Source organism: Crinia signifera, chromosome 2 (genome assembly GCF_055691185.1).
Source record: "Crinia signifera chromosome 2, ASM5569118v1, whole genome shotgun sequence".
NCBI classification, from domain to species: domain Eukaryota; kingdom Metazoa; phylum Chordata; class Amphibia; order Anura; family Myobatrachidae; genus Crinia; species Crinia signifera.
This window is the reverse complement of record NC_139218.1, coordinates 405,535,167-405,607,255: the sequence shown is the minus strand read 5'-3', so window position 1 is coordinate 405,607,255 and position 72,089 is coordinate 405,535,167. Positions and strand designations below refer to the sequence as shown.

Genomic DNA, 72,089 nt, shown 5'->3' with positions numbered 1-72,089 from the left:
TGGGACATAGTATGGTGTAAGGGGCATTACTCTGTGGGGCATAATATGGTATAAGGATAATTTCTATATGGGGAATAATATAGTGTAAGGTGCATTACTGTGTGGGACAAAGTATGGTGTAAGGGGCATTACTCTGTGGGGCATAATATGGTGTAAGCAGCATTATTGTGTGGGACATAGTATGGTGTAAGGTGCATTACTGAGTGGGACAAAGTATGGTGTAAGGGGCATTACTCTGTGGGGCATAATATGGTGTAAGCAGCATTATTGTGTGGGACATACTATGGTGTAAGGTGCATTACTGTGTGGGACAAAGTATGGTGTAAGGGGCATTACTCTGTGGGGCATAATATGGTGTAAGAAGCATTATTGTGTGGGACATACTATGGTGTAAGGTGCATTACTGTGTGGGACAAAGTATGGTGTAAGGGGCATTACTCTGTGGGGCATAATATGGTGTAAGCAGCATTATTGTGTGGGACATACTATGGTGTAAGGTGCATTACTGTGTGGGACAAAGTATGGTGTAAGGGGCATTACTCTGTGGGGCATAATATGGTGTAAGAAGCATTATTGTGTGGGACATACTATGGTGTAAGGTGCATTACTGTGTGGGACAAAGTATGGTGTAAGGGGCATTACTCTGTGGGGCATAATATGGTGTAAGCAGCATTATTGTGTGGGACATACTATGGTGTAAGGTGCATTACTGTGTGGGACAAAGTATGGTGTAAGGGGCATTACTCTGTGGGGCATAATATGGTGTAAGCAGCATTACTGTGTGAGGCATAATATGATGCAAGGGGCGTTATTGTGTGGGACATTATGGTGCAAGGGGGATTACTGTGTGGGACATAATATAGTGCAAGGGGCAATACTATGTAAGGCATAGTCTGGTGCAGGGGGCATTACTGTGTGGGGAAAAATATGGTGTCAGGGCGTTATTACGTGCAGCATATGGTGCAAGGGTCACAACAGTCTGGGGCATAATAAAACAACGTTTACAAAGAAGTGGGTTTTGAATTCACAAACAGTGCGCTCACAGACGGGCAGCAAATGTGTACAAGAGATACAAAGGAGGTAATTCCACAACCCCTCCAAACAAAACAAACTTGAACAATAAATGTGTACATTTATAACTCACCCAAATCTAATTCTCTCTGCACATTTTACATCTGCCCCACCTGCAGTGCACATGGTTTTGTCCATCTAAGAAGGAATCTGTCAGAAAGAGTAAACTAGGGCCTTAGTTACATAGGGCCTTATTCTAGTTCATTCTTTCTGACAAAATCCTTCTTAAATGGACAAAACCATGTGCACTGCAGGGGGCAGATCTAAAATGCGCAGAGAGAATTAGATTTGGGTGAGTTATTTTGTTTCTGTGCAGGGTAAATACTGGCTGCTTTATTTTTACACTGCAATATAGATCTCACTTTGAAGAAAAACCCCACCCAAATCTAACTCTCTCTGCACAAGTTACATCTGCCCCACCTGCAGTGCACATGGTTTTGTCCAGCTAAGAAGGAATTTGCCTCTAAGAGTGAACTAGAATAATCCAACTAGTTACATAGTTACATAGTAGGTGAGGCTGAATAAAGACTTGCGTCCATCTAGTTCAACCTATGTTTATAGTAGCTTATTCCTTGTTGTATAGAAGGTTCTGATATTTTAAAGACAGATTATGTTACTTATTCGTACCCGTGAATGTTTTTAACCAATAAATGTTTATCCAACCTTATTTTAAACGTATTTATGTGGTAGACACCACTTCTCCAGGAAGAGAGTTCCATAGTTTGACTGTATTGACTGTAAATAATTTTTTTCTTCTAGATCAGTGGTTCCCAACCCTGGTCCTCAAGTACCCCCAACAGTGCACGTTTTCTAGGTCACCCGGCAGGTGCACTCATTATTCAGGAACATTTGAAAAGATCCACAGGTGGAGCTAATTATGTCACTTGTGATTCTGTGTGGAGACCTGGAAAATGTGCACTGTTGGGGGTACTTGAGGACCAGGGTTGGGAACCACTGTTCTAGATGAACAAAATCTTTTTTCTTCTAATCTAAACTCGTGCCCCCTCGTCCTAGATTCCTTTCTAGTAGAAAAAATGGTGTTTGACAGTTCCTTATATTGGCCCCTGGAATATTTGTACATGTTGAGCATGTCCCCCCTTAAACGTCTCTTCTCTAGTGTAAATAGTCCCAGCTTGCTTGATCTCTCCTCGTAGCTTAAATTCTCCATTCCCCTAATAAGCTTAGTTGCTCTTCTTTGGATTTTTTCTAATTCTATGATGTCATTTTTATAGTGTGGGGCCCAGAATTGTACTCAGTATTCGAGGTGCGGTCTAACCAATGACTTGTACAGAGGCATAATTACTTTTGAGTCCCTAGTTTCCATGCCCCTTTTATACATGCTATCTTTCCATCTCTGTTCAAGCATGCACTTATTACCCCCATCCTGCACTTATTCCCCCCATCCTGCCCTTATTACTCCCATCCTGCCCTTATTACTCCCATCCTGCACTTACTACTCCCATCCTGCACTTATTACCCCATCCTGCACTTATTACTCCCATCCTGCACTTATTACCCCATTCTGCACTTATTACTCCCATCCTGCACTTATTACTCCCATCCTGTACTTATTACCCCATCCTTCACTTATTACTCCCATCCTGCACTTATTACTCCCATCCTGCACTTATTACTCCCATCCTGCAATTATTACCCCCATCCTGCACTTATTACTCCCATCCTGCACTTATTACCCCATCCTGCACTTATTACTCCCATCCTGCACTTATTACTCCCATCCTGCACTTATTTTTTTTTTTTTTTAAAACACACTTTATTGGGAAAAGCACATATAGAGACATGTAGAAGTAACAGAGAACCTTTTGTAAACATGGAGTGATAAAATGATGCGGATGTCTAAGAGATTCTGTTATATCATTGTGCTTTTTAACTTTTTGGTATAACAGGGGTCAGGGGACCCTGACAGAAGAGGAAAGAAAGGAGAGTAAGAGGTGGGGGGTGGGGGGGGGGAGTAAGGAGGGAGGGGGGGGTTAGGGGGGACGGACGGGCCAACTTGCTTATAGCTCATACGGGGGGGGGGAGAGTCTTGAGAATCTAGCCATGGTGACCAAACCTTATGGAAGGATTTTAATGAATTGCGTATTAGTGCCGTCATATATTCCATTTTATAGACGTACCAGACACGGGAAAGTATCGCCTGGAATGGGGCCGGGTTGGGGTTTTTCCAGTCTACTGCAATTTGGCATGTCATTGCTGAGAAAACATGTCGGAGTAACTTATTCTGGTGTCTTGAAAGTGTAGGGATGTTTAGCGGGAGGAGAAAGTATTTAGGATCTAAGGGGACGTCTATACCGAACAATTTTGAGAGTAGGGTTCCTACTTCTTTCCAAATGATTGCTAGCCTCGGACATGTCCACCAGATGTGGAGGAAGCTACCCTCTAGCGGGCAGCCTCTCCAGCATCTATCTGAAGAATCAGGGAACATCTTATGCAGTCGTGAGGGCACATAGTACCAGCGGAATAGGAGTTTATATATGTTTTCTTTGATCCGAACGCACATTGAACTTTTGGCGGCGTTATCGCGGATCTCTTCCCAGTCTTCGTCATCTAGGGATTGGTTTAGGTCTCTTTCCCAGGCGAGTTCGTGTGGAGCTCGGGGGGAGGGGGAACCGGGGTCCAGAAGGAAGTAAATTGCGGATATCAAACCTCTGGAGGTGGTGCGTTTCCAGCAAATATACTCAAATGAGGAGAATGGTCTGGAGGTAATAATGGCCACAGTTTTTGAATGGAAGTGTCTAATTTGTAAGTAGCGGAAGAAGTCTATGTTCGGAATTGTTGTGCCCTCACGGACATCTGAGAATTGGGGGAAGCTGGACTTGTCTGAAATGTCATTTAAATAGTATATCTTGTCTTTTAGCCATTTTGTGAGAGTGGATTTACCCATCCCTGGGGGGAATTCTGGATTGTGGAATAATGGTATTAGAGGGGACGGAGGGGGGGCTAAGCTGTAGGTTTTATTGAGTCTGTCCCAGCATCCTGCACTTATTACTCCCATCCTGCAATTATTACCCCCATCCTGCACTTATTACCTCCATCCTGCACTTACCGTGTTTCCCCGATAATTAGACCTACCCCGATAATAAGCCCTACCCCAGATTTGGAACATTTGTCCAAAATAAGCCCTCCCCCGAAAATAAGGCCTATGAATTTTCCCATAGATTTTATTAAAGTTATTAAAATGTAGCCCTGCTCAGCCCCGGTCAACTCTCCTGTACCTGTACGATAATACCGCGGCTCCCGTTCCCAGGGATGCATTGCGGTAGGCGCGGCGTGACGTCACGCGGCTGCTGAACAGTACAGCCTGTACAGCACACAGCGCCGACAGCACACAGGGGCCATCAATACAGTTCTGGCTGTCTCGGTAAGCAAACAGAGGTTTGGGGCCATCAAGAATGTGGGGGCATGTGGAAAGGTTTGGGGCCATCAAGAATGTGGGGGCATGTGGAAAGGTTTGGGGCCATCAAGAATGTGGGGTCTATTAAAATAAGCCCTCCCCCGAAAATAAGACCTATGGTCTTTTTTAAGAGGAAAAAAAAAATAAGACAGTGTCTTATTATCGGTGAAACACGGTATTACCCCCATCCTGCACTTGTTACCCCCATCCTGCACTTATTACTCCCATTCTGCACTTATTACTCCCATCCTGCACTTATTACTCCCATCCTGCACTTATTACCCCCATCCTGCACTTATTACCTCCATCCTGCACTTACCGTGTTTCCCCGATAATTAGACCTACCCCGATAATAAGCCCTACCCCAGATTTGGAACATTTGTCCAAAATAAGCCCTCCCCCGAAAATAAGGCCTATGAATTTTCCCATAGATTTTATTAAAGTTATTAAAATGTAGCCCTGCTCAGCCCCGGTCAACTCTCCTGTAACTGTACGATAATACCGCGGCTCCCGTTCCCAGGGATGCATTGCGGTAGGCGCGGCGTGACGTCACGCGGCTGCTGAACAGTACAGCCTGTACAGCACACAGCGCCGACAGCACACAGGGGCCATCAATACAGTTCTGGCTGTCTCGGTAAGCAAACAGAGGTTTGGGGCCATCAAGAATGTGGGGGCATGTGGAAAGGTTTGGGGCCATCAAGAATGTGGGGGCATGTGGAAAGGTTTGGGGCCATCAAGAATGTGGGGTCTATTAAAATAAGCCCTCCCCCGAAAATAAGACCTATGGTCTTTTTTGAGAGGAAAAAAAAAATAAGACAGTGTCTTATTATCGGTGAAACACGGTATTACCCCCATCCTGCACTTGTTACCCCCATCCTGCACTTATTACTCCCATTCTGCACTTATTACTCCCATCCTGCACTTATTACCCCCATCCTGCACTTATTACTCCCATCCTGCACTTATTACCCCCATCCTGCACTTATTACTCCCATCCTGCACTTACTACTCCCATCCTGCACTTACTACTCCCATCCTGCACTTACTACCCCATCCTGCACTTATTACTCCCATCCTGCACTTATTACCCTCATCCTGCACTTATTATTCCATCCTGCACTTATTACTCCATCCTGCACTTATTACTCCCATCCTGCACTTATTACTCCCATCCTGCACTTATTACTCCCATCCTGCACTTATTACCCCCATCCTGCACTTATTACCCCCATCCTGCACTTATTACTCCCACCCTGCACTTATTACTCCCATCCTGCACTTATTACTCCCATCCTGCTCTTATTACTCCCATCCTGCACTTATTACTCCCATACTCAGGGGCGGGCTGGGCCGGGGGGCAGAGTGCCATATGCCCCCCCGCTTACCCACCCACTGGCTGCGGGCCCCACTGGATCAGCTCCTCCAGCCCTCCTGCGCTGGCCACGGCTTCCAGAACACGGCCACGGCTACAGGAAAATGTCCGCCGGCCTCCTGCACTGAGGATGTCATCCTGGTCTTATTACTCCCATCCTGCTCTTATTACCCCCATCCTGCACTTATTACAGGATGGGGGTAATAAGAGCAGTATGGGAGTAATAAGTGCAGGATGGGGGTAATAAGGGCAGGATGGGGTAATAAGGGCAGAGCTATGCCCCCTACTAATATCTCTATCACTGTTAACAACACCATCATCTCCCCTGTTCCCCAACTCCGCTGCCTGGGTGTCACTCTTGACTCCTCCCTCTCCTTTGCACCCCACATCCAAGCCCTGGCCCATTCTTGCCGGTTCCAGTTACGCAACATTGCTCGCATCAGGCCCTTTCTCTCACAAAGTGCAACTAAGCTGATCATCCACTCATTAGTCATCTCACGGCTTGACTACTGTAATGCTCTTCTCACTGACCTTGCTCAATCCCAACTAGCTCCTCTCCAATCTGTCCTCAATGCTGCAGCCAGGCTTATCTTCCTCTCCCGCCGCTCTAACTCTGCTACTCCCCTTCAACAAAATCTGCACTGGCTTCCATTCCCCTACAGAATCCTCTTCAAACACCTCACACTCACATACAGGGCCATCTCTAATTCCATTGCTCCATACAGTATATCTCTAACCTCATCTCCATTCATACACCCTCCCGCCCTCTACGGTCAGCTGACGACTGTCGTCTCTCCTCCACCCTGATCACTGCTTCCCATGCTAGAGTACAGGACTTTGCCCGTGCTGCACCCCTTCAGTGGAACGCACTCCCTCGCTCCATTAGACTCTCCCCGACCTTGCAAAGCTTCAAACGGGCACTGAAAACTCACCTATTCATCAAAGCGTACCCTTCCACTGCATAAACCAGCTGGTTCTCCGACCCCTTGCCTGTTTACATCCTGCTATCTAACCACCACCCCCTCGCTTGCACCTCTTGTAATCTGTCTGTCTCCCCTTCCTACTAGATTGTAAGCTCCTCCGAGTAGGGCCCTCTTCCCTCCTGTTGTCAAAGCCCACTTCTCTTCACATGTCACTCACAGCTCTCCTTTACTCCAACACTCACTGACCATCTTCATACTCATCTCCATCATTGGCCTCAAGCCTCTAGTTGTATGTTGATTGGGTCCTCACTACTTACATTTAAGCTGTAATGTGTATTGAACTGTGGTGCTCTTTATTTGTACTGTATTTTTGTTATTTATTCAATGTTATGCCAAGTTTTGTCTCCCTGTATTGTTCCTTTGTACGGCGCTGCGAAACACTTGTGGCGCCTTATAAATAAAATTATAATAATAATAATTACCCACATCCTGCACTTATTACTCCCATCCTGCACTTATTACCCCCATCCTGCACTTATTACTCCCATCCTGCTCTTATTACTCCCATCCTGCTCTTATTACTCCCATACTGCTCTTATTACCCCCATCCTGCACTTATTACCCACATCCTGCACTTATTACTCCCATCCTGCACTTATTACCCCCATCCTGCACTTATTACCCCCATCCTGCACTTATTACTCCCACCCTGCACTTATTACCCCCATCCTGCACTTATTACCCCCATCCTACACTTATTACTCCCATCCTGCACTTATTACCTCCATCCTGCACTTATTACTCCCACCCTGCACTTATTACCCCCCATCCTGCACTTATTACCCCCATCCTGCACTTATTACCCCCCATCCTGCACTTATTACTCCCATCCTGCACTTATTACCCCCATCCTGCACTTATTACTCCCATCCTGCACTTATTACCCCCATCCTGCACTTATTACCCCCCATCCTGCACTTATTACTCCCATCCTGCACTTATTACCCCCCATCCTGCACTTATTACTCCCATCCTGCACTTATTACCCCCATCCTGCACTTATTACTCCCACCCTGCACTTATTACCCCCCATCCTGCACTTATTACTCCCATCCTGCACTTATTACTCCCATCCTGCACTTATTACCCCCATCCTGCACTTATTACTCCCATCCTGCACTTATTACCCCCATCCTGCACTTATTACTCCCATTCTGCTCTTATTACTCCCATCCTGCACTTATTACCCCCATCCTGCACTTATTACCCCTTATCCTGCACTTATTACTCCCATCCTGCACTTATTACCCCCATTCTGCACTTATTACCCCCATCCTGCACTTATTGCTCCCATCCTGCTCTTATTACTCCCATCCTGCAGGGACTACCCCCATTCTGCACTTATTACTCCAATTCTGCACTTATTACTCCCATTCTGCAGGGACTACCCACATTCTGCACTTATTACTCCCATTCTGCAGGGACTACCCACATTCTGCACTTATTACTCCCATTCTGCAGGGTCTACCCCCATTCTGCACTTATTACCCCCATCCTGCACTTATTACTCCCATTCTGCTGGGACTACCCACATTCTGCACTTATTACTCCCATTCTAAAAAAACACAATTTTGATCAAAACTGTGTCTCTAACTACCATCCTATCTCTCAGCACCCATGCCTCTTCAAGCTACTTGAGAGACTTGCCTACACTCGCCTCACATACCTACTTAACTCCTACAACTTACTGGCACCACTTCAGTCAGGCTTTCGCTCTCAACACTCCACTGAGACAGCACTGACTAAAGTAGTCAATGATCTGGTTACTGCTAAATCTAAAGGCCATTTCTCACTACTAATTCTTCTAGATCTCTCATCTGCCTCTGACACTGTCGACCACTCTCTTCTCATACAAACACTAGGTCTTCAGAACACAGCCCTTTCTTGGTTCCCTTCCTACCTATCTAATCGCTCTTTCAGTGTTCGCTTCTCTGATTCTACCTCCTCCTCACTACCACTGTCTGTTGGAGTACCACAAGGCTCAGGCTTAGGTCCTCTGCTTTTCTTAATCTATACCTCCTCTCTTGGCAAACTAATCAGCTCTTTTGGATTCCAGTATGATCTGTATGCTGATGATACTCAAATCTATCTATCCTCCTGGAATTGTCACCATCAGTATTGCTCCTTGTCTCTGAATGTCTTTCTGCCATTTCATCTGGGATGTCATCTCACCACCTCAAACTCAACATTCCCAAAACAGAATTAATTATATTCCCACCAGCCAAGAGTAGTTACCAACCTGATATCTCCATCACTGTTGAGAACACAACAATTAATCCTACGCCACAAGCTCACTGCCTAAGGGTCATCCTCGACTGAACTGTCTTTCATTCCTCACATTCAATCTGCCTGTAAATCATGTTACATGCATCTAAAAAACATATCCAAAATTTGTCTATACCTTACACAAGACACTGCAAAAACTCTAATCCATGCACTCATTATATCACAAATTGATTATTGCAATGGCTTCCTTATGGGTCTTCCTAAGAAAAGACTCTCACCACTACAATCTATTCTGAATGCAGCTGCGAGGCTAGACATTCATCGTCTGCTGATCCACTCTGTCAGTCCCTCCATTGGTTGCTTGTATATTACCGCATTCAATATAAAATACTTCAACTTACATACAAAGCCATTACTCTGACTACACCGACTTATATCTATTCGCTTATCTCAAAGTATATCCCCACCCGACCTCTCTACTCTGCACAAGATCTGCATCTCTCATCCACACTCATTTCTTGCTCCCACTTACACTTGCAGGATTTGGAATGCCCTTCCACGCACACGAAGACTCTCCTCTAGCCTCCAAACTTTCAATCATTCCCTGAAAACTCACCTCTTCAGGCAGCTTATCATCGTCAGGACCCCCACACAACCTCCAGTAGCATTCATATCTAATTGCATCCCATTGGGACGGTCTTGTAATCTGGTGGGACTGCCATGCTATGGAATTCTATCCTTATGTACCCCTCCTATTATCCCTATAGACTGTAAGCCTGTGAACAGGGCCCTCCTACCTCTATACGAGATGGTTTCTGCATCCCATCAGGACGGTCCTGTAATCTGGTGGGACTGCCATGCTATGGAATCCTATCCTTATGTATCCCTCCTATTATCCCTATAGACTGTATGCCTGTGAGCAGGGCCCTCCTACCTCTATATGAGTTGGTTTCTGCATCCCATCAGGACTGTCCTGTAATCTGGTGGGACTGCCATGCTATGGAATCCTATCCTTATGTATCCCTCCTATTATCCCTATAGACTGTAAGCCTGTGAGCAGGGCCCTCCTACCTCTATATGAGATGGTTTCTGTATCCCATCAGGACTGTCCTGTAATCTGGTGGGACTGCCATGCTATGGAATCCTATCCTTATGTATCCCTCCTATTATCCCTATAGACTGTAAGCTTGCGAGCAGGGCCCTCCTACCTCTATATGAGATGGTTTCTGCATCCCATCAGGACTGTCCTGTAATCTGGTGGGACTGCCATGCTATGGAATCCTATCCTTATGTATCCCTCCTATTATCCCTACAGATTGTAAGCTTGTGAGCAGGGCCCTCCTACCTCTATATGAGATGGTTTCTGCATCCCATCAGGACTGTCCTGTAATCTGGTGGGACTGCCATGCTATGGAATCATATCCTTATGTATCCCTCCTATTATCCCTTAAGACTGTAAGCCTGTGAGCAGGGCCCTCCTACCTCTATATGAGATGGTTTCTGCATCCCATCAGGACTGTCCTGTAATCTGGTGGGACTGCCATGCTATGGAATCCTATCCTTATGTATCCCTCCTATTATCCCTATAGACTATAAACCTGTGAGCAGGGCCCTCCTACCTCTATATGAGATGGTTTCTGCATCCCATCAGGACTGTCCTGTAATCTGGTGGGACTGCCATGCTATGGAATCCTATCCTTATGTATCCCTCCTATTATCCCTATAGACTGTAAGCTTGTGAGCAGGGCCCTCCTACCTCTATATGAGATGGTTTCTGCATCCCATCAGGACTGTCTGTAATCTGGTGGGACTGCCATGCTATGGAATCCTATCCTTATGTATCCCTCCTATTATCCCTATAGACTGTATGCCTGTGAGCAGGGCCCTCCTACCTCTATATGAGTTGGTTTCTGCATCCCATCAGGACTGTCCTGTAATCTGGTGGGACTGCCATGCTATGGAATCCTATCCTTATGTATCCCTCCTATTATCCCTATAGACTGTAAGCCTGTGAGCAGGGCCCTCCTACCTCTATATGAGATGGTTTCTGCATCCCATCAGGACTGTCCTGTAATCTGCTGGGACTGCCATGCTATGGAATCCTATCCTTATGTATCCCTACTATTATCCCTATAGACTGTAAGCCTGTGAGCAGGGCCCTCCTACCTCTATATGAGATGGTTTCTGCATCCCATCAGGACTGTCCTGTAATCTGCTGGGACTGCCATGCTATGGAATCCTATCCTTATGTATCCCTCCTATTATCCCTATAGACTGTAAACCTGTGAGCAGGGCCCTCCTACCTCTATATGAGATGGTTTCTGCATCCCATCAGGACTTTCCTGTAATCTGGTGGGACTGCCATGCTATGGAATCCTATCCTTATGTATCCCTCCTATTATCCCTATAGACTGTAAGCCTGTGAGCAGGGCCCTCCTACCTCTATATGAGATGGTTTCTGCATCCCATCAGGACTGTCCTGTAATCTAGTGGGACTGCCATGCTATGGAATCCTATCCTTATGTATCCCTCCTATTATCCCTACAGATTGTAAGCTTGTGAGCAGGGCCCTCCTACCTCTATATGAGATGGTTTCTGCATCCCATCAGGACTGTCCTGTAATCTGGTGGGACTGCCATGCTATGGAATCCTATCCTTATGTACCCCTCCTATTATCCCTATAGACTGTAAGCCTGTGAGCAGGGCCCTCCTACCTCTATATGAGATGGTTTCTGCATCCCATCAGGACTGTCCTGTAATCTGCTGGGACTGCCATGCTATGGAATCCTATCCTTATGTATCCCTCCTATTATCCCTATAGACTGTAAGCCTGTGAGCAGGGCCCTCCTACCTCTATATGAGATGGTTTCTGCATCCCATCAGGACTGTCCTGTAATCTGGTGGGACTGCCATGCTATGGAATCCTATCCTTATGTATCCCTACTATTATCCCTATAGACTGTAAGTTTGTGAGCAGGGCCTTCCTACCTCTATATGAGATGGTTTCTGCATCCCATCAGGACTGTCCTGTAATCTGGTGGGACTGCCATGCTATGGAATCCTATCCTTATGTATCCTCCTATTATCCCTATAGACTGTAAGCCTGAGAGCAGGGCCCTCCTACCTCCATGTCGCTTTGTATCTATCCAGTTTGTTTAATCACTGTTGTTTTAAGTTGTAAAGCACAACAGAATATTCTGCACCATATAAGAAACTGTAAATAAATAAATTACTGTGTGGGGCATAATATGGTGTCCGGGGCATTTCCCTGTGGAGCATAGTATGGTTTAAGAGGTATTACTGTTTGGGGCATAATATTGTACAAGGTGCATTACTATGCCGGGCATAATATGGTGTCCGGGGCATTTCTGTGTGGGGCATAACATGGTGTAGGGGATTACTGTGTGGGACATAATATCATGCAAGGGGCATTTTACTGTGTGATGCATAATTTGGTGTCAGAGGCATTGCTGCTTCAGGCATATGGTACAAGGTGTTTTTCTATGTGGAGCTTAATATGGTAAAAGGGGAATTACTGTTTGTGGCATAATATGGTCTCACAGGCATTTCTGTGTGAGGCATTATATAGTGTCAGGGGCATTACTGTGTGGGGTATCATACAGTGCAAGTATTGTGTGGGTTGAGATTAGGAGTGCTGGGTTGTTAGATTATGGGTATTGAGTGACTATATTAGGTGTTCTGAGCTGTTAGATATATGGCTCTGGGCAGATAGATTATGGGTACTGGGTGTCTATATTATCGTGTACTTGATGGTTAGATTGAGGATACTGAAAGTTAGATTTTGGGTACTAAATTGCTATATTAGGAGGTACTGGATAGTTAGATTAGGTGTAATGGGTGATTAGATTAGTGGTGCTGGGTGTTAAGATTATGGGTACTGGGCAGTAATATCAGTGGGTACTGGGTGGTTAGATTATGGGTACTGGGTGGTTAGATTAGTGGCCCTCGTGGTTATATTATGTGTACTGGACAGTTAAATTGTTGGTGCTGGTGGTTATATTTGTGGCACAGTGCAGATAAATTAGTGCCACTGGGCAGTTAGATTATGGGTATTGGGTGGGTAGATTGTTGGTGCTGTGTGGTTAGATTAGTGGCACTTGGCGGTTAGATTATTATTTATTTATTTACTAGGTGATTCATCGCGCCCTACAGACGCTCTTCACACCGGCGTAAGGGGCTGCGCCCCTTTACTTTGTGAACATTTGTATTGTGAGAAATATGGGTAGAATTGTATGAAAGATGCCTGTATTGCAACTTGAGTTATAGGTGAAATGTGTTATATAGAGAGAATATGATTTGGAAGGGGGGTGTATTGTTTTGTTTAATTAAAAAGCGGTTACAGAGTAAGATGTACATTGATTGGCCCTTATTTTGATTCGTGCGGTACGGCCCGCGTGCGGCCGTACCGCCGATGTTTTTCTTCTGCACATGCGCAGAGGTCAATCTGCGCATGTGCAGCCCCCTTCGCCGCAGACGGATTTCGTCCGCCGCAAAGGGGGCGTATAGGGGCGTGAGGGGCTTCATCCCCTCATTTCCCTATGTGTACGCCCCGCATTCATGGGCGTTCCCATGCAAACGCGGGGCGTACGCATGGTAATGAGGGCATGACGCCACTCATGGGGGCGGAAAGCTGACGTCGGCGGATGTCAGCTTTCAGCCCCCATACAAGCTACCACACGGACGATTGTCCGTGTGGTCTCAGCTTGCGGGAGCTGCCGCGGCGTGCGGCCCTGCCTTCGATGGTCGTCGACCATCGAATGCAGGGGGCAGCTCCCACCATGGTGGAGGCGTACGCCTCCACCATTTTCGTGCGGATCGCCAGCCGTCCGTGTACGGACGGCCGTGGCGATCCGTAGTGTGGGCGGGGATACGTCTGGTGCGGTCGGAGCCGCATATGCGGCTCGACCGCACCAACCAGAATAAGGGCCATAGTGTGGATGGTACAGTGACATTTGTGGGTGTGGGGGGGGGGGCTGTGTGTGCATGTTGTTTAGGTGTGTGTGTGTGCAAAAGTATAGTAGGGTGTTTTTGGGTCAGCAGCTCCCCACTGGCGGAGGTCACGACACAGGAAAACAGGAGGCTGGGTAGTGATAGGGGTGTGTGGGCATAAGGGGGACTAAAGAGGAGGGTGGGGGACACTGTGCAGCTTCTGCCAGTGGGTGAGGGTCCAGCGTGGCAGCACAGGAGTACAGGACGGTGCCCCTGAGTCAGTGTCTCCTCCTACTGGGTGGGAGTTAGGGTGCATGAGAGCAGGAGGCTGGGCTATGAGGCATGATAGGGGTATGTGGGCAACACAGCGTCAGCGACTCCGTAGTGGTGGAAGTTACGGTTCAGGAGAGCAGGAAGCTGGGTAGTGATAGGGGTGTGTGGGCATACAGGGGACTAAAGAGGAGGGTGGGGGACACTGTGAAGCTTCTGCCAGTGGGTGAGGGTCCAGCATGGCAGCACAGGAGTACAGGACGGTGCCCCTGAGTCAGTGTCTCCTCCTACTGGGTGGGAGTTAGGGTGCATGAGAGCAGGAGGCTGGGTGGTAAAGCATGATAGGGGAATGTGGGCAACACAGGTTGAGCAGGTCCCCACTGGCGGAGGTCACGACACAGGAAAACAGGAGGCTGGGTAGTGATAGGGGTGTGTGGGTATAAGGGGGACTAAAGAGGAGGGTGGGAGACACAGTGCAGCTTCTGCCAGTGGGTGAGGGTCCAGCGTGGCAGCACAGAAGTACAGGACGGTGCCCCTGAGTCAGTGTCTCCTCCTACTGGGTGGGAGTTAGGGTGCATGAGAGCAGGAGGCTGGGCTATGAGGCATGATAGGGGTATGTGGGCAACACAGCGTCAGCGACTCCCCAGTGGTGGAAGTTATGGTTCAGGAGAGCAGGAAGCTGGGTAGTGATAGGGGTGTGTGGGCATACAGGGGACTAAAGAGGAGGGTGGGGGACACTGTGCAGCTTCTGCCAGTGGGTGAGGGTCCAGCGTGGCAGCACAGGAGTACAGGACGGTGCCCCTGAGTCAGTGTCTCCTCCTACTGGGTGGGAGTTAGGGTGCATGAGAGCAGGAGGCTGGGTGGTAAAGCATGATAGGGGAATGTGGGCAACACAGGTTGAGCGGGTCCCCACTGGCGGAGGTTATGGGGCATGAGAACAGGAGGCAGGGCAGTGATAGAGGTGTGTGGGGATGAGGGGTAGTAAAGGTTTTTGGCTGTTGCTGAGTAGGGATAGGGATTGGTGCAGACGCCATCGATGGTTGGCATTGATGGCGATTTTGCCCCCTGCCATCGATAGTAGTAACATATTACTTGGATAACCATTGATTGTTGTAGCTATTGATGGTCATCCATTATATCTGACTGCATAGGCCGTGGGTCAATCAGAACTTGGTGGTGGGACTTCCGGGTGTGGGGGGGCGGAGCTATGCTCTGTGTCCCGGCACCTTAAAAAAAAAATGAAACTTGATCTGTTCTCATTTGCCATCGATGTAGGGAAACCATCTGGTACTCCCACATCGATGGCAAAAGTATTTAACATCGGCCATAAACCATCGATTATTTGAAATCATTGATGGTCGATGGGCATCCCTAGAACTGGAGGAGGGTGGGGGACAGTATGCAGCTCCCGGCAGTGGGTGAGCGTCTCCTCCCACTGGGAGGGAGTGAGGGTGCATGAGAGCAGGAGGCTGTATAATAGTGGTATGTGGGCAAGACATTGATAAAAGTTGTGGCGCTGGTGCAGAGGACCGTGGGGACACTTCTAGCAGTGGGGGAACCTGCAGCGCGGCAACCAGGGCCGGATTTCCCACCTATGGGCGGCACCTGCTTGTGGCGGTACAGGATCCCCCATTGTCACGGGGGTACGTGAAATGCGGGAGCCGGGTCGCGGGGGTCCGCTGGGGGTGAAATTGTCGGAAGGGGGTCAGGGGGGTCTGCAAATTAGGGGAGGGGGGGTGTGCTGGGACCCGCGATTAGCGGGAGGGGGCGTCGTGGGGCTTGAATCACGGGAAGGGGGGTCCGCAAATTGCGGGAGGGGGGTTGTCGGGGACAGTGAATTGCGGGAGGGGGGGTTGTGGGGGTCCGTGAATCGCGGGAGGGGGGCTGCCGTGAATAAAGGGGGGGTCACAGGGGGGGTGGTGCGGGGGTCCGTGAATCGCGGGAGGGGGCATGAATCGTGGGAGGGGGGGTCGTGGGGGGGCGCTAATCGCAGGAGGAGGGGTGCAGGGGGTGCCATGAATTGCGTAAGGGGGGGAGTGAATTGCGGGAGGGGGGTCCGCAAATCGCGGGAGAGGGTCTGCAAATTGCGGGAGGGGGCGCAGGAGGGGGTGGGAATCGCGGGGGGGGACCGCGAATCACGGAGGGGGGGCACGATAAGTGCCGAGGGGGTATACAAATCGCGGGAGGGGGGCGCTACGGGGGGTTCCGTGAATCACGGGAAGGAGCAGAGGTCCGAAAATCGCGCGGGGGGGCTTTAGAATCACGGGAGGGGGTGCAAATTGCAGGAGGGGGGGTCGCAAATCGCAGAAGGGGGGGTGCCATGAATCGCGGGAGGGGGGGGTCGCGGGGGCGCCACGAATCGCGGGATGGGGGATGTCGCGGGGGGCCCGCGAATCATGGGAGGGGGGTCACGGGGGGCCTGCGAATTGCGGGAGGGGTTGTCGCACGAGTCGCGGGAGGGGGGGTCGCGGGGTCCTGCGAATTGCGGGAGGGGGGGGTCACGGGAGGGGGCGCTACGGGGGGTTCTGTGAATCACGGGAGGGGGCGGGGGTCCACAAATCGCGCGGGGGGGCGCTTTAGAATCACAGGAGGGGGGGTGAAAATTGCGGGAGGGGGGTTCACAAATCGCAGGAGGGGGGGGCTTTAGAATCACAGGAGGGGGGGTGAAAATTGCGGGAGGGGGGTTCGCAAATCGCAGGAGGCGGTGGTCCGCAAATCACGGCGGGGGGGGGTCGCGGGGGTCCGGGGAATAATGAAGGTCGCGGCGGTCACGCAAAACGCAGGAGGGGGGGTCGCGGGGGTCCCGCGAATCGCCGGGGGGGGATTGCGGGGGTCCCGTGAATCACGCGGGGGGGGGTGTCGCAGAGGTCCCGCGAATCGTGGGAGGGGGGGGTTGCGGGGGTCCCGCGAATCGCGGGAGGGGGGCGGGGTCAGTGGGGAGTAATGGTGGATGGTGGGCATGTACTGTAGCCCTGGCTGGGTGGGGGGAGGTGATGTCAAGGGGGTGGAACGTTCTACACATAAAAACGTTCTACACATAAAACACTGGTCTTTTCCCTAGGGGGGGCGGGTTTGTGTATCCCGCTGGGCGGGAGCGTTATATACACAGGGGATGAGTGACAGATCTGGCTAAATATATAAGAGATTTACCGTTTCTTATATAGCGCAGCAGATTCCGTCTCGCTTTACAATTGTAAACAGTGATAAGACAAACTGGGTAAAAACAGACAGACTTGGAGGTAGGAGGGCCCTGCTGCAAGCTTACAATCTATAGGGATATAGGGGGGAAACACAAGGACAGGCACCAGTAATAGCATAGCAGTTACAAGTCCAGAAGGGAAGCTATATAATACATAGATGCCTCAGAGGGTTTTGCATGTAGAACTTAAATATGATAGGCTTGCCTGAAGAGGTGAGTTTTCAGGGAACGCTTGAAAGTTTGGAGGCTAGTGGAGAGTCTTACTGTGCATTGAAGGGCATTCCATAGGATGGGAGTAGCCCGATAAAAGTCCTGTAATAGTGAATGGGAGCTAGTGATCCGTGCAGAAGAGAGACGCAGATCTTGTGTAGAGCCTAGTGGTCGAGATGGGAGATATTCTGTGATAAGTGTAGAGATATATGCTGTGAGTAGAAGTGTTTTATATTGAATATGGTAATATACAGGCAACCAATGGAGGGACTGGCAGAGCGGATCAGCAGACGATGAGCGCCTTGCAAGGAAGATCAGCCTAGCAGCAGCATTTATAATGGATTGCAGTGGTGAGAGTCTGTTCTTGGGAAGACCAGTTAGGAGACTTTTGCAATAATCAATGCGGGATATAATGAGTGCATGGATAAGAGATTTGGTAGTGTCTTGTGTGAGATAGGGTCGTATTTTGGATATGTTTTTTAGATGCATGTAACAGGATTTGGAGACAGATTGAATGTGGGGAAGAAAGAACAGTTCAGAGTCGAGGATGATCCCTAGGCAACGAGCTTGTGGGGTAGGGTAGATTGTTGAGTTGTTAACTGCGATGGAGATGTCAGGATGGTAACTGTTCTTAATTGGTGGGAATATAAGTAATTCCATTTTGGAAATATTGAGTTTGAGTTGGCGACAAGACATCGCAGATGAGATGGCAGAGAGACATTCAGAGACTCGACCCAAAACCACTGGTGACAACTCTGGGGTTGATAGATAGATTTGAGTATCATCAGCATACAAGTGATACTGAAATCCGACAGAGCTGATTAGTTTGCCAAGAGAGGAGGTATAGATTGAGATTATAGGTAATGGGTGGATATATTAGGGGGTACTGAGTGGTTAGATACATTTACCTACATAAGTACAGTACCTGCCCCAGTAGCATGCACCACTGTTCCATTGCTACACATCAAGGTTCTGCAGACCAAGTGGATTCCGCTGCCACACTTGGAGGTTGTTCCAGTATGATGGTAATTTATACCTGCAGCAATGAGTATGTACATATATATGCATATAGGGCCTTATTCTAGTTTACTCTTAGAGGTAAATTCCTTCTTAGCTGGACAAAACCATGTGCACTGCAGGGGGGCAGATGTAACATGTGCAGAGAGATTTAGCTTTGGGTGAGTTATTTTGTTTCTGTGCCGGGTAAATACTGGCTGCTTTATTTTTACACTACAATATAGATCTCACTTTGAAGTAAAACCCCACCCAAGTCTAATTCTCTCTGCACATGTTACATCTGCCCCACCTGCAGTGCACATGGTTTGGTTCAGCTAAGCGCTCGCCACGCTTTGGGTTGTCATTCTTTGTGGGGTGGCGTTAACAATGGGGGGGGGGGGGGCATTTGACATACAAATTGCCCATCAGGGTGGGTATACAATCAAAAATCGGGTATGGGGGGCCATTTAACATTGGTTCCTATGTAAAATCGGGTCCATCGCATTGGTCGCATCGCATGCCATTATAATGGCATGCGATGGACCCGATTTTTACTTTGTCGGGAAAGCTGTTAAAAAGCCCGAAATCGGGTCAGTCAGGTCCCATCGCATACCTTAAGTTAAGGTATGCGATGGGACCTGACGGGCGCCGTGCTAGGAAACAAGTACCAAAAAAATAATATGGCGCGGGGTCCCCCCTCCTGCCCTGGGCTCAAAGAACCGGTCCTGGTTTAAAAAAATCACGGGGCAAAAGAAATAGAATCCCTTTGATTTCTTTTAAAACCAGTACCAGGCTCAAAATATGGGGGACAAAATGACTAAGGGTCCCCAGTATTTTGGCAATCAGCATTGGCCCCAAACAGCCAACAGGGTAATGCCACAGCCGGGGGAAATGTATTACACATAAATTCCCCAGCCAAAAGATTCAGCCCGGTGGCTGGTCAGCCCAGGCATGGACCCTGGAGGAGGGGGGACCCCCCAATAAAGTCCCCCACCCCTTCAGAGTGACCCCTGCCTAGTCTGAAGCCCACGGCTGTCCCCGATGCCCCTTGGGCGGTGGGCATTGGGCTGATAAATGGTTAAAATTAGAATAAACTATTGTGTATTGTTGTGGAACTACAAGTCCCAGCAAGCCTGCACCGCATGCAGGCAGTCCGGAACTGGTTGTGCTCAGGAGGGGGGACCCCATGCTGCTTTTGTTTTATTTTTAACTTTTACACATTTTGAAGACAGAACCATGCTTGGATCTCAATGATCTGTGCCCATGGTTCTGTTAAATTCACCTGTCAGAACCTGGTCTATTTTTTTTTTTTGCAATTTTTGGTAACGTTTACCAAAAATCGCACACCCTATTAAATTTGCGAGTTGTATACTTTTATAATGGGAAAACATCTGTATGTGAATTGAAGTGTGAGAAAAAATTAACAGGTCAAAATGTGCGATTTTTCATGGCAAAAAGTGTGATTTTTTTTGCGCAATTCGCATCCTATTAAATGTGCATATTCAGAAGTTTTTTGCAAAAAAAAATCGCAAAAGTCTAAAAATCACTCTATAAATCTCACTCATGATGTTTTATAACAAGCTGCATGTCAGTCACCATATAGTGTGCTACACCCGGTATAGAAATGAAGTCTTCTTGCGGTGGACTAGGGGCATAGAGTATTTAGAAAAGTTGCTATCTCTCTCACAAGTATGTAACACTGATAATTCTCTCACTTGTGTGATGCCTTGGTGCGGGTGTGATGCCTTGGTGCGGTTGGACTGTGCTGTCCTGGGGGTCCCATGTTTTGAACTTGAAGCTTAATGCTCAGAACCCAACTTATGAGGTCACCTGCCTATGGTTGATGAACCAATATTTTTTTATCTAAAATGTTATTAAGAACCTCAATTCTACTCCATGGTATCCTGAGTTTATTATAATTATTCTGATGTGCTGAGACCCAGAGTACAGAGTACTAAGCAGGGGAGATGTTTCCTCTGAATATTACAGATGATGTTGGCTTGGAAGCTCCTCCACGTGTTGTGTCCTTGTCAGTAACCCCTGGGAGCTTCCTGTTATGGGGACATCCCTCTCTCTGTGTTGCATCCTTGTCAATAACCTCTGGGAGCTTCCTGTTATGGGGACATCCCTCTCTCTGTGTTGTATCCTTGTCAATAACCTCTGGGAGCTTCCTGTTATGGGGACATCCCTCTCTCTGTGTTGTATCCTTGTCAATAACCTCTGGGAGCTTCCTGTTATGGGGACATCCCTCTCTCTGTGTGCAGAACATCAAGTTCCTCCTGGATCAGGAACCTGTCACTAGCAGGTAAATGATGGATGAGGAAGTGGCGTCCGGCAGCCAATACTGTCCTGGCAGAGACATAAATGGAATTCATTATTTATTTATTTATTAACAGTTTCTTATATAGCGCATACATAATCCATAGCGCTTTACATAGTGTAGTTGAACATTCACATCAGTCCCTGCGCTAGTGGAGCTTACAATCTATGTTCCCTACCACATGTACACGCACACACAGACATTCTATGGTTAATTTGTTGGGAGCCAATTAGCCTACCAGTATATTTTTGGATTGTGGGAGGAAACCGGAGTACCCGGAGGAAACCCACGCAAACATGGGGAGAATATACAAACTCCGCACAGTTAGAGCCATGGTGGGAATCAAACCCATGACCTCAGTGCTGTGAGGCAGTAATGCTAACCATTACACCATCCGTACTGCCCCGTATATATTACACATGGTGGGGATAGAACCCATGACCTCAGCGCTGTGAGGCAGTAATGTAACCATTACACCATCCGTACTGCCCCGTATATATAACACATGGTGGGGATAGAACCCATGACCTCAGCGCTGTGAGGCAGTAATGTAACCATTACACCATCCGTACTGCCCCGTATATATTACACATGGTGGGGATAGAACCCATGACCTCAGTGCTGTGAGGCAGTAATGTAACCATTACACCATCCGTACTGCCCCGTATATATAACACATGGTGGGGATAGAACCCATGACCTCAGCGCTGTGAGGCAGTAATGCTAACCATTACACCATCCGTACTGCCCCGTATATATAACACATGGTGGGGATAGAACCCATGACCTCAGAGCTGTGAGGCAGTAATATAACCATTACACCATCCGTACTGTCCCGTATATATAACACATGGGGGGATAGAACCCATGACCTCAGTGCTGTGAGGCAGTAATGCTAACCATTACACCATCCGTACTGTCCCGTATATATAACACATGGTGGGGATAGAACCCATGACCTCAGCGCTGTGAGGCAGTAATACTAACCATTATACCATCCATACTGCCCCATATATATAACACATGGTGGGGATAGAACCCATGACCTCAGTGCTGTGAGGCAGTAATGCTATAACCATTACACCATCCATACTGCCCCGTATATATAACACATGGTGGGAATAGAACCCATTACCTCAGCGCTGTGAGGCAGTAATGTAACCATTACACCATCCGTACTGCCCCATATATATATATAACACATGCTGGGAATAGAACCCATTACCTCAGCGCTGTGAGGCAGTAATGTAACCATTACACCATCCGTACTGCCCCATATATATATAACACATGCTGGGGATAGAACCCATGACCTCAGTGCTGTGAGGCAGTAATGCTAACCATTACACCATCCGTACTGCCCCGTATATATAACACATGGTGGGAATAGAACCCATGACCTCAGTGCTGTGAGGCATTAATACTAACCATTACACCATCCGTACTGCCCCGTATATATAACACATGGTGGGGATAGAACCCATGACCTCAGTGCTGTGAGGCAGTAATGCTAACCATTACACGGTCTGTACTGCCCCGTATATATAACACATGGTGGGGATAGAACCCATGACCTCAGCGCTGTGAGGCAGTAATGCTAACCATTACACCGTCCTTACTGCCCCGTATATATAACACATGGTGGGGATAGAACCCATGACCTCAGCGCTGTGAGGCAGTAATGCTAACCATTACACCATCCGTACTGCTCCGTATATATAACACATGGTGGGGATAGAACCCATGACCTCAGTGCTGTGAGGCAGTAATGTAACCATTACACCGTCCGTACTGCCCCGTGTATATAACACATGGTGGTGATAGAACCCATGACCTCAGTGCTGTGAGGCAGTAATGTAACCATTACACCGTCCGTACTGCCCCATATATATAACACATGGTGGGGATAGAACCCATGACCTCAGCGCTGTGAGGCAGTAATGCTAACCATTACACCATCCGTACTGCTCCGTATATATAACACATGGTGGGGATAGAACCCATGACCTCAGTGCTGTGAGGCAGTAATGTAACCATTACACCGTCCGTACTGCCCCGTGTATATAACACATGGTGGTGATAGAACCCATGACCTCAGTGCTGTGAGGCAGTAATGTAACCATTACACCGTCCGTACTGCCCCATATATATAACACATGGTGCGGATAGAACCCATGACCTCAGTGCTGTGAGGCAGTAATGTAACCATTACACCATCCGTACTGCCCTGTATATATAACACATGGTGGGAATAGAACCCATGACCTCAGCGCTGTGAGGCAGTAATGCTAACCATTACACCATCCTTACTGCCCCGTATATATATAACACATGGTGCGGATAGAACCCATGACCTCAGTGCTGTGAGGCAGTAATGTAACCATTACACCATCTGTACTGCCCTGTATATATAACACATGGTGGGAATAGAACCCATGACCTCAGCGCTGTGAGGCAGTAATGCTAACCATTACACCGTCCGTACTGCCCCGTATATATAACACATGGTGATGATAGAACCCATGACCTCAGCGCTGTGAGGCAGTAATGCTAACCATTACACCATCCGTACTGCCCGTATATATAACACATGGTGGGGATAGAACCCATGACCTCAGCGCTGTGAGGCAGTAATTCTAACCATTACACCATCCGTACTGCCCTCATTATGCAATGTATCATTATTGGGAGAAATAACTCCACAGAAATGATATTGTGACAGCTCCCATGGTCGCAGTTTCAGGACAGCTATACTGATAATGTCTATTTAATCTGATAGAATCGCTAATCACTGCTGCGTACCATCTCACAGAATGAGGCGTTAATGATCCCCATTCTGTCAGAGCAGCTGCCACCCTCTGCCAGCTCCTCACCACCGTGCTGATGGGGATGCTTGTGCGTCCCCATCAAATGGCGCTCCTGTCCGCCAGCCGGCGCCAGCTCAGGACATCTGGCGATCCTGCAGACTCCATCTGTATATCTATACCACATCTCTCTCTCTCTCACTATCTAATAAAAAAGAGAAAATACCCAGCGCAAATTATACTGGATCATGAAACGCGTTGGTAGTGGCCAGCTCTATCCAACATGGTGACTTCCTCTGGTTAAGTCCCTTTGATGTTCCAGCGTACCTTGGCAAAATGGCTGCTGGCCTGACAGACTTTGTTCCCTGACCGCGGCTGGATTACATCTACCATGCTTGAGTACTGCTGATATAAGGTACTTGGCAGGTGAGCTTTAAACCAGGAAGAAACACATGTCCACTTTAGCTATGATGTGTCAGCAGCTGCCAGGCTCTTGAGAGACAATTGTTAGTGTAGGACTTGCAGTGAGGTGGGGTCCCTTGGCGATGGGCTGCAAGCTTTAATGCATTGATCAATTCATGAACTAAAACCCCATTATTTATTTGATTAATTGTATACTAAGGTGAGTTAGTTCATTATGGTGAGCATGTGGTCACAGGCCACTTCACCCCAACCTGGGGATGGCGAGTGCTGCTTGCACCCCATTCGCAGGGATGGCGAGTGTTGTGGTACTCTGTATCTATCTATCTATCTATCTATCTCTATATATATATATATATATATATATATATATATATATATATATGGGAAACAATTGTAAGATGGCGCCCTTTAAGGTGACCTTACAAATTAGTTGAAACAAGCCTTCAAGTAATCCTTAAACTTTCCAAAAGTAAATAAAGTAAAGTCCATGAATTTTCAAGCGTTTATAAAAAGTCTCTTTTTTTCCACTCGGTATTGGTGGTTGGTTCAGACCATTAAAAGGTTCAAGATAGCAAACAAATATTCCCAACGCGTTTCGTCCCCACACGGGACTTCATCAGGGGTTCACTACAAACATATATAAAAAACATATTTTTAAAATACTGGTTTTGACAGTTTGTACAGGTTCAAGTAAAAAATCATATACATTTCATTCAAAGAACTTTGCTTTAAAATACATACGCAATGATTAATTTGGCTATCCTCATGAAATATTATTTAAAGAGAGGATTTAAAGGAATAGACAAGGGAACAGGTGATAAGGAACAGAGAACAAAAAACATCATGATCCAGGATGGTTTGTATATATCGGATTACATACCAGATTGTGTAAAAAATTACTTTCTGCAGCTTTCACAGAAGTTACTTTCAACAGATTTCGTAGATGGAGTAAATCCGCAATCGGAAGGTTCAATTTGATAATTAAATGTCACAATCTCTGGGATACCTAGTAGAATAATACAATTATTTTATTTTTTATTTTTAGACTGATGGAAAATAGACTCAGCTATCTGGATCCCTTATTTTAGTGGGGACTTGATCATTTTATTCTTATTGCAATATTTTCATCAAAAAGTTGTTTATTGCCTATTAAACCATAACAAAAAGGGAATTACTTACATAGTGACTCAGGCTAATTGCATACAGATGTTGAGTCCGTGTGTGAGCCTCTCAATATTCATACATGGTCTTGCCTACACATAAATACGGTATTAGAGTAGTTAAAGACGACAAATTGAACTATTCCCCCCATAGGGAGTTATATTAGCTGATCACATACATTCCGTACCTTAAAAGGTTAAAAGTCTGTAGACATCACCATTCTTGGTTTAAATCAGACAACTGATGTATCTTAAAGCCAGATAATATTCCTAGTAGGATATATTGTCTCTAATTGAACAAGAAAACAATAGGATAAGTATCATCTGCGGTCTCACATGTTTTAACATGCAGTGGGGTATGAGGGGGTATACTGTACATACCTATGCTTGATGAAGATACAGGTGTATTAACATGCAGTGGGGTATGAGGTGGTATACTGTACATACCTATGCTTGATGAAGATACAGGTGTATTAACATGCAGTGGGGTATGAGGGGGTATACTGTACATACCTATGCTTGATGAAGATACAGGTGTATTAACATGCAGTGGGGTATGAGGTGGTATACTGTACATACCTATGCTTGATGAAGATACAGGTGTATTAACATGCAGTGGGGTATGAGGTGGTATACTGTACATAACTATGCTTGATGAAGATACAGGTGTATTAACATGCAGTGGGGTATGAGGTGGTATACTGTACATACCTATGCTTGATGAAGATACAGGTGTATTAACATGCAGTGGGGTATGAGGGGGTATACTGTACATACCTATGCTTGATGAAGATACAGGTGTATTAACATGCAGTGGGGTATGATGTGGTATACTGTACATACCTATGCTTGATGAAGATACAGGTGTATTAACATGCAGTGGGGTATGAGGTGGTATACTGTACATACCTATGCTTGATGAAGATACAGGTGTATTAACATGCAGTGGGGTATGAGGGGGTATACTGTTCATACCAATGCTTGATGAAGATACAGGTGTATTAACATGCAGTGGGGTATGAGGTGGTATACTGTACATAACTATGCTTGATGAAGATACAGGTGTATTAACATGCAGTGGGGTATGAGGTGGTATACTGTACATACCTATGCTTGATGAAGATACAGGTGTATTAACATGCAGTGGGGTATGATGTGGTATACTGTACATACCTATGCTTGATGAAGATACAGGTGTATTAACATGCAGTGGGGTATGAGGTGGTATACTGTACATACCTATGCTTGATGAAGATACAGGTGTATTAACATGCAGTGGGGTATGAGGGGGTATACTGTACATACCTATGCTTGATGAAGATACAGGTGTATTAACATGCAGTGGGGTATGAGGGGGTATACTGTACATACCTATGCTTGATGAAGATACAGGTGTATTAACATGCAGTGGGGTATGAGGTGGTATACTGTACATACCCATGCTTGATGAAGATACAGGTGTATTAACATGCAGTGGGGTATGAGGGGGTATACTGTACATACCTATGCTTGATGAAGATACAGGTGTATTAACATGCAGTGGGGTATGAGGGGGTATACTGTACATACCTATGCTTGATGAAGATACAGGTGTATTAACATGCAGTGGGGTATGAGGGGGTATACTGTACATACCTATGCTTGATGAAGATACAGGTGTATTAACATGCAGTGGGGTATGAGGCGGTATACTGTACATACCTATGTTTGATGAAGATACAGGTGTATTAACATGCAGTGTGGAGTATGAGGTGGTATACTGTACATAGCTATGCTTGATGAAGATACAGGTGTATTAACATGCAGTGGGGTATGAGGGGGTATACTGTACATACCTATGCTTGATGAAGATACAGGTGTATTAACATGCAGTGGGGTATGAAGTGGTATACTGTACATACCTATGCTTGATGAAGATACAGGTGTATTAACATGCAGTGGGGTATGAGGTGTTATACATACCTATGCTTGATGAAGATACAGGTGTATTAACATGCAGTGGGGTATGAGGTGGTATACTGTACATACCTATGCTTGATGAAGATACAGGTGTATTAACATGCAGTGGGGTATGAGGGGGTATACTGTACATACCTATGCTTGATGAAGATACAGGTGTATTAACATGCAGTGGGGTATGAGGGGGTATACTGTACATACCTATGCTTGATGAAGATACAGGTGTATTAACATGCAGTGGGGTATGAGGGGGCATACTGTACATACCTATGCTTGATGAAGATACAGGTGTATTAACATGCAGTGGGGTATGAGGTGGTATACTGTACATAGCTATGCTTGATGAAGATACAGGTGTATTAACATGCAGTGGGGTATGAGGTGGTATACTGTACATACCTATGCTTGATGAAGATACAGGTGTATTAACATGCAGTGGGGTATGAGGTGGTATACTGTACATACCTATGCTTAATGAAGATACAGGTGTATAAACATGCAGTGGGGTATGAGGGGGTATACTGTACATACCTATGCTTGATGAAGATACAGGTGTATTAACATGCAGTGGGGTATGAGGTGGTATACTGTACATACTTATGCTTGATGAAGATACAGGTGTATTAACATGCAGTGTGGTATGAGGTGGTATACTGTACATACCTATGCTTGATGAAGATACAGGTGTATTAACATGCAGTGGGGTATGAGGGGGTATACTGTACATACCTATGCTTGATGAAGATACAGGTGTATTAACATGCAGTGGGGTATGAGGGGGTATACTGTACATACCTATGCTTGATGAAGATACAGGTGTATTAACATGCAGTGGAGTATGAGGTGGTATACTGTACATACCTATGCTTGATGAAGATACAGGTGTATTAACATGCAGTGGGGTATGAGGTGGTATACTGTACATACCTATGCTTGATGAAGATACAGGTGTATTAACATGCAGTGGGGTATGAGGGGGTATACTGTACATACCTATGCTTGATGAAGATACAGGTGTATTAACATGCAGTGGGGTATGAGGGGGTATACTGTACATACCTATGCTTGATGAAGATACAGGTGTATTAACATGCAGTGGGGTATGAGGTGGTATACTGTACATACCTATGCTTGATGAAGATACAGGTGTGTTAACATGCAGTGAGGTATGAGGGGGTATACTGTACATACCTATGCTTGATGAAGATACAGGTGTGTTAACATGCAGTGGGGTATGAGGGGGTATACTGTACATACCTATGCTTGATGAAGATACAGGTGTATTAACATGCAGTGGGGTATGAGGGGGTATACTGTACATACCTATGCTTGATGAAGATACAGGTGTATTAACATGCAGTGGGGTATGAGGTGGCATACTGTACATACCTATGCTTGATGAAGATACAGGTGTATTAACATGCAGTGGGGTATGAGGTGGCATACTGTACATACCTATGCTTGATGAAGATACAGGTGTATTAACATGCAGTGGGGTATGAGGGGGTATACTGTACATACCTATGCTTGATGAAGATACAGGTGTATTAACATGCAGTGGGGTATGAGGTGGTATACTGTACATACCTATGCTTGATGAAGATACAGGTGTATTAACATGCAGTGGGGTATAAGGGGGTATACTGTACATACCTATGCTTGATGAAGATACAGGTGTATTAACATGCAGTGGGGTATGAGGGGGTATACTGTACATACCTATGCTTGATGAAGATACAGGTGTATTAACATGCAGTGGGGTAGGAGGTGGTATACTGTACATACCTATGCTTGATGAAGATACAGGTGTATTAACATGCAGTGGGGTATGAGGGGGTATACTGTACATACCAATGCTTGATGAAGATACAGGTGTATTAACATGCAGTGGGGTATGAGGTGGTATACTGTACATACCTATGCTTGATGAAGATACAGGTGTATTAACATGCAGTGGGGTATGAGGGGGTATACTGTACATACCTATGCTTGATGAAGATACAGGTGTATTAACATGCAGTGGGGTATGAGGTGGCATACTGTACATACCTATGCTTGATGAAGATACAGGTGTATTAACATGCAGTGGGGTATGAAGTGGTATACTGTACATACCTATGCTTGATGAAGATACAGGTGTATTAACATGCAGTGGGGTATGAGGGGGTGTACTGTACATACCTATGCTTGATGAAGATACAGGTGTATTAACATGCAGTGGGGTATGAGGGGGTATACTGTACATACCTATGCTTGATGAAGATACAGGTGTATTAACATGCAGTGGGGTATGAGGGGGAATACTGTACATACCTATGCTTGATGAAGATACAGGTGTATTAACATGCAGTGGGGTATGAGGGGGTATACTGTACATACCAATGCTTGATGAAGATACAGGTGTATTAACATGCAGTGGGGTATGAGGGGGTATACTGTACATACCAATGCTTGATGAAGATACAGGTGTATTAACATGCAGTGGGGTATGAGGGGGTATACTTTACATACCTATGCTTGATAAAGATACAGGTGTATTAACATGCAGTGGGGTATGAGGTGGTATACTGTACATACCTATGCTTGATGAAGATACAGGTGTATTAACATGCAGTGGGGTATGAGGTGATATACTGTACATACCCATGCTTGATGAAGATACAGGTGTATTAACATGCAGTAGGGTATGAGGGGGTATACTGTACATACCCATGCTTGATGAAGATACAGGTGTATTAACATGCAGTGGAGTATGAGGTGGTATACTGTACATACCTATGCTTGATGGAGATACAGGTGTATTAACATGCAGTGGAGTATGAGGTGGTATACTGTACATACCTATGCTTGATGAAGATACAGGTGTATTAACATGCAGTGGGGTATGTGGGGGTATACTGTACATACCTATGCTTGATGAAGATACAGGTGTATTAACATGCAGTGGGGTATGAGGTGGTATACTGTACATACCTATGCTTGATGAAGATAAAGGTGTACTAACATGCAGTGGGGTATGAGGGGGTATACTGTACATACCTATGCTTGATGAAGATACAGGTGTATTAACATGCAGTGGGGTATGAGGTGGTATACTGTACATAGCTATGCTTGATGAAGATACAGGTGTATTAACATGCAGTGGGGTATGAGGGGGGTATACTGTACATACCTATGCTTGATGAAGATACAGGTGTATTAACATGCAGTGGGGTATGAGGGGGTATACTGTACATACCTATGCTTGATGAAGATACAGGTGTATTAACATGCAGTGGGGTATGAGGTGGTATACTGTACATACCTATGCTTGATGAAGATACAGGTGTATTAGCATGCAGTGGGGTATGAGGGGGTATACTGTACATACCTATGCTTGATGAAGATACAGGTGTATTAACATGCAGTGGGGTATGTGGTGTTATACTGTACATACCTATGCTTGATGAAGATACAGGTGTATTAACATGCAGTGGGGTATGAGGGGGTATACTGTACATACCTATGCTTGATGAAGATACAGGTGTATTAACATGCAGTGGGGTATGAGGGGGTATACTGTACATACCTATGCTTGATGAAGATACAGGTGTATTAACATGCAGTGGGGTATGAGGTGGTATACTGTACATACCTATGCTTGATGAAGATACAGGTGTATTAGCATGCAGTGGGGTATGAGGGGGTATACTGTACATACCTATGCTTGATGAAGATACAGGTGTATTAACATGCAGTGGGGTATGTGGTGTTATACTGTACATACCTATGCTTGATGAAGATACAGGTGTATTAACATGCAGTGGGGTATGAGGGGGTATACTGTACATACCTATGCTTGATGAAGATACAGGTGTATTAACATGCAGTGGGGTATGAGGGGGTATACTGTACATACCTATGCTTGATGAAGATACAGGTGTATTAACATGCAGTGGGGTATGAGGGGGTATACTGTACATACCTATGCTTGATGAAGATACAGGTGTATTAACATGCAGTGGGGTATGAGGGGGTATACTGTACATACCTATGCTTGATGAAGATACAGGTGTATTAACATGCAGTGGGGTATGAGGTGGTATACTGTACATACCTATGCTTGATGAAGATACAGGTGTATTAACATGCAGTGGGGTATGAGGGGGTATACTGTACATACCTATGCTTGATGAAGATACAGGTATTTTAACATGCAGTGGGGTATGAGGGGGTATACTGTACATACCTATGCTTGATGAAGATACAGGTGTATTAACATGCAGTGGGGTATGAGGGGGTATACTGTACATACCTATGCTTGATGAAGATACAGGTGTATTAACATGCAGTGGGGTATGAGGGGGTATACTGTACATACCTATGCTTGATGAAGATACAGGTGTATTAACATGCAGTGGGGTATGAGGGGGTATACTGTACATACCTATGCTTGATGAAGATACAGGTGTATTAACATGCAGTGGGGTATGAGGTGGTATACTGTACATACCTATGCTTGATGAAGATACAGGTGTATTAACATGCAGTGGGGTATGAGTGGGTATACTGTACATACCTATGCTTGATGAAGATACAGGTGTATTAACATGCAGTGGGGTATGAGGGGGTATACTGTACATACCTATGCTTGATGAAGATACAGGTGTTTTAACATGCAGTGGGGTATGAGGGGGTATACTGTACATACCTATGCTTGATGAAGATACAGGTGTATTAACATGCAGTGGGGTATGAGGGGGTATACTGTACATACCTATGCTTGATGAAGATACAGGTGTATTAACATGCAGTGGGGTATGAGGGGGTATACTGTACATACCTATGCTTGATGAAGATACAGGTGTATTAACATGCAGTGGGGTATGAGGGGGTATACTGTACATACCTATGCTTGATGAAGATACAGGTGTATTAACATGCAGTGTGGTATGAGGTGGTATACTGTACATACCTATGCTTGATGAAGATACAGGTGTATTAACATGCAGTGGGGTATGAGGGGGTATACTGTACATACCTATGCTTGATGAAGATACAGGTGTATTAACATGCAGTGGGGTATGAGGTGGTATACTGTACATACCTATGCTTGATGAAGATACAGGTGTATTAACATGCAGTGGGGTATGAGGGGGTATACTGTACATACCTATGCTTGATGAAGATACAGGTGTATTAACATGCAGTGGGGTATGAGGTGGTATACTGTACATACCTATGCTTGATGAAGATACAGGTGTATTAACATGCAGTGGGGTATGAGGTGTTATACTGTACATACCTATGCTTGATGAAGATACAGGTGTATAAACATACAGTGGGGTATGAGGTGGTATACTGTACATACCTATGCTTGATGAAGATACAGGTGTATTAACATGCAGTGGGGTATGAGGGGGTATACTGTACATACCTATGCTTGATGAAGATGCAGGTGTATTAACATGCAGTGGGGTATGAGGGGGTATACTGTACATACCTATGCTTGATGAAGATACAGGTGTATTAACATGCAGTGGGGTATGAGGTAATATACTGTACATACCTATGTTTGATGAAGATACAGGTGTATTAACATGCAGTGGGGTATGAGGTGGTATACTGTACATACCTATGCTTGATGAAGATACAGGTGTATTAACATGCAGTGGAGTATGAGGTGGTATACTGTACATACCTATGCTTGATGAAGATACAGGTGTATTAACATGCAGTGGAGTATGAGGTGGTATACTGTACATAGTTATGCTTGATGAAGATACAGGTGTATTAACATGCAGTGGGGTATGAGGTGGTATACTGTACATACCTATGCTTGATGAAGATACAGGTGTATTAACATGCAGTGGGGTATGAGGTGGTATACTGTACATACCTATGCTTGATGAAGATACAGGTGTATTAACATGCAGTGGGGTATGAGGTGGTATACTGTACATACCTATGCTTGATGAAGATACAGGTGTATTAACATGCAGTGGGGTATAAGGGGGTATACTGTACATACCTATGCTTGATGAAGATGCAGGTGTATTACCATGTAGTGGGGTATGAGGGGGTATACTGTACATACCTATGCTTGATGAAGATACAGGTGTATTAACATGCAGTGGGGTATGAGGTAATATACTGTACATACCTATGCTTGATGAAGATACAGGTGTATTAACATGCAGTGTGGAGTATGAGGTGGTATACTGTACATACCTATGCTTGATGAAGATACAGGTGTATTAACATGCAGTGGAGTATGAGGTGGTATACTGTACATACCTATGCTTGATGAAGATACAGGTGTATTAACATGCAGTGGGGTATGAGGTGTTATACATACCTATGCTTGATGAAGATACAGGTGTATTAACATGCAGTGGGGTATGAGGGGGTATACTGTACATACCTATGCTTGATGAAGATACAGGTGTATTAACATGCAGTGGGGTATGAGGTGGTATACTGTACATACCTATGCTTGATGAAGATACAGGTGTATTAACATGCAGTGGGGTATGTGGTGTTATACTGTACATACCTATGCTTGATGAAGATACAGGTGTATTAACATGCAGTGGGGTATGAGGTGGTATACTGTACATACCTATGCTTGATGAAAATACAGGTGTATTAACATGCAGTGGGGTATGAGGGGGTATACTGTACATACCTATGCTTGATGAAGATACAGGTGTATTAACATGCAGTGGGGTATGAGGGGGTATACTGTTCATACCAATGCTTGATGAAGATACAGGTGTATTAACATGCAGTGGGGTATGAGGTGGTATACTGTACATACCTATGCTTGATGAAGATACAGGTGTATTAACATGCAGTGGGGTATGAGGGGGTATACTGTACATACCTATGCTTGATGAAGATACAGGTGTATTAACATGCAGTGGGGTATGAGGTGGTATACTGTACATACCTATGCTTGATGAAGATACAGGTGTATTAACATGCAGTGGGGTATGAGGTGGTATACTGTACATACCTATGCTTGATGAAGATACAGGTGTATTAACATGCAGTGGGGTATGAGGGGGTATACTGTACATACCTATGCTTGATGAAGATACAGGTGTATCAACATGCAGTGGGGTATGAGGGGGTATACTGTACATACCTATGCTTGATGAAGATACAGGTGTATCAACATGCAGTGGGGTATGAGGGGGGTATACTGTACATACCTATGCTTGATGAAGATACAGGTGTATTAACATGCAGTGGGGTATGAGGGGGTATACTGTACATACCTATGCTTGATGAAGATACAGGTGTATTAACATGCAGTGGGGTATGAGGTGGTATACTGTACATACCTATGCTTGATGAAGATACAGGTGTATTAACATGCAGTGGGGTATGAGTGGGTATACTGTACATACCTATGCTTGATGAAGATACAGGTGTATTAACATGCAGTGGGGTATGAGGGGGTATACTGTACATACCTATGCTTGATGAAGATACAGGTGTTTTAACATGCAGTGGGGTATGAGGGGGTATACTGTACATACCTATGCTTGATGAAGATACAGGTGTATTAACATGCAGTGGGGTATGAGGGGGTATACTGTACATACCTATGCTTGATGAAGATACAGGTGTATTAACATGCAGTGGGGTATGAGGGGGTATACTGTACATACCTATGCTTGATGAAGATACAGGTGTATTAACATGCAGTGGGGTATGAGGTGGTATACTGTACATACCTATGCTTGATGAAGATACAGGTGTATTAACATGCAGTGTGGTATGAGGTGGTATACTGTACATACCTATGCTTGATGAAGATACAGGTGTATTAACATGCAGTGGGGTATGAGGGGGTATACTGTACATACCTATGCTTGATGAAGATACAGGTGTATTAACATGCAGTGGGGTATGAGGTGGTATACTGTACATACCTATGCTTGATGAAGATACAGGTGTATTAACATGCAGTGGGGTATGAGGTGGTATACTGTACATACCTATGCTTGATGAAGATACAGGTGTATTAACATGCAGTGTGGTATGAGGTGGTATACTGTACATACCTATGCTTGATGAAGATACAGGTGTATTAACATGCAGTGGGGTATGAGGTGGTATACTGTACATACCTATGCTTGATGAAGATACAGGTGTATTAACATGCAGTGGGGTATGAGGGGGTATACTGTACATACCTATGCTTGATGAAGATACAGGTGTATTAACATGCAGTGGGGTATGAGGTGGTATACTGTACATACCTATGCTTGATGAAGATACAGGTGTATTAACATGCAGTGGGGTATGAGGTGTTATACTGTACATACCTATGCTTGATGAAGATACAGGTGTATAAACATACAGTGGGGTATGAGGTGGTATACTGTACATACCTATGCTTGATGAAGATACAGGTGTATTAACATGCAGTGGGGTATGAGGGGGTATACTGTACATACCTATGCTTGATGAAGATGCAGGTGTATTAACATGCAGTGGGGTATGAGGGGGTATACTGTACATACCTATGCTTGATGAAGATACAGGTGTATTAACATGCAGTGGGGTATGAGGTAATATACTGTACATACCTATGTTTGATGAAGATACAGGTGTATTAACATGCAGTGGGGTATGAGGTGGTATACTGTACATACCTATGCTTGATGAAGATACAGGTGTATTAACATGCAGTGGAGTATGAGGTGGTATACTGTACATACCTATGCTTGATGAAGATACAGGTGTATTAACATGCAGTGGAGTATGAGGTGGTATACTGTACATAGTTATGCTTGATGAAGATACAGGTGTATTAACATGCAGTGGGGTATTAGGTGGTATACTGTACATACCTATGCTTGATGAAGATACAGGTGTATTAACATGCAGTGGGGTATGAGGTGGTATACTGTACATACCTATGCTTGATGAAGATACAGGTGTATTAACATGCAGTGGGGTATGAGGTGGTATACTGTACATACCTATGCTTGATGAAGATACAGGTGTATTAACATGCAGTGGGGTATAAGGGGGTATACTGTACATACCTATGCTTGATGAAGATGCAGGTGTATTACCATGTAGTGGGGTATGAGGGGGTATACTGTACATACCTATGCTTGATGAAGATACAGGTGTATTAACATGCAGTGGGGTATGAGGTAATATACTGTACATACCTATGCTTGATGAAGATACAGGTGTATTAACATGCAGTGTGGAGTATGAGGTGGTATACTGTACATACCTATGCTTGATGAAGATACAGGTGTATTAACATGCAGTGGAGTATGAGGTGGTATACTGTACATACCTATGCTTGATGAAGATACAGGTGTATTAACATGCAGTGGGGTATGAGGTGTTATACATACCTATGCTTGATGAAGATACAGGTGTATTAACATGCAGTGGGGTATGAGGGGGTATACTGTACATACCTATGCTTGATGAAGATACAGGTGTATTAACATGCAGTGGGGTATGAGGTGGTATACTGTACATACCTATGCTTGATGAAGATACAGGTGTATTAACATGCAGTGGGGTATGTGGTGTTATACTGTACATACCTATGCTTGATGAAGATACAGGTGTATTAACATGCAGTGGGGTATGAGGTGGTATACTGTACATACCTATGCTTGATGAAAATACAGGTGTATTAACATGCAGTGGGGTATGAGGGGGTATACTGTACATACCTATGCTTGATGAAGATACAGGTGTATTAACATGCAGTGGGGTATGAGGGGGTATACTGTTCATACCAATGCTTGATGAAGATACAGGTGTATTAACATGCAGTGGGGTATGAGGTGGTATACTGTACATACCTATGCTTGATGAAGATACAGGTGTATTAACATGCAGTGGGGTATGAGGGGGTATACTGTACATACCTATGCTTGATGAAGATACAGGTGTATTAACATGCAGTGGGGTATGAGGTGGTATACTGTACATACCTATGCTTGATGAAGATACAGGTGTATTAACATGCAGTGGGGTATGAGGTGGTATACTGTACATACCTATGCTTGATGAAGATACAGGTGTATTAACATGCAGTGGGGTATGAGGGGGTATACTGTACATACCTATGCTTGATGAAGATACAGGTGTATCAACATGCAGTGGGGTATGAGGGGGTATACTGTACATACCTATGCTTGATGAAGATACAGGTGTATCAACATGCAGTGGGGTATGAGGGGGGTATACTGTACATACCTATGCTTGATGAAGATACAGGTGTATTAACATGCAGTGGGGTATGAGGGGGTATACTGTACATACCAATGCTTGATGAAGATACAGGTGTATTACCATGCAGTGGGGTATGAGGGGGTATACTGTACATACCTATGCTTGATGAAGATACAGGTGTATTAACATGCAGTGGAGTATGAGGTGGTATACTGTACATACCTATGCTTGATGAAGATACAGGTGTATTAACATGCAGTGGGGTATGAGGGGGTATAGTGTACATACCTATGCTTGATGAAGATACAGGTGTATTAACATGCAGTGGGGTATGAGGGGGTATACTGTACATACCTATGCTTGATGAAGATACAGGTGTATTAACATGCAGTGGGGTATGAGGTGGTATACTGTACATACCTATGCTTGATGAAGATACAGGTGTATTAACATGCAGTGGGGTATGAGGGGGTATACTGTACATACCTATGCTTGATGAAGATACAGGTGTATTAACATGCAGTGGGGTATGAGGGGGTGTACTGTACATACCTATGCTTGATGAAGATACAGGTGTATTAACATGCAGTGTGGTATGAGGTGGTATACTGTACATACCTATGCTTGATGAAGATACAGGTGTATTAACATGCAGTGGGGTATGAGGGGGTATACTGTACATACCTATGCTTGATGAAGATACAGGTGTATTAACATGCAGTGGGGTATGAGGTGGTATACTGTACATACCTATGCTTGATGAAGATACAGGTGTATTAACATGCAGTGGGGTATGAGGTGGTATACTGTACATACCTATGCTTGATGAAGATACAGGTGTATTAACATGCAGTGGGGTATGAGGTGGTATACTGTACATACCTATGCTTGATGAAGATACAGGTGTATTAACATGCAGTGGGGTATGAGGTGGTATACTGTACATACCTATGCTTGATGAAGATACAGGTGTATTAACATGCAGTGGGGTATGAGGGGGTATACTGTACATACCTATGCTTGATGAAGATACAGGTGTATTAACATGCAGTGGGGTATGAGGGGGTATACTGTACATACCTATGCTTGATGAAGATACAGGTGTATTAACATGCAGTGGAGTATGAGGTGGTATACTGTACATACCTATGCTTGATGAAGACACAGGTGTATTAACATGCAGTGGGGTATGAGGTGGTATACTGTACATACCTATGCTTGATGAAGATACAGGTGGTTTAACATGCAGTGGGGTATGAGGGGGTATACTGTACATACCTATGCTTGATGAAGATACAGGTGTATTAACATGCAGTGGGGTATGAGGGGGTATACTGTACATACCTATGCTTGATGAAGATACAGGTGTATTAACATGCAGTGGGGTATGAGGTGTTATACTGTACATACCTATGCTTGATGAAGATACAGGTGTATTAACATGCAGTGGGGTATGAGGTGGTATACTGTACATACCTATGCTTGATGAAGATACAGGTGTATTAACATGCAGTGGGGTATGAGGGGGTGTACTGTACATACCTATGCTTGATGAAGATACAGGTGTATTAACATGCAGTGTGGTATGAGGTGGTATACTGTACATACCTATGCTTGATGAAGATACAGGTGTATTAACATGCAGTGGGGTATGAGGGGGTATACTGTACATACCTATGCTTGATGAAGATACAGGTGTATTAACATGCAGTGGGGTATGAGGTGGTATACTGTACATACCTATGCTTGATGAAGATACAGGTGTATTAACATGCAGTGGGGTATGAGGTGGTATACTGTACATACCCATGCTTGATGAAGATACAGGTGTATTAACATGCAGTGAGGTATGAGGGGGTATACTGTACATACCTATGCTTGATGAAGATACAGGTGTATTAACATGCAGTGGGGTATGAGGTGGTATACTGTACATACCTATGCTTGATGAAGATACAGGTGTATTAACATGCAGTGGGGTATGAGGTGGTATACTGTACATACCTATGCTTGATGAAGATACAGGTGTATTAACATGCAGTGGGGTATGAGGGGGTATACTGTACATACCTATGCTTGATGAAGATACAGGTGTATTAACATGCAGTGGGGTATGAGGTGGTATACTGTACATACCTATGCTTGATGAAGATACAGGTGTATTAACATGCAGTGGGGTATGAGGTGGTATACTGTACATACCTATGCTTGATGAAGATACAGGTGTATTAACATGCAGTGGGGTATGATGGGTATACTGTACATACCTATGCTTGATGAAGATACAGGTGTATTAACATGCAGTGGGGTATGAGGGGGTATACTTTACATAGCTATGCTTGATGAAGATACAGGTGTATTAACATGCAGTGGGGTATGAGGGGGTATACTTTACATAGCTATGCTTGATGAAGATACAGGTGTATTAACATGCAGTGGAGTATGAGGGGGTATACTGTACATACCTATGCTTGATGAAGATACAGGTGTATTCTGCACACAATCTGAGTGACTCAGGGTCATTATTTATTTGATTAATTGTATACTAAGGTGAGTTAGTTCATTATGGTGAGCATGTGGTCACAGGCCACTTCACCCCAACCTGGGGATGGCGAGTGCTGCTTGCACCCCATTCGCAGGGATGGCGAGTGTTGTGGTACTCTGTATCTATCTATCTATCTATCTATATACACAGTTCCTAGTTCTGGCACTCGCTATAATGAATCAATAGCTTGCCTGTTGCCATCTGCCGAAAGGGAAAACTCTCTGTAGTCACCCACACAGCCACGTACTTGCAGCGGCACTCAGGACCAATGAAGAAACACATAGGGGCAGCCCAATGTATGCCAACGTTTCAATAAGCCTTTACTTATTTTCCTCAGGGCCCTGAGGAAAATAAGTAAAAGCTTATTGAAACGTTGGCATACATTGGGCTGCCCCTGTGTTTTTCTTTATTGGTCCTGAGTGCCGCTGCAAGTATGTGGCTATCTATCTATCTATATATATATATATATATATATATATATATATATATATATATATATATATATATATATAGCTTAAGGGTTGCGGCCTGGCACTCCCCCATCTCTTCAGCTGCCCCGGTGCCCTCACAGATAAATGGGTAGTAGACGAAATGAACAGCGGCACTCAGAGGTCTTTTCCTAAAGTGTATTCACAAATGAAAAAGCTGACGTTTCGGAGCTCTAGCTTCTTTATCAAAGCGTGTAGGTGAGACGAGGTGAGGTCTCACCTACACGCTTTGTTAATCACCACCATCTATCAGAAGCCTACAGACAGGAACAATCTCCTAATAGCTTCGAGTCACCACCCGCCAGCGCTCAAAAAGGGCTTACCCTTTTCACAATTCCTAAGGGTACGCCGAATATGCAGCTCCGATACAGATGCTAAGGTCAAAATGGACCTGATGATGCGCAAATTCATACTTAGGGGATACAACTTCGAGCAACTCACATTGGCAAAACAAAAAGCCCTTAGTATTCCCAGAGCTGAAACATTGAAAACGGACGTTGCCCGCAAGTCACACTTGAACCGTATACCGTTCATTAACATTCTCCACTCGCAGTAAGGAAATTGTTGACACTGCAAAAAGATTCTGGCCCCTTGTATCGGAGGATCCAGATCTACCACAGTTGCAATCTGCAACCATCCTGCCCTGCTACAAGACAGGGAGGAATTTACGGGACTATTTAGTCAAAAGTGACGTATCAGGTATGGGGATGACAACAAAGACCCACTTCATGACTAAAATACCTGGAAAATACCAATGTATTGGATGTGCCACTTGCCGTCACTTGGAGACTGGCAGCGCCTTTAGACACCCCCAATCTGGTTGCATAATTAAAATACACCAAGTACTCAGTTGCAGTAGCCGCTTCGTTGTGTATGCCATCAGATGCCCGTGTGGGCTAGTATATGTGGGTAAAACCACACGTACCTTCAAGGAACACATAGCTGCCCACAGATCCTCTATCAAATTGGCCCTTGAGGGAGCAGTATGTGACCAGCCCGTGGCTCGCCACATTAAAGAACACAGACACACTCTCCCTTCACTGCGGTATTGGATGATAGAACAGGTAGAGAGGAGGAGATCGCAATAAACTGCTTTTTCAAAGAGAGGCCGCCTGGATCTACAAACTAAACACCATTGCTTAGGACTGAATGAATACCTGTCCCTGAGCTGCTTCCTATAATCCTAACATCACCCCTCTGCTCAGTCATCGCTTCATTGTAACCACTTTCATGCATTGACTTCTAGCTGCACTCATGTCTCATTGTGTCGTAGTCACACAGATTGTCCACATTCATGCTTTTCATTATGCCATTGATTACCCATGTACTTTGATACTCATTGTTTATCTGTTTGATTATATGCCATTGATTATGTACACTTTGGGCATCTTACCCCCAGTACCTATGCGGCTCTGATTCAGATTTTCACTTTGTTATCACAGGTCCCTATGGCAACACGCTCCGGCTGATGCGGGGCGCGGCGCTGATGACGTCACCCCTGGTCAACGGGACTGGGACGCTGGGGATCATGGTGGAGGTGCACGGTGTGGGGAGCTTACTTAGGTAAGTGTTTCATTGTCTGTTATTTGTACTCTGAAGAAGGAAGTAAAAATTCCGAAACTGTCAGCACCCAAGCTGTACGGTGTCAGCTTGTCTTTATTTGTTACCCAGTCGAATGCCGCCAGCACCGCCAACTTTCCTGCATATCTCTACTTTTGGAGGGTACTGGGAGCCATTGCCATATGTACCTCAGAGTGCCGGTCGCTCACCACCATATATATATAGATAGATACAGAAGTACCAACACACTCGCCATTCCTAAGAATGGGGTGCAAACAGCACCCACTTCCCAAGATGGGGTGCGGTGGCCTGTGACCACACACTCTAGTAAATACAAACACAGGGGGCCCAGCACTCACTACAACAAACTAACTCACCTTAACATTCAAATAATCAATAAATAAATAATGGGGTTTTAGTTCATGAATTGATCAATGCATTTAAGCTTGCAGCCCATCGCCAAGGGACCCCATTTCACTGCAAGTATCTATCTATCTATCTATCTATATACAGGGCTATTTTTGTGCAGGCTCCATCAGGAACTGAGGCCCTTATTCTAGTTCACTCTTTCTGACAAAATATTTCTTAGAAGGACAAAACCATGTGCACTGCAGGTGAGGCAGGTGTTACTTGTGCAGAGATAATTAGATTTGGGTGGGGTTTTACACCTGCAGTGCACATGGTTTTGTCCATCTAAGAAATATTTTGTCAGAAAGAGTGAACTAGAATAAGGGCCACAGTTCCTGCTAGAGCCTGCACAAAAATAGCCCTGTCTATATATATATATATATATATACCAGGCACAACCTCCAAATAGTGTTGCTTAGTCGGGTGCCCTTGTCAGACGTAAATGTAGACTTGTTGGGGGGAGACGCGTCACTCCAGATTTCTTAATATTCAAATCACTTTCTTGAGAACAGCAACGTTCCAAGCCTGATGATAATGCTTGTGCATTGAAACATTGCTGTTCTCAATAAAATGATTTGAATATTAAGAAGTCTGGAGTGCCCCGTATCCCCCCAACAAGTATATATATATATATATATATATATATATATATATAAAAACAAAGAATATACCCAGCGCAAAAAGTCCTCAGTGTTAAGTGTTAATAATTCCACATCAACTCCCAGTGTGTGCAGTCTTTTTCTTTAGGATCGTGCCATAGATCCAGACATGGGGAATCTTGCAAAAAAGAGTAGAAAAGACGCACCAAAGAGCACAAAGTAACAGAATTTTACTGATAAAAAAAAGCTCACGTACACAGGGGTTAAAAGTATAATGCTTGCCAGCCAGATCATAACACCATCACAGCCCGGATACTCCTGTGGGGGATCACCACTGTTCAGCTTCAGCCGCAGAGACCTCAGACCAAGACACCGCACCACTCACACAGGACCAGAGGGGAATGCCGGCTGGAACACAGGTGGAAGAAGGACGTCTCCAACGTCAGACTATAGAAGCCACGCCCAACTAGTTTCGTCACACAGAAGGACTTCGTCAGGAGGACAACCCCTGATTACTTAACATGTATTCCGCGTCCCCTTACGGGGCTCGCTGCACTCGCCACGCTTCAGGCTCATATTCCTCGTCCCCTCGTGGGGCTCGCTGCGCTCGCCACGCTTCGGGCTCGGTGGCTCGCCACACTATATAAAATCAACTCCACGCCGACGTGGAGAGTTGGGGGTATGAAAAGGTCGGAGGACGCATACCGCCGCCCCTCACGGGCACGCTGCGCTCACCACGCTTCGGGTTGGCATTGATGGTGGGGTGGCTTTAACAGTGACGGGGCATTTGACCTAATAATTACCCATCAGGGTGGGTATACAATAAAAAATGGGGTCTGGGGGGCATTTAACATTGGACCCAATGTGAAATCGGGTCTAAGGAACCATTTAACATTGGATCCTATGGAAAAATCGCATCAATCGCATCGCATGCGATTTGGTTGCATGCGATGCGATCCACCCAGATAATACACAAGTACCGCTTCCTTTTATCACTGCATGTGGGAATGTCGTAAAATTAAAAGATTCTGGAACAAGATATTGAATAACATATACTCCATGTTTCAGTTTCGCCTCACGCCTGATACCCTGGCCTGTTTGTGTGCAAATTTTTGTAACTGGGATTTGAGAACACAATATAGTCATCTAATCCCTGTTAGGACTCAGTGTCCTGTGGGTACACAGACTGGTGCAGGCCCGGTGACCTCACGGGATCCCCGGCATCCTGTACCTTGGAGCGGAGGTCCCCCGATGCTGGCTGATAGGCGGGCAGGTGGGCGGACGATAGGTGCAGCGGCGTCTGTGCACCGGACTAGGCAGGTTGCTTAGCAACCATGCCGGCGCAGAGTTTCCAGGAGTTCACAGGAACTTCCGGCCGGTTGCTAGGCAACGTTAGTGGTGCGTCCTGGTTGATGCTAAGCAACCAGGACACCGCACATAGCTTCATACAGCCGTCCTCAATTTATTATTATGAGGACCGGGCTGCAGCGTCTGCTATGATTGGTGAGGGACTCCTTTTAAGGAGCCCTCACAGGAAGACAGACGCCGGTGATAGTTATCCTGTGCCTTATGCAGGAGAGTTCCTGGGACATGCAGCTGCTACCTCTTTTTCTGCATGAGCCTGCAGACTGGTTACATCTGGGACAACCTTCCTCCATCTTTCTGTCCGGTGTCATGAGTAGGCTTTTAGCCGCAGTTTGGTGGATCTATCTGCATGTCAGTGGCCCTAGCGGAGGTCAGGCATAATTCCTCCGGTTTGGTTTGTTTGGGGTTAAACCCCATAGAAATTGTGAAGGGAACAACTTCTTGGTTTGTGATGAGGTCGCTTGGTTCTGCTTTTTGGTTGCGACGGAGTCGCTATATTTACTTTATCGGTTTTCTGTCTGTATTTACCCATACAAGTGTACCGCCAGGAATTGTATGTCAGCGTTATCCTTTTGTAGTTGGGGTTCCTAGTTTAGTTAGATTATACTCTTGAACTTATCCTTGGTGGTCATCGTGGACTTGTCACCACCTAACACCTGGCTACACCGGAGCTTGGGCGGGCCTAACTTGCCCTTTCAGCCGTGGCGGCTACAGACGAAGCCTAGCATCCCACAGTCCATGGCCACCTGCCATAGGAGAGCCAACAGAGTCAGCTTTGAGTATAACGCCTTTAGTCAAAGTAAGTTGGCAATCGGGTACCAGAGATACTCCCTGGATCGTAACAATCCCATGGACGACTGTGTTCATCACGGTTGCAAAAAAGGTTATTTTAAAACATTGGGTGTCACAGTCTTAACCATCTATTATGGAGGTCCATGGGAAGATGATTTAACTGTTATACTTTGCCAGGATGTCAGCCACAACTCCAAACATTGAAAGGGTATAGTTAAGTTTTACAAAATTTGGGGCAATTACATAGAAACCCAACAACCACTTTTTCAGTTTTTTCGACAAAACAGAACTACTAACCCCCAACTGAATGGCTGTCTGACCAAGTAGGCACAGGTTGCTTACTTTTGATTTTTTCACTAACAAGATGCAGATATTCAATAATTCGAATAAGTTTCTCTCCCCTTTTTATTATCTTCCCTTTGTCAATATGTCAGTTAGCATACTGTTAGTATAATACAAGCTAGACACATAATGTCCTTTATCAGTGGGTATAGTGAGATGACCCAATTTTGGCAAACAAATAATATGGTGTTTATTTCATGTGTTTTATGTATGTAATATGTCTGTGCGACTTGTTTTTCTTCTTGGATATACGTCTAGGTATCAGACACATCTATGAATGGCTCCACGAAGAAGACATTAGACTCCAGGTTGGTGGAGGGTCATGTTGGAGGTGTATGTTTACATTTAAGACCTATGTATTGTTCTGATTCGCACAAAGTTGTATGTCTATTATGACTTGTTCATTGAAGGATTTTCAAATAAACAGATAAAAAAAAAAAAAAAAAATAGTGGGCATTAGACATATTGAGGGCAGATGTTTTAAAATAGTGACAGATCATTCTTTGTTGAAATGGATGTCTGTAAACAAAGGGCAGAATGCCAAAGTAACAATGACGTTTTTAGACTGGGCACAACTAGCGAATGTGGACACACTGTCCCCCAACTTCTGTTTAGAGGCTATAAGTGTTCTGCCCCCAAGGTCAGAACAGAGGAGCAGGGGATATGTAACAAGATCACTGGAATAGTGGTGGAAGGCAGGTATATTTGCCCAATGTCTCTTACCGATGTGTTTTAAACCCCAAGAATATTGTATTGGCTCTGCTGAGAGCGAACGGCTGGAGAGGGTTCCTGAGGTTGGATGGAAGAAGAGCCGGATGCTTCGCCATCCATTTAGGCCAGTCCAGGTTAGAGTTATTGTAACACCTAGAAATATTTGGTAATGTTTCCAATTATCCGATGAACAGGTACTCAATTATATACACAACAGTACTATAAAGTAGGATTTATTAAGCTGGAACTCATCTGTGTTTGTCGTTACCACTGAAAGAACTTTCCGGTTAGTTACCACATGCAATTTTGACTAACAATACAATTCATGAACCTGTTTTACTCTTCTGCACTCATGTTTTGCTGATTAATAAATAGATGTCATATCAGAACCAGTCACACAATGTACTGTTTATAGTTACAAAAGAAAAGAAAATCTTAACAATTTACTACCTACATTAATACAGTCACATTTAAATAACTTTATCCATTGGGGCCCCCTAAAGTATTAAAGCAGTTCAATTGAAATGGCCTCGTTGGTACACTTATATGGAGCTTCCAGGATCCTTGTACTATAGAACAAAGTTACTGAATTAAGGATTTATTTTAGTTAGTAAAGTTGGAAAATTGATCCTATACTTTCAATACTGAAGGCATGGTTCCTGTTTCCGATATTGTATAGCTTGTAGCTTGCAAATTGCTCTCATTTGACGTTTTATAGTTTCTCAATTAACTAGCAGCAAAGTTGACCTATTATGGCACTCCAGAAGATCTCTAAATTCAGTAATAGTCTTGGAGATTGCGGACTCAAGTTTTCAATAAGTTCCTGTCACGGTCTCCCTGCTGGAGGTCACATATTACAATTTCTCTGTTATATTGCTCAGTGCTGGCTTCTACTAACATCTGTAGAGAGGCTGCATGTTACAATGTAGTAAGACTCTCTGAATGTTGCTGTCCTGGCAATTAGTCTGGGTTATACTCTGCTCAGCAAAATGTCTGTGCTGTCTCTGATGCTGTCCCTCTCTATGATGCTGTCCCTCTCTACAATCAGCTTGGGACATGTGTAGATGGAAATACAGGACCACCTGTCATTATGTAGCAAAAGGGGAACTGGACTTGGCTTCGACCCCACTTTGTCACACCCTGCTTACAGCAATCTGGGGAGGGCTCCTGAAGATGACAGGCAGCCGGGACACACTCTCAGCACTTCTCACCACCAAATGGCTGGTTGCTTATCTGCTCCATCGTACAGGAGACCCTCAGGTTGGCACACCATGCAGATCTGTTCCCTCAAGATGGCCACCACAGCATTGCTCCAACGGTTCCCTCTGAGCCCAACTGTCAGTGTGGGGCTTCTAGTTATAGACTTCAGTCACATGACCCAATGGCTGCATGCTGCTGTAATGTCAGCTGCACCTCTCTACACACAGTGCAGACAGAACAGAGATGGGAGAGTCCCTGCTGAAAGCCCACAGTTCAGTATAAGAGTCTTACAATTTATCAGCATAGGGAGTACCAATCTTTATGGGGGTACTACATTTTCCCACTAAAAAGAATGCGTGTCCGCACACATTAAGTCTCAGCAGTACAATGTAAAACATTTCACATCAATTATATACATGTAACAGTTTTGTTTGAGACCTTTATGTGCTTACTTACATACAAATATTCGTCAACTTATTGACTTTGTATCAATGATATATGCAAAATTTTGAACACTTAACTTGAATCTATTACATTTTATTCATTCTCTGGGACATATGTTGCTAAAGAAGACATCATGGACTTCTTGTTTGCAACACAAGTTTCCTCAGTAACAACATGTATCAACTCTTGCACATAAGTTTCCTGGAGTTTCTGTTGAAGAGATCTCACCTCTTTGCTATAGGAGAGTTTGCAACAGTTTCAGTGTCTTCCCAACAATCAGTGTCACACACCCTTGGCCTATTGGCATTGGAGGACAGTAATGGAATGGGAGTCATACAGTCTGGGTCTACCCAGATACGGTTGCTTTTAAAGTTATGGTTTGACAATTTTTTGAAGTTCTGTAGCATCTATTAACTTTGTTCTTCTAAATCTTGTCCAGCTGTTTGTTCCAATAATTCACTCTGCATTTGAACATCAAGACATTGTTGTCTGCGTCCACATGGTCTCTTTGGATAGCAATGTGGGTAGCAATGCCTCCAGTAAGGTTGTGGCTGATTCAGACTTTGACACATTTCCCTCTTTGTCTCGCTCCTCTCCACCTTCCCTATATTGGTAGATTTGCTGTTAGTCACACGGAGAACATCTCCGGTATGGGTAGTGCCAATTATGCTTGCGATTTGCTGCATATTTGTTGCCTTGCACTGGAACATCACCTGGACCTGTTACATTGGCGGCTTCAACACCTTTTTCACCCTTTATTACATCAAACTCAACAATCTCTCCATTTCCCAGGCTGCAAAGGTAGTTTCTGGGATTGTTCTTCTTAATGGCTGTATAATGTACAAACACATCTGTCTTAGTGTCATCCCGATTTATGAAGCCATAGCCATAGCGTACGCTAAACCAGATGACTCTCCCTGTAACTTTTGTGCTACCTTCAGGCTTTGGAACTGTTGCTGTTGTGGTAACTACATCAGTTTGGTACTGGACTACAGAACAAGTGGCCACACCTCTAGGCTGTCTGTCATCAAGTCTCCAGTATGTCTCTTTTCTGCACTTTTCTAGTTGTTGCATGTGATACCGCAATTGTTGCAACATTTCAGTCATTTTATAAGTCAGTTCAACGACTTGCAATCCTATAGTAGTTAATAGATCAGTCTTTGGGTCTTCACTAGCATGTACAACAACTTCTTCCAATGTGTGCTGATCCATGATCTTCGTGATCTCTGGAGGGTATTTCTTTTCTTGGCCCCTAAGCATATGAGGACAGGACATTAATTGCCTCTGCAATTCCCCTACCATTTTAATGGCAGCTACTTTGTAAAGAAAAAATGAACTATTTAGCATCTGCAACTGAAGGTGGCGTGAATGCGTCTTCACTATCTCACCATGTGACCCCTCTATAAATTGATTAATCAAAATTTCATCAGTTGGTCAGACTTCTGTCGGATCGATGACCTGAAGTTCTCGAAGTACTTCCTGTAGACTGAGTGCCAAGTCATGCAGTGTTTCTCCTGGCTGCTGCTTTCTTGAATAAAAGGCAACCTTAAGCTCAGATAATGTTCTTGTGTCAAATGTGGTAGCTAGTCGATTCAGGATGAGGCCTACAGTTTTTCTTTCCTCAGCTGGCCATAAAGTCACCTCTCTCAAGGCTGTGCCTTTCAGCTGCCCTATCAGGATCTCCACTTTCTGTTGTTCTCTCAATGGGTATATGATGAAAAAGGATTTCATTTTGTTTTTAAATTCCGTTAAGGTATTCCCTTCAGATTCTCGGACATCTCCACTATACGTTGGGAGCCATGGGGCCCCAAAGTAATGGGGCAATGTAATTGGATTTAAGCAGGCCATGGTTGTGCGCATACTTGATGTTTCCCCTGAAACTTGTTTATCCAATGACATGTGTTCGTATCCTGTTCGTGTGACGCCAAATGTAACACCTAGAAATATTTGGTAATGTTTCCAATTATCCGATGAACAGGTACTCAATTATATAGTAGGATTTATTAAGCTGGAACTCATCTGTGTTTGTCGTTACCACTGAAAGAACTTTCCGGTTAGTTACCACATGCAATTTTGACTAACAATACAATTCATGAACCTGTTTTACTCTTCTGCACTCATGTTTTGCTGATTAATAAATAGATGTCATATCAGAACCAGTCACACAATGTACTGTTTATAGTTACAAAAGAAAAGAAAATCTTAACAATTTACTACCTACATTAATACAGTCACATATAAGTAACCTTATCCATTGGGGCCCCCTAAAGTATTAAAGCAGTTCAATTGAAATGGCCTCGTTGGTACACTTATATGGAGCTTCCAGGATCCTTGTACTATAGAACAAAGTTACTGAATTAAGGATTTACTTTAGTTATTAAAGTTGGAAAATTGATCCTATACTTTCAATACTGAAGGCATGGTTCCTGTTTCCGATATTGTATAGCTTGTAGCTTGCAAATTGCTCTCAGTTGACGTTTTATTGTTTCTCAATTAACTAGCAGCAAAGTTGACCTATTATGGCACTCCAGAAGATCTATAAATTCATTAATATTTTCAATAAGTTCCTGTCACGGTCTCCCTGCTGGAAGTCACATATTACACTTTCTCTGTTATATTGCTCAGTGCTGGCTTCTACTAACATCTGTAGAGAGGCTGCATGTTACAATGTAGTAAGACTCTCCGAATGTTGCTGTCCTGGCAATTAGTCTGGGTTATACTCTGCTCAGCAAAATGTCTGTGCTGTCTCTGATGCTGTCCCTCTCTATGATGCTGTCCCTCTCTACAATCAGCTTGGGACATGTGTAGATGGAAATACAGGACTACCTGTCATTATGTAGCTTTCTGTCACACCCTGCTTACAGCAATCTGTGGAGGGCTCCTGAAGATGACAGGTAGCCGGGACACACTCTCAGCACTCCTCACCACCAAACGGCTGGTTGCTTATCTGCTCCATCGTACAGGAGACCCTCAGGTTGGCACACCATGCAGATCTGTTCCCTTAAGATGGCCACCACAGCACTGCTCCAACGGTTCCCTCTGAGCCCAACTGCCAGTGTGGGGCTTCTAGTTATAGACTTCAGTCACATGACCCAATGGCTGCATGCTGCTGTAATGTCAGCTGCACCTCTCTACACACAGTGCAGATGGGAGAGTCCCTGCTGAAAGCCCACAGTTCAGTATAAGAGTCTTACACAGTATTACAATTTATCAGCATAGGGAGTACCAACCTTTATGGGGATACTACATTATTAGCCTCACATAAAACTAATTAGGGCTTTGTGCTGTATACCTGTGTTAGCCTGACCATTTGTCTCTCACATTGCTGGGGGAGAGGTGAGATAATGGAGTCTCTGTGAGAGATACTTGCTTGGAAATCCGGTGAGCTGTGCCTGGTAAAAACTTCCTTTGTTGTTGTTTTAGTGAGTGAAGGCGTTGAGCCTGATTCAGAGCTGATTTGCAGCTCACTTCGCAGTTCTTCATACGCATGCACAAAGCCATCCTTTTTCTAGAAGCATGCCAGTCGCAAGGTGATTGACAGGAAGTAGGTGTGTGGGGGTTGGAAACTGGCTGTTTATTGGGAGAGGTAAGAAAAATGCAGGCATGCCTAGAAACATCTTGGTAGTGTCCGGGGAAACGCCAGACATTCCTGAGCATTTTAGGGAAGGGTGTGTGACATCAGCTCCAGGTCAGACATGCCTTTTTTCATCTCCCCTCCAAGTCAGTCCAGGGCTATGCAGCGCCTACAATGAGTTGCGAACAGTTAAAAAATCATTTGATGGTCAGACCGTTATGGTTTTGGACATTTGTAGACATGCACATTTCACTATAGCGGGGCGGTGTCTTAACTAAATATTGGCCGTTAGTCTGAATCAGGCTATTATTCTGTGTATAGTTAGTGCCGGAGAGCAAGGGATTTATATTGATATCTTGGGGAAAATTTACTAGAATACGAAAGAATACAAAACAGCCGTATGCAAATTCGTGTTCCGGAGGGGAATTTACAAAGCAGTCAAATACGCCTGCTTTGTAATCCCTGATGTCGTATTGATTCGTATTAGCGGCCGTATATATGGACGCAAATACGAATTCGTACAGGCAGTCTGCACGGATCAGTCAGATCCATGCAGGCAGCAGTGTGTAAAAAAATAAAAAATAGAAAAATAAATTTAAAAAACGGCGTGGGGTCCCCCCCATGGCCGTAGCTAGCACCAGGCTGAAAGAGCCGGGGCTGGTATAAAAAAAAAAATCAGGAAACCATTGAAGTCCGGCTTTGCTGTTTTTTTAAAACCAGCCCCAGGCCCAACCAGCCAGCAGGGTAATGCCACAGCCAGGGGGAGACTTTTTATACAAGTCCCCCCGGCCAAAGCATTAACCCTACCGACCAGTCAGCCTGAGCAGGGGTCCTGGGGAAGTGGGGACCCCCCAATAAAGAGGTCCCCCCCTCCAGGACTTACCTGGCCAGGCTGAAGCCTGGTGCTGTCCCCGGTGACCCTGGAGCGGTGGCTACCGGGCTGATAAAATGGTGTAAAAAAATAGAATTAGGGTTAACTATGAGGCCCAGCAAGCCTCTCTCGCATGCTGGGACTTGGAGAACCACAAGTCCCAGCATGCGGGACATTAAAGGGCCCGCCGGCACTTGTAGTTCCACAGTATTAAAAATAGTAAAATAAACACACTGACATACATTGAAAATAAAACTTTATTTCATCCAAAGCCCATACATACTGATACTTACCTATCTTGATCCCGTAGGTAAGTCCCTGGGTCCGTGGTCCGGGGGACCGGTGTCTGACGAAATCCATAGGGGTACCTGTGGAAGGAAATTATACTTACAAGTGTCCTCCGGCGAAGATCACGTCCTCTTCTTTCCATGTAGGTTCCCTGGGGTCAAATAGCGCTATTGGCCGGCTTGCGGTGCCTATCGGCCAATCAGGAGCTGCTAGGCCACAAGCAGGCCAATAGTGCTATTCGGGTAAACAAAGACACCATGCGGCTCCTGCTCAGTCCCTCTGGGCTCGGGTACTTGGTTTGTATTTTTGCCAAGACCCCGGGGAACCTACATGGAAAGAAGAGGACGTGATCTTCGCCGGAGGACACTTGTAACTATAATTTCCTTCCACAGGTACCCCTATGGATTAGGACAGACACTGGACCCCCGGACCAGGACCCCAGGACCACGGACACTGGACCCAGGGACCTACATACGGGATCAAGATAGGTAAGTATCAGTATGTATGGGCTTTGGATTAAATAAAGTTTTATTTTCAATGTGTGTCATTGTATTTATTTTACTATTTTTAATACTGTGGAACTACAAGTGCCAGCGGGCCCTATAATGCCCCACATGCTGGGACTTGTGGTTCTCCAAGTCCCAGCATGCGGGAGAGGCTTGCCGGGACTCATGGTTCCATAGTATTAGACAATAGTTAATTCTATTTTTTTACACTATTTTATCAGCCTGGTGGCCATCGCTCCAGGGTCACCAGAGACAGCACCAGCCTGTCCAGGTAAGTCCTGGACGGGGTGGACTCCTTTATTGGGAGGGTCCCCACTTCCCCAGGACTCCTGGCCAGGCTGACTGGTTGGTAGGGTTAATGCTTTGGCCGGTGGGACTTGTATAAAAAGTCTCCCACCGGCTGCTGTGGCATTACCCTGCTGGCTGGTTGGGCCTGGGGCTGGTTCTTAAAATACGGGGGACCCCTAGTCATTTTGTCCCCCGTATTTTGGGAACCAGCCCTGGCCCTGGAGCTGGTTTTCAAAAAAACAGCGAAGCCCCACTTCAATGGGTTCCTGATTTTTTAATACCAGCCCCGGCTCTTTCAGCCTGTAGTAGGTTACGGCCAGGGGGGGGGGGGGGGGGGGGGGGGGGGTTTACACTGTAGCCTGCATGGATTGGACTGATCCGTGCAGGCTGAAGCCAAATACGCCAGGAAAATGAAGTGTATTTTTCTGGTGTATTTGGCCGGCAATTGGCGGGAATTAGGAATCACCATTCTTTTGATGGCTATTCTTAGTCATATTCTATCGGTGTATTCATTCGTATTTGTAAATACAAATACAAATGTCCCATCAATACAAATAATCATATTTTTGGCATACCAAATGCCAAAAATACGAATACGCCAAAAAAATTCGGATTTTACTATGAGAAGATGATTTTTTTTACTTATGTAGCTTAGTAAATTTCCCCTCTTATGTTTTGTACACAAAATAACTGACTGAGGACAGTGATGTGTGACCTCTCAGCTGCTGCGCACTGCCAAATACCATAAGAGATGGGGTCTGTTCTCCTGACACTGTTACACATCCCAAATCTTACATGTGTTATAGACGGGTCACCTTATACCATTGAGGGGCAGATGTATTTAGCCTGGTGATGTGATAATGCAGCACAGTACACCGCTGTGACCGAGCGTTACAGTATATTCCATATCTACAGACCGGTACACCAATGTGACCGTACGTTACAGTATATTCCATATCTACAAGACCGGTACACTGCTGTCATCATGCGTTACAGTATATTTCATTTCTAAAGACCGGTATACCACTGTGACTGTGCGTTACAGTATATTCCATTTCTAAAGACCAGTATACCACTGTGACTGTGCGTTACAGTATATTCCATTTCTAAAGACCAGTATACCACTGTGACTGTGCGTTACAGTATATTCCATTTCTACAGACCGTTACACCGCTGTGACTGTGCGTTTATATTCCATTTTCACAGACAGGTACATTGCTGTGATCATGCGTTACAGTATATTCCATTTCTACAGACCGTTACACCGCTGTGACTGTGCGTTTATATTCCATTTTCACAGACAGGTACATTGCTGTGATCATGCGTTACAGTATATTCCATTTCTACAGACCGGTATACCACTGTGACTGTGTGTTTATATTCCATTTCTACAGACAGGTACACCGCTGCGATCATGCGTTACAGTATATTCCATTTCTACAGACCGGTATACCACTGTGACTGTGCGTTTATATTCCATTTTCACAGACAGGTACACCGCTGCGATCATGCGTTACAGTATATTCCATTTTCACAGACAGGTACACCGCTGTGATCATGCGTTACAGTATATTCCATTTCTACAGACCGGTATACCACTGTGACTGTGCGTTTATATTCCATTTTCACAGACAGGTACACCGCTGCGATCATGCGTTACAGTATATTCCATTTCTACAGACCGGTATACCACTGTGACTGTGCGTTTATATTCCATTTTCACAGACAGGTACACTACTGTGACTGTGCGTTACAGTATATTCCATTTCTACAGACCGGTATAAAACTGTGACTGTGCGTTACAGTATATTCTATTTCTACAGACCGGTATACCACTGTGACTGTGCGTTTATATTCCATTTTCACAGACAGGTACACTACTGTGACTGTGCGTTACAGTATATTCCATTTCTACAGACCGGTATACCACTGTGACTGTGCGTTACAGTATATTCCATTTCTACAGACCGGTATAAAACTGTGACTGTGCGTTACAGTATATTCTATTTCTACAGACCGGTATACCACTGTGACTGTGCGTTTATATTCCATTTTCACAGACAGGTACACTACTGTGACTGTGCGTTACAGTATATTCCATTTCTACAGACCGGTATACCACTGTGACTGTGCGTTACAGTATATTCCATTTCTACAGACCGGTATACCACTGTGACTGTGCGTTTATATTCCATTTTCACAGACAGGTACACTACTGTGACTGTGCGTTACAGTATATTCCATTTCTACAGACCGGTATAAAACTGTGACTGTGCGTTACAGTATATTCCATTTCTACAGACCGGTATACCACTGTGACTGTGCGTTTATATTCCATTTTCACAGACAGGTACACTACTGTGACTGTGCGTTACAGTATATTCCATTTCTACAGACCGGTATAAAACTGTGACTGTGCGTTACAGTATATTCCATTTCTACAGACCGGTATACCACTGTGACTGTGCGTTTATATTCCATTTTCACAGACAGGTACACTACTGTGACTGTGCGTTACAGTATATTCCATTTCTACAGACCGGTATAAAACTGTGACTGTGCGTTACAGTATATTCCATTTCTACAGACCGGTATACCACTGTGACTGTGCGTTTATATTCCATTTTCACAGACAGGTACACTACTGTGACTGTGCGTTACAGTATATTCCATTTCTACAGACCGGTATAAAACTGTGACTGTGCGTTACAGTATATTCCATTTCTACAGACCGGTATACCACTGTGACTGTGTGCGTTTATATTCCATTTTCACAGACAGGTACACCACTGTGACTGTGCGTTTATATTGCATTTTCACAGACAGGTACACTACTGTGACTGTGCGTTACAGTATATTCCATTTCTACAGACCGGTATAAAACTGTGACTGTGCGTTACAGTATATTCCATTTCTACAGACCGGTATACCACTGTGACTGTGTGCGTTTATATTCCATTTTCACAGATAGGTACACTACTGTGACTGTGTGTTACAGTATATTCCATTTCTACAGACCGGTATAAAACTGTGACTGTGCGTTACAGTATATTCCATTTCTACAGACCGGTATACCACTGTGACTGTGCGTTTATATTCCATTTTCACAGACAGGTACACTACTGTGACTGTGCGTTACAGTATATTCCATTTCTACAGACCGGTATAAAACTGTGACTGTGCGTTACAGTATATTCCATTTCTACAGACCGGTATACCACTGTGACTGTGCGTTTATATTCCATTTTCACAGACAGGTACACTACTGTGACTGTGCGTTACAGTATATTCCATTTCTACAGACCGGTATAAAACTGTGACTGTGCGTTACAGTATATTCCATTTCTACAGACCGGTATACCACTGTGACTGTGTGCGTTTATATTCCATTTTCACAGACAGGTACACCACTGTGACTGTGCGTTTATATTGCATTTTCACAGACAGGTACACTACTGTGACTGTGCGTTACAGTATATTCCATTTCTACAGACCGGTATAAAACTGTGACTGTGCGTTACAGTATATTCCATTTCTACAGACCGGTATACCACTGTGACTGTGTGCGTTTATATTCCATTTTCACAGATAGGTACACCACAAGTGGACGATCCAGTGCTACTTTTGTCCTTTTTGGCTGTCATCTGGATTCAGCTAAATCCCAGTATCATTGTTCTTCCAAAGTTAAAGCATATCAGATACGGTCATTGTTTTCCTTAAAGTCATGGTATCTTTCTCAAAGCATTATAGAGACTGACATTATTTCTTCTTCCAAAGCTGAGTATCTCAGAGACTACGCTCTAACTTCAAGCTATCATGATTAAAGTCCTATTCAAGTTATTCTATTGCAGTTCAAAGAAATTGTTGCCCTAGTTCCTATTGCTCCTTGTTATTATTTATGGTCAGTCCTGAAGTTTATTTCTCTAAGCTCTTGCATTGTATATGCTGGTTTGTAATCTTTTATGAGCAAGGATTACATATAACCTGCAAATTTTAACCTCAAGTCGTCTGTCTCCATTATTCCTGCTGAATCACTGACTCCATCGGTGAGTTACAGCATATTCCATTCCAACAGACAGGAACACCGCTGTGACTGCATGTTACAGCATATTCCATTCCAACAGACAGGAACACCGCTGTGACTGCATGTTACAGCATATTCCATTCCAACAGACAGGAACACCGCTGTGACTGCATGTTACAGCATATTCCATTCCAACAGACAGGAACACCGCTGTGACTGCATGTTACAGCATATTCCATTCCAACAGACAGGAACACCGCTGTGACTGCATGTTACAGCATATTCCATTCCAACAGACAGGGACACCATTGTGACTGCATGTTACAGCATATTCCATTCCAACAGACAGGAACACCGCTGTGACTGTGCGTTTATATTGCATTTTCACAGACAGGTACACTACTGTGACTGTGCGTTACAGTATATTCCATTTCTACAGACCGGTATAAAACTGTGACTGTGCGTTACAGTATATTCCATTTCTACAGACCGGTATACCACTGTGACTGTGTGCGTTTATATTCCATTTTCACAGATAGGTACACCACAAGTGGACGATCCAGTGCTACTTTTGTCCTTTTTGGCTGTCATCTGGATTCAGCTAAATCCCAGTATCATTGTTCTTCCAAAGTTAAAGCATATCAGATACGGTCATTGTTTTCCTTAAAGTCATGGTATCTTTCTCAAAGCATTATAGAGACTGACATTATTTCTTCTTCCAAAGCTGAGTATCTCAGAGACTACGCTCTAACTTCAAGCTATCATGATTAAAGTCCTATTCAAGTTATTCTATTGCAGTTCAAAGAAATTGTTGCCCTAGTTCCTATTGCTCCTTGTTATTATTTATGGTCAGTCCTGAAGTTTATTTCTCTAAGCTCTTGCATTGTATATGCTGGTTTGTAATCTTTTATGAGCAAGGATTACATATAACCTGCAAATTTTAACCTCAAGTCCTCTGTCTCCATTATTCCTGCTGAATCACTGACTCCATCGGTGAGTTACAGCATATTCCATTCCAACAGACAGGAACACCGCTGTGACTGCATGTTACAGCATATTCCATTCCAACAGACAGGAACACCGCTGTGACTGCATGTTACAGCATATTCCATTCCAACAGACAGGAACACCGCTGTGACTGCATGTTACAGCATATTCCATTCCAACAGACAGGAACACCGCTGTGACTGCATGTTACAGCATATTCCATTCCAACAGACAGGAACACCGCTGTGACTGCATGTTACAGCATATTCCATTCCAACAGACAGGGACACCATTGTGACTGCATGTTACAGCATATTCCATTCCAACAGACAGGAACACCGCTGTGACTGCATGTTACAGCATATTCCATTCCAACAGACAGGAACACCGCTGTGACTGCATGTTACGGCATATTCCATTCCAACAGACAGGAACACCGCTGTGACTGCACGTTACGGCATATTCCATTCCAACAGACAGGAACACCGCTGTGACTGCACGTTACGGCATATTCCATTCCAACAGACAGGAACACCGCTGTGACTGCACGTTACGGCATATTCCATTCCAACAGACAGGAACACCGCTGTGACTGCACGTTACAGCATATTCCATTCCAACAGACAGAAACACCGCTGTGACTGCACGTTACAGCATATTCCATTCCAACAGACAGAAACACCGCTGTGACTGCACGTTACAGCATATTCCATTCCAACAGACAGAAACACACTGCACGTTACAGCATATTCCATTCCAACAGACAGGAACACCGCTGTGGCTGCACGTTACAGCATATTCCATTCCAACAGACAGGAACACAGCTGTGGCTGCACGTTACAGCATATTCCATTCCAACAGACAGGAACACCGCTGTGGCTGCACGTTACAGCATATTCCATTCCAACAGACAGGAACACCGCTGTGGCAGCACATTACAGCATATTCCATTCCAACAGACAGGAACACCGCTGTGACTGCACGTTACAGCATATTCCATTCCAACAGACAGGAACACCGCTGTGACTGCACGTTACAGCATATTCCATTCCAACAGACAGGAACACCGCTGTGGCTGCATGTTACAGCATATACCATTCCAACAGACAGGAACACCGCTGTGGCTGCATGTTACAGCATATTCCATCCCAACAGACAGGAACACCAATGTGATTGCATGTTACAGTATATTCCATTTCTATATAACGGTACACTGCTGTGACTGCATGTTACAGTATATTCCATTCCAAAAGACAGGAACACCGCTGTGACTGCATGTTACAGTATATTCCATTCCTACAGACAGGAACACCGCTGTGACTGCATGTTACAGTATATTCCATTCCAACAGACAGGAACACCGATGTGACTGCATGCTACAGTATATTCCATTCCTACATAACGGTACACCGCTGTGACTGCATGTTACAGCATATTCCATTCCAACAGACAGGAACACCACTGTGACTGCATGTTACAGTATATTCCATTCCAACAGACAGGAACACCGCTGTGACTGCATGTTACAGCATATTCCATTCCTACAGACAGGAACACCGCTGTGACTGCATGTTACAGTATATTCCATTCCTACATAACGGTACACCGCTGTGACTGCATGTTACAGCATATTCCATTCCTACAGACAGGAACACCGCTGTGACTGCATGCTACAGCATATTCTATTCCAACAGACAGGAACACCGCTGTGACTGCATGTTACAGCATATTCCATTCCTACAGACAGGAACACCGCTGTGACTGCATGTTACAGCATATTCTATTCCAACAGACAGGAACACAGCTGTGGCTGCATGTTACAGTATATTCCATTTCTACATAACGGTACACCGCTGTGACTGCATGTTACAGCATATTCCATTCCAACAGACAGGAACACCACTGTGACTGCATGTTACAGTATATTCTATTTCAACAGACAGGAACACCGCTGTGACTGCATGTTACAGTATATTCCATTCCAACAGACAGGAACACCGATGTGACTGCATGTTACAGCATATTCCATTCCTACAGACAGGAACACCGCTGTGACTGCATGTTACAGTATATTCCTACATAACGGTACACCGCTGTGACTGCATGTTACAGCATATTCCATTCCAACAGACAGGAACACCGCTGTGGCTGCATGTTACAGTATATTTCATTTCTACATAACGGTACACCGTTGGGACTGCATGTTACAGCATATTTCATTTCTACATAACAGTACACCACTGTGACTGCATGTTACAGTATATTCCATTCCAACAGACAGGAACACCGATGTGACTGCATGTTACAATATATTCCATTCCTACAGACAGGAACACCGCTGTGACTGCATGTTACAGCATATTCCATTCCAACAGACAGGAACACCGCTGTGACTGCATGTTACAGTATATTCCATTTCTACATAACGGTACACCACTGTGACTGCATGTTACAGTATATTCCATTTCTACATAACGGTACACCACTGTGACTGCATGTTACAGTATATTCCATTTCTACATAACGGTACACCACTGTGACTGCATATTACAGTATATTCCATTCCAACAGACAGGAACACCGCTGTGACTGCATGTTACAGTATATTCCATTCCTACAGACAGGAACACCGCTGTGACTGCATGTTATAGCATATTCCATTCCAACAGACAGGAACACCGCTGTGACTGCATGTTACAGCATATTCCATTCCTACAGACAGGAACACCGCTGTGACTGCATGTTACAGTATATTCCATTTCTACATAACGGTACACCACTGTGACTGCATGTTACAGTAAATTCCATTTCTACATAACGGTACTCCACTGTGACTGCATGTTACAGTATATTCCATTTCTACATAACGGTACACCACTGTGACTGCATGTTACAGTATATTCCATTTCTACATAACGGTACACCACTGTGATGGCATGTGACAGTATATTCCATTTCTACATAACGGTAAACCACTGTGACTGCATGTTACAGTATATTACATTTCTACATAACGGTACACCACTGTGACGGCATGTGACAGTATATTCCATTTCTACATAACGGTACACCACTGTTACTGCATGTTTCAGTATATTCCATTTCTACATAACGGTACACCACTGTGACGGCATGTGACAGTATATTCCATTTCTACATAACGGTACACCGCTGTGACTGCATGTTACAGCATATTCCATTCCAACAGACAGGAACACCACTGTGACTGCATGTTAGAGTATATTCCATTCCAACAGACAGGAACACCGCTGTGACTGCATGTTACAGTATATTCCATTCCAACAGACAGGAACACCGATGTGACTGCATGTTACAGCATATTCCATTCCTACAGACAGGAACACCGCTGTGACTGCATGTTACAGTATATTCCTACATAACGGTACACCGCTGTGACTGCATGTTACAGCATATTCCATTCCAACAGACAGGAACACCGCTGTGGCTGCATGTTACAGTATATTCCATTTCTACATAACGGTACACCGTTGGGACTGCATGTTACAGCATATTCCATTTCTACATAACAGTACACCACTGTGACTGCATGTTACAGTATATTCCATTCCAACAGACAGGAACACCGATGTGACTGCATGTTACAATATATTCCATTCCTACAGACAGGAACACCGCTGTGACTGCATGTTACAGCATATTCCATTCCAACAGACAGGAACACCGCTGTGACTGCATGTTACAGTATATTCCATTTCTACATAACGGTACACCACTGTGACTGCATGTTACAGTATATTCCATTTCTACATAACGGTACACCACTGTGACTGCATATTACAGTATATTCCATTCCAACAGACAGGAACACCGATGTGACTGCATGTTACAGTATATTCCATTCCTACAGACAGGAACACTGCTGTGACTGCATGTTATAGCATATTCCATTCCAACAGACAGGAACACCGCTGTGACTGCATGTTACAGTATATTCCATTTCTACATAACGGTACACCACTGTGACTGCATGTTACAGTATATTCCATTCCTACAGACAGGAACACCGCTGTGACTGCATGTTACAGCAAATTCCATTCCTACAGACAGGAACACCGCTGTGACTGCATGTTACAGTATATTCCATTTCTACATAACGGTACACCACTGTGACTGCATGTTACAGTATATTCCATTTCTACATAACGGTACACCACTGTGACTGCATGTTACAGTAAATTCCATTTCTACATAACGGTACTCCACTGTGACTGCATGTTACAGTATATTACATTTCTACATAACGGTACACCACTGTGACTGCATGTTACAGTATATTCCATTTCTACATAACGGTACACCACTGTGACGGCATGTGACAGTATAATCCATTTCTACATAACGGTACACCACTGTGATGGCATGTGACAGTATATTCCATTTCTACATAACGGTAAACCACTGTGACTGCATGTTACAGTATATTACATTTCTACATAACGGTACACCACTGTGACGGCATGTGACAGTATATTCCATTTCTACATATTGGTAAACCACTGTGACTGCATGTTACAGCATATTCCATTCCAACAGACAGGAACACCACTGTGACTGCATGTTAGAGTATATTCCATTCCAACAGACAGGAACACCGATGTGACTGCATGTTACAGCATATTCCATTCCTACAGACAGGAACACCGCTGTGACTGCATGTTACAGTATATTCCTACATAACGGTACACCGCTGTGACTGCATGTTACAGCATATTCCATTCCAACAGACAGGAACACCGCTGTGGCTGCATGTTACAGTATATTCCATTTCTACATAACGGTACACCGTTGGGACTGCATGTTACAGCATATTCCATTTCTACATAACAGTACACCACTGTGACTGCATGTTACAGTATATTCCATTCCAACAGACAGGAACACAGATGTGACTGCATGTTACAATATATTCCATTCCTACAGACAGGAACACCGCTGTGACTGCATGTTACAGCATATTCCATTCCAACAGACAGGAACACCGCTGTGACTGCATGTTACAGTATATTCCATTTCTACATAACGGTACACCACTGTGACTGCATGTTACAGTATATTCCATTTCTACATAACGGTACACCACTGTGACTGCATATTACAGTATATTCCATTCCAACAGACAGGAACACCGATGTGACTGCATGTTACAGTATATTCCATTCCTACAGACAGGAACACTGCTGTGACTGCATGTTATAGCATATTCCATTCCAACAGACAGGAACACCGCTGTGACTGCATGTTACAGTATATTCCATTTCTACATAACGGTACACCACTGTGACTGCATGTTACAGTATATTCCATTCCTACAGACAGGAACACCGCTGTGACTGCATGTTACAGCATATTCCATTCCTACAGACAGGAACACCGCTGTGACTGCATGTTACAGTATATTCCATTTCTACATAACGGTACACCACTGTGACTGCATGTTACAGTATATTCCATTTCTACATAACGGTACACCACTGTGACTGCATGTTACAGTAAATTCCATTTCTACATAACGGTACTCCACTGTGACTGCATGTTACAGTATATTACATTTCTACATAACGGTACACCACTGTGACTGCATGTTACAGTATATTCCATTTCTACATAACGGTACACCACTGTGACGGCATGTGACAGTATAATCCATTTCTACATAACGGTACACCACTGTGATGGCATGTGACAGTATATTCCATTTCTACATAACGGTAAACCACTGTGACTGCATGTTACAGTATATTACATTTCTACATAACGGTACACCACTGTGACGGCATGTGACAGTATATTCCATTTCTACATATTGGTAAACCACTGTGACTGCATGTTACAGCATATTCCATTTCTACAGAACAGTACACCAATGTGACTGCATGTTACAGTATATTCCATTCCAACAGACAGAAACACCACTGTGACTGCATGTTAGAGTATATTCCATTCCAACAGACAGGAACACCGCTGTGACTGCATGTTACAGTATATTCCATTCCAACAGACAGGAACACCGATGTGACTGCATGTTACAGCATATTCCATTCCTACAGACAGGAACACCGCTGTGACTGCATGTTACAGTATATTCCTACATAACGGTACACCGCTGTGACTGCATGTTACAGTATATTCCATTCCAACAGACAGGAACACCGCTGTGACTGCATGTTACAGTATATTCCATTCCAACAGACAGGAACACCGCTGTGACTGCATGTTACAGCATATTCCATTCCAACAGACAGGAACACCGCTGTGGCTGCATGTTACAGTATATTCCATTTCTACATAACGGTACACCGTTGGGACTGCATGTTACAGCATATTCCATTTCTACATAACAGTACACCACTGTGACTGCATGTTACAGTATATTCCATTCCAACAGACAGGAACACCGATGTGACTGCATGTTACAATATATTCCATTCCTACAGACAGGAACACCGCTGTGACTGCATGTTACAGCATATTCCATTCCAACAGACAGGAACACCGCTGTGACTGCATGTTACAGTATATTCCATTTCTACATAACGGTACACCACTGTGACTGCATGTTACAGTATATTCCATTTCTACATAACGGTACATCACTGTGACTGCATATTACAGTATATTCCATTCCAACAGACAGGAACACCGATGTGACTGCATGTTATAGCATATTCCATTCCAACAGACAGGAACACCGCTGTGACTGCATGTTACAGTATATTCCATTTCTACATAACGGTACATCACTGTGACTGCATGTTACAGTATATTCCATTCCTACAGACAGGAACACTGCTGTGACTGCATGTTATAGCATATTCCATTCCAACAGACAGGAACACCGCTGTGACTGCATGTTACAGTATATTCCATTTCTACATAACGGTACACCACTGTGACTGCATGTTACAGTATATTCCATTCCTACAGACAGGAACACCGCTGTGACTGCATGTTACAGCATATTCCATTCCTACAGACAGGAACACCGCTGTGACTGCATGTTACAGTATATTCCATTTCTACATAACGGTACACCACTGTGACTGCATGTTACAGTATATTCCATTTCTACATAACGGTACACCACTGTGACTGCATGTTACAGTAAATTCCATTTCTACATAACGGTACTCCACTGTGACTGCATGTTACAGTATATTACATTTCTACATAACGGTACACCACTGTGACTGCATGTTACAGTATATTCCATTTCTACATAACGGTACACCACTGTGACGGCATGTGACAGTATAATCCATTTCTACATAACGGTACACCACTGTGATGGCATGTGACAGTATATTCCATTTCTACATAACGGTAAACCACTGTGACTGCATGTTACAGTATATTACATTTCTACATAACGGTACACCACTGTGACGGCATGTGACAGTATATTCCATTTCTACATATTGGTAAACCACTGTGACTGCATGTTACAGCATATTCCATTTCTACAGAACAGTACACCAATGTGACTGTGCGTAATTTAATTTCCATTCCTACAGACTGGTACATCGCTGTGACCTTGTGTTACAGTTTATTTAATCTATACAGACCGGTACACCGCCGTGACTGCATGTTACAGTATATTCCATTTCTACATAACGGTACACCACTGTGACGGCATGTGTATATTCCATTTCTGCAGAATGGTACACCAGCTGTGATCGTGTGTTTCTGTATATTCCATTCCTACAGATTGGTACGGGATGCGGTCAAAATACCGACGCCGGAATCCCGACTGCCGCATTGCCAGCACTTTGTCCCTCTATGGGTGTCCACGACACCCATAAAGGGATAATAAAATAGTGTGCCGAGCATAGCGATCTACGGCCCCCCTTGTCGGCATTTCAGCGGTCGGGATTCCGGCGTCAGTATTTCGACCGCCGGGATTTCATACTGATCCCATTGGTACACCTCTGTAACATTGTGTTACAGTTTATTCCATCTCTACAAAACCGGCACAACTGCTGTGACAGCGCATTGCTGTATATTCCATTTCTACAGACCGATGCACTCTCTCCACAAATTACATCTGCCCCCCTGCAGTGCAGCATGGTTTTGTCCATTGCTAATACAATGTGCTCTGCGATCAGATCTGAATAAAGCCCATTACACCATGTACGCTCTACCAGTATACTCAGTGTACATACTGTATATTCCGTGCACATACTGTAGTGTTACATCGCATTTACACAAGCATGTTATCGTGTAAAAAATCCATCTAGCCACAATTTATAGTGACATCGTTTACTGTAAATTCAGATACATAGATCGTTTCATACTTTGTACAGTGTATTAAAGAAATGAAAAGTTGTTCACTTAAAGACATGAAGGGCCAAATGTAATAGGGTGTGCGAATCAGAAAGTGATTATAAAAACGGGCATCAGTTACATGCCACAATCACCCTGGCTTTTCAGTGTTTATAATTGCGGCATTAAAAAAAAGGGAAAAATCTCCCCAAATCTCTCCCTTTCTGATTCTCACACCTTATTACATTTGGGTGAAGTCTCTAAGTGCTGCGTGTTCCTTTACAATCTACAAGAGACAATGTGATAAATAAGGAGGACCATATCAGGAGTCAGTACAACAGAACCACACAAACTAGACAAGCAGCACACTACTACATACAAACCACTACATTCTGCAAACTGATTACATGTAACAAGTGGCCCTCATACAGATGGAGGCATGCTCATCCTTTGTGCCCACACGCCTAGATGAGGGTTATGTCAATAGCACGCTCAGATGCACTGAGGTGCGTTAAGGCTGCCTAGGAGCTGTGCAGCTCAGAAAATCTATTTTACCCCTGTCCGTATCCATCACAGGATACATCTAGTGCATATCTGTACGTGTTCTATATACTGTATCTGCACTGTCACCGTTGTACTTTTTACCTACCCGGCTGTTGCACAGCAATCACAATCTAATTCCTAGTACACACAGGTATAAGTGGACAAATGAAGCGGATTCGGATATTGATATTTTTTCTCAGTGTACTGTATATAGGCACTTCTATACGTGCATCTCATTATGCTATGTATGGGCTATGGGGATAGAGCGAGCATACAGTCACAGTACTGTATATGGGCACTTCTGTACGTGCGTCTTATTATGCTAATTATGGGCTATGGGGATAGAGCGAGCATACAGTCACAGTACTGTATATGGGCACTGCTGTACGTGCGTCTCATTACGCTATGTATGGGCTATGGGGATAGAGCGAGCATACAGTCACAGTAGTGTATATAGGCACTTCTATACGTGCATCTCATTATGCTATGTATGGGCTATGGGGATAGAGCGAGCATACAGTCACAGCACTGTATATGTGCACTTCTGAACGTGTGTCTCATTATGCTATGTATGGGCTATGGGGATAGAGAGAGCATACAGTCACAGTACTGTATATGGGCACTTCTGTGCGTGCATCTTATTATGCTATTTATGGGCTATGGGGATAGAGCGAGCATACAGTCACAGTACTGTATATGGGCACTTCTGTGCGTGCATCTTATTATGCTATGTATGGGCTATGGGGATAGAGCGAGCATACAGTCACCAGTACTGTATATGGGCACTTCTGTACGTGCGTCTCATTATGCTATGTATGGGGATAGAGAGAGCATACAGTCACAGTACTGTATATGGGCACTTCTGTACGTGCGTCTCATTATGCTATGTATGGGCTATGGGGATAGAGCGAGCATACAGTCACAGTACTGTATATGTGCACTTCTGAACGTGCGTCTCATTACGCTATTCATAGGCTATGGGGATAGAGCGAGCATACAGTCATAGTACTGTATATGGGCACTTCTGTACGTGCGTCTTATTACGCTATTTATGGGCTATGGGGATAGAGCGAGCATACAGTCACAGTACTGTATATGGGCACTTCTGTACGTACGTCTCATTACACTATTTATGGGCTATGTGGATAAAGCGAGCATACAGTCACTGTACTGTATATGGGCACTACTGTACGTGCGTCTCATTACGCTATTTATGGGCTATGGGGATAGAGCGAGCATACAGTCACAGTACTGTATATGGGTACTTCTGTACGTGCGTCTCATTACGCTATTTATGGGCTATGGGATAGAGCGAGCATACAGTCACAGTACTGTATATGGGCACTTCTGTACGTGCGTCTCGTTACGCTATTTATGGGCTATGGGGATAGAGCGAGCATACAGTCACAGTACTGTATATGGGCACTTCTGTACGTGCGTCTCGTTATGCTATGTATGGGCCATGGGGATAGAGCGAGCATACAGTCACTGTACTGTATATGGGCACTGCTGTACGTGCGTCTCATTACGCTATTTATGGGCCATGGGGATAGAGCGAGCATAAAGTCATCGTACTGTATATGTGCTCTGCTGTACGTGCATCTCATTACGCTATTTATGGGCTATGGGGATAGAGCGAGCATACAGTCACAGTACTGTTTATGGGCACTTCTGTACGTGCGTCTCATTATGCTATTTATGGGCTATGGGGATAGAGCGAGCATACAGTCACAGTACTGTATATGGGCACTTCTGTACGTGCGTCTCATTATGCTATTTATGGGCTATGGGGATAGAGCGAGCATACAGTCACAGTACTGTATATGGGCACTTCTGTACGTGCGTCTCATTACGCTATTTATGGGCTATGGGGATAGAGCAAGCATACAGTCACAGTACTGTATATGGGCACTTCTGTACGTGCGTCTTAATACGCTATTTATGGGCTATGGGGATAGAGCGAGCATACAGTCACAGTACTGTATATGGGCACTTCTGTACGTGCGTCTCATTACGCTATTTATGGGCTATGGGGATAGAGCGAGCATACAGTCACAGTAGTGTATATGGGCACTTCTGTACGTGCGTCTTATTATGCTATTTATTGGCTATGGGGATAGAGCGAGCATACAGTAACAGTACTGTATATGGGCACTTCTGTACGTGCGTCTCATTACGCTATTTATGGGCTATGGGGACAGAGCGAGCATACAGTCACTGTACTGTATATGGGCACTGCTGTACGTGCTTCTCATTATGCTATTTATGAGCTATGGGGATAGAGCGAGCATACAGTCACCGTACTGTATATGGGCACTTCTGTACGTGCGTCTCATTAGGCTAATTTTGGACTATGGGGATAGAGCGAGCATACAGTTACCAGTACGGTGACTGTACTGTCCATGGCAGGCCAGACTCAAGCAATGATTGGGTTAATAATATGGCTACCAAACCTGAACCACGGCTTCATTGAAGCCCACATCTATGGAGCAAGCAATGGCATAGATTTTACATGTCTAAGGGCTATTTCACACGCTCCGGCTAAGCCGTGCCACACTCAGAAGTTTTCAATGTTGGGGATGGCCACAGCCGGGCAACCGTCCCTTCCAGTGGTGTGATCCGGCTGCAACCGGGCCGTGTCAGTCCCGGGTGAATAGACACAATCATGTCCATTATTAAGTACTTTGTGCGGCACGGCTTTTGGCCGTGCGGGGTTTCGCTGCCCAGCAGGAGCCGCAGTGTGTGAAATAGCCCTAAGGGGAATGCTGAAGGTGCGTCTCATTGTGTGATTTAAACACAGGGGTTGCTGACAAAGGCAGTGGAGAGGGGGAAATTAACCAAGAAGCAATACGGCCAATGAGCTGTCCTTCTCTAATTATATAGTGCAGCATGTTACAGTGTCAGCAGCGTTGGTGTAAAAGCACACTGCTATAGAATGGTTACAGCTTAACCCTATGGATACATTAAAATAGGCTTAAAGCTTAATTTCTCAGGTTTTCGGCTCAGAAACAGGATACCTTAAATTTCTAAAACCCCCACAAGGCTAACAGCAAGAGTCAGAACTGTGGTGGGTCTGAATTAACAGGATTTTTATTGTCTATGGGGAAAATGTGTCCATTTTGCATCCTGATATCTCTGGTTCTAGGTGTCCAGACCAGTACCGTATGAAAGAGGAGACTCTTGGCTTGCTGGACTACTAGTTTATTTGATACCGGGAAGGAAAGCGGCAAACAATCAAACTTGGGGTCCCCTACAATGGTCTACCCAGCTTGCAGACGCTTCCAGATTCCTCAGCAGCCAGGGTGCCATTGCCATAGTGCAGAGAGGTGACAGTGTGCAATCCTGTGCTCAGGTGTGTCAGCTCCTTCCAGGTGCTCAGCTCCCTGTTGCACAGCAGGTGCGCCCAAACCTGGACAGCAGGTACAATTAGGGGTCCGGAGCTGTTGGTTGATCATTGCAGTGTCTGTGCCTTTGTCAGCAACCTCAATGTTTAAATAGCACGAGACGCACCTTCAGTATTCCCCTTAGACATGTAAAATCTATGCCATTGCACACTACATAGATGTGGGCTTCCATGGAGCCCTGGTTCACATTCGGTAGCCATTTTGTTAACTCACTGAGTACTCGAGCCTCTGTCCTGCTCATACTGTATGTCATCCATACAGTAATGTAATTCTGTGTTTCACCAGTGTAGTGTAATAAGATGCAGGTACAGCAGTGCCCTTACACAAGTGTAACCTATTCTGTCAATAGCTCCATAGATGTGGGCCCCCATTTATCCCTGTCGCACATCTGGTAGCCATTTTGTTAACTCCCTCAGCGCTTTTCTTGTGGCTCCGAACTCTCCAGGCTATATATTACTGGTGTTATATCGGACATGAGTCCGTTTTGACACTTCCGCCTTTGCGTGTCAATGGGCGGAAGTGACGCATTGGCACACAGGACCATCAGTGTGCCGTAACAGATAACAACAAACGCGCACATCATTATTGTTATCCAAAGCGTGTCACTCACGGTTCTATAATACCGAGGCCCATTATCGGGTGTTTCAAAAGTTTATTATGCGCACAAGGGCTATATCTAAATATATATCTGTATATTATTGTCCTAACCCGTCCCGGAAGTGATCCAATATACTTCCGGGTACAAAGGTCATTTTGGCGTCTTTTCTTAAAATGATGAGGTTTGTCATTTATAAATGTTTATAGATTACTAATAGTGAAGTCCCAAGTCTGTCTCCAAGTATTTTTATTTGTATTTATTTAACTTTTGAGCTATTATATGTAATTTTATTGTACCTTGAGGTCAACCAGATTTAATTGACAGGGGTATTTATATCAGGCCCCAATCCAATGTCAGTCACCTTGAAAAAGCTGCCCCTAGTGACAGCGAAACGCGTTGGTGCTCCAACAGGACCTTCAGTGGAAATTCTATCCACCACCTGCTTAATCCTCTGGACTTTGCAAAATCACCTGGATTACTTGATACCTGGCACTGTGCACTTTAAAAAGAGCCCCACACAGCTCTTGGACTGGGAATTACAAAGTGGCTTTATCAATTGGAGTATCCACTCTACGTTTACGGAAAACGCACCTTAGAGAGGATCCACACAAATCATTGAAGTCTCTTGCGGACTGGGACACCTCCAGCGATCCATTGGGAATTCAAATTGGACTCCAACTACCCCTA

General features: G+C 44.5%; 1 protein-coding gene and 1 long non-coding RNA gene across 4 annotated transcripts in view; both read right to left on the bottom strand.

Moving 5' to 3' along the window:
• Positions 1-20,581: 20,581 nt before the first annotated feature.
• LOC146058352 (uncharacterized) lies at positions 20,582-52,241 on the bottom strand. Of its 2 annotated transcripts, none has more exons than XR_014469855.1 (5): positions 43,421-52,241; positions 25,588-25,688; positions 25,419-25,492; positions 25,120-25,245; positions 20,582-21,041 (listed from the first exon to the last, which is right to left on the bottom strand). It is a non-coding gene; the product is annotated as an uncharacterized LOC146058352 (long non-coding RNA). The 2 variants fall into 2 exon arrangements; XR_014469854.1 differs by lacking the exon at positions 20,582-21,041 and adding an exon at positions 21,757-24,866.
• Positions 52,242-65,752: 13,511 nt separating this feature from the next.
• LOC146058351 (uncharacterized) overlaps positions 65,753-72,089 on the bottom strand; it is a 48,068-nt gene continuing 41,731 nt past the window's right edge. For both annotated transcript variants that reach the window (XM_083170633.1, XM_083170634.1), the window contains exon 3: positions 65,753-72,089. This exon is cut by the window's right edge and continues 2,927 nt beyond it. The gene's annotated coding sequence lies outside the window, so the exon portion shown is untranslated.